This window comes from Mesoplodon densirostris, chromosome 14 (genome assembly GCF_025265405.1).
Source record: "Mesoplodon densirostris isolate mMesDen1 chromosome 14, mMesDen1 primary haplotype, whole genome shotgun sequence".
Lineage (NCBI taxonomy): Eukaryota > Metazoa > Chordata > Mammalia > Artiodactyla > Ziphiidae > Mesoplodon > Mesoplodon densirostris.
In genome coordinates this window covers 15831086-15901445 of record NC_082674.1, presented here as the reverse complement: position 1 = coordinate 15901445, position 70360 = coordinate 15831086, and the positions used below count along the sequence as shown (strand labels likewise).

Here is a 70360-nt window from a genome sequence, read left to right as displayed (position 1 = left end):
ACTTTTCACGTTATGCCTGATTCATCACAAACTGCTACCCAGGCTGTGCTTGCATACCTGCAGTGATGGGAACTCCCTCCCAATCCCAGGCAGCCTTCTGATAGCTCTGAAGGTGGGGAAGTCTGCACATGAGACCCGTGAGGGCCACCACACCTCTCAAAGGCACCTCTGCTGATGGGACTTCACACGCCACCTGGGAACATGAGCTGGTACACTGGCTTGATGCTACTTAGGAAGCTGGTCTTGGATTCTCCCAGCTTGAACCACTGGAAATTGGACCCCCCCCCCCCCCCCGCTGCAGCCTGCTCAGTCTAGAGCCAGTGTCTCCTGCCACACCAGGCACGAGGCCTCACGTCTGATGACAAGAGCATCAGAAGTTTCCTTAGAGATGCCCTGCTCTATACCTTGCATTGCCCACATAGGGCATCCAAGCCCCCAAGGAGGGAAAGGGATCAGTACCCTGTCATTTGGCATCACAGCCACCAGGGATGATGGGGCCCCTCTGAGATCCTGTGCCTCTGCTCTCTGTGCAGCTCAGAAGGTCTCTTCCCAGCTCTGCCCCGGGTACCCTGGAGGTGAGGAAGAGGAGGGATGAGGGCTCAGCCTCCACCCTGTCCATTGTTAGGGGTTCTGGGTCCCTGCAGCCCAGCACTATTGTGGAAGGTAAAACAGATGCCCCCTGGCTATGATGTTGATGGTTCCCGAGAGTCAAGAGGCCAGAATTCAAATCTGGCCTCTATCCTTGGACCGCAAGTCCCTTGGCCCTTCCTGGCTTTCGATCCCCAAAGGCACAGTGAGGTTGACAATCAAATGTCCACCGAGGGTCCACCTGTGAGAGGTGGAGAGCATGTGAAGATGGGACCCAGTGCCAGGGACCTAACCAGGAACCTGCCTGCAGTCTGGACCTACCATAGCTGTTGTGATTCAGAGGTGGAGAGGGTTCGAGCTGAGGAGGCAGGGTTAGCCTGCGGCTCTGCCCCAAGAAGGTGTCCCTGGGAGGGCGGGGGAGGGAATATGGTGACAACAGACTCCAGAGGGAGCCACCTACCAGTACATCTGGTGCTGTTTTTCTCCATTCAGCCAGACATGTGCCGCAGCCATCTCCCCCAGAAAGACCAGGGATGAGGCTGTGCATATGGGGAGATCCCATCAGGGTTCTGGCTCAGTCCCATCTGATGTCCGGGTCTGGGCTTCCTCAGGCTCAGAAGCATTTCCCATGCTCAGTGGAGGGCTGCCTCCCCCCGGGTTACCCAGGGCAACAGCTCTGGCATCCACACCAGGGTTGGCTACAGCCTGGCCCCCGGCCACTGGCTTGGCCTACCTTTGAGTGGGGAGGGGAAGGGACTGAGAAGAAGGGAGTGAGATAGCTTCTTTTCCAGCAGTTTCACGGGGGTCCTCTCAGAGCCCTTCCTTGGGTTCGGGACAAACGGCAGCAGGCTGGCGGATACTGCCATCTGCTGGTCACTGGGTATAACAGCACCACAGTGTGGCTGAACTCCCTCCTGCTCGGATTTACAGACCAGGCCAGTCTGGGAGAAGACTCAGGAACCCCTGCACCCGCACCCTGCAGTTGAACCAGCTTACCTGGAGCTCTAAGGTATCCTGGGAGTTGAGGGGAGAAGGATGACACAACTCTGCTGAGGTCAGGAAAGAAACTAGAATATGGGGTCATGATAAAGACCTGGCTTCCAATCTACCTTTGCAGTGCACCAGCTTTGTGACCTTGATTAAGTTAATTAACCAGTCAACCTCCATCTTTAAATGGAGACAGGGATTCCTACCTGTCAGGTGTGCCTAAGAATAAGGGAAACAAAGTAGGTAAAGTCCTTACCATAGTGCCTGGCTTAATAAATGGTGGCTTTTACAGTTTTCTAATTAAGTAAGCCCTGGTTTAACCAGTTGGAAGGCTAATCTAACCTGTCCATCCAGTCTCCTCTGTATGGCCACTGTCTTTGAGGCATTTCCCCTCTATGCATATCATTAGTCTGAAGTTGTGTCTCCATTAGATTTTTCTTGGAGACCTTTGTGGACACATAAGATTAAAACAAAACAAACTCCTTTTGGAATAAAAACTGGCAATTCTTAGAATGTGCAGTGATTCAGAATGCCCAGTCCTCCAATCTTGGTCAGATAGGAGCCCAGGGTTTCTGTTCTAGACACACAATGATTAGGGAACCAAACTGCCCTCTTTGCCTGGGAAGATAGGTGCTGACAGACGTCAGGAGCGGAGCTGGAGGACCCAGAAGTTGTGTACCCCAGTCCAGGATGTGAGACTTTGCGGACGCCCCAGAGGATGAGGACATTGGGACCAAAATGTCTTATGGTTCCCACAGCAGAGTGTCGAGCAGGAGCATGACGGGGCTGAACCAGAGACCTGATATCACCAAGTTGGGTGGCCTGTCTCAGGTCTTCTGGCCCACATGGCAAAGGCATCTGTGAGCTCCTCAGGGGGCTAGTCTCTGAGGCTGCCCTGCAAAGGGTGAGGCTACCTACAAAACTGGGGACTTGGCCTTAAGCCACAGCAACCCCCGTGTGCTTCCCACTTTCCTAGGTAGCTGATCCACCTCTAAATAATACCTTAGGGCCTCCCTGGTGGCGCAAGTGGTTGAGAGTCCGCCTGCCGATGCAGGGGATACGGGTTCGTGCCCCGGTCTGGGAGGATCCCATATGCCGCGGAGCGGCTGGGCCCGTGAGCCATGGCCGCTGAGCCTGCGCGTCCGGAGCCTGTGCTCCGCAACGGGGGAGGCCACAACAGTGAGAGGCCCGCATACCGCAAAAAAAAAAAAAAATAAATAATAATAATAATAATAATAATAATAATAATACCTTAATTTAGGGCAGAGACTCAGCTGGGTTCTGTCCTCCCAGACATTTTTTCCTGGCTTGGATAAAGAGTTGGAGAACTCTGATCAAAGTGCTTATCCTGATTGCTGGGGGCACAAATCTGAAAGAGTTAGAAAAACATAGGGTGACAGAATCAAAATCCCAAAAGTCACCAGCAAATCATTGCAAATTAAAAGAATAGTGGGGTGCCATTTTTCTTCACTTCTCAGGTCAGTAAAACTGAAGAATGTAAAATCCATCATTGGTGAGAGGAGAAACAAGTGGGCATTCTACGTACCCTTGGTGGGAATATAAGTTCAGAGAGATTTTTCCAAGAGCACTGTAACAGCAGCAATATGGCCTTCCCGTTGCGGAGCACAGGCTCCGGACGCGCAGGCCCAGCGGCCATGGCTCACAGGCCCAGCCGCTCCACGGCATATGGGACCCTCCCGGACCGGGGCACGAACTGGCGTCCCCTGCCTCGGCAGGCGGACTCTCAACCACTGCGCCACCAGGGAAGCCCACCAGCAGCAATATTTTAAAGAAGGAAATCCTTTGATTCAGCACTTTCAGTTGTAGAAATTTAATTTGTTACAGGTATACTCACACAAGTGAAGATAAACATACAAGGATTTTTAAAATTGAGGTAATAGTGAAAACTGGAAATGACCAAAATGGCATTTAATAGGGTAATGACAAAATAAAGTATGATACACCCTCACGTGGATTGGTTTTCCCCTATTATAAGAATGAGCTAGATTGCGGGCATCTTTCTGTGCAACAGAAAGATGCCCATGATACTGAACACTGTAATACAAGGAGGGCAGAGTACAGCGAGCAAGAAGCAGACTCTCAGCTACCCACACAAAGGGTCAAGCCACACTGGTGGATGTGTGTCTGTCCAGGTGTCACTGTGCCTGTCACTGTCCTTCCACCCATGCTCTGTATCCCAGCCCTCTTACCTCCTCAGGGATCTCTCTCACTTCTTTCTGCTCTAAAAACAGATTCACATTTTTACATCATGAAACAATTAACCCTCCTTGGAGAGCTTCATTATCAGATTTCAATATAAACGAATTCCCATGTAGCGCTTGAAGTGGAATTGACAGATCAGGACAACAGGATAGGGAGTCCGGAAGCAAATCACGATGTTTGTAAATATTTATAATACAATAATGGTGACAATTCCAATGGAGGAAAGGATGATGAATTCAATAAAACTTACTAATGAATGATACTGGGTAATGATACTAAGTATTTTGAGAAAAAGGAAAATGACCCTTGTCTCTTGACATAAACCAAAATTAATTCCTAGTGAATCAAGGAATTGATTGGAGAAAACATATTTGGAGGAAATATGTGAATATTTATACGGTCTGGGGTAAGGAACACTTTTCTAAGTATAATTTCATTGTAAAAACAACCACCAAGAGAAATGTCCACAGTTGGAACTACATAAAAATCTTAAAACCTGCATGTAAAAAAATTCTAAAAACAGAATGGACCTTGACCAACTGACCCAACTCAACATCACCAGTCATGGGGACGTTGACATCACGTGTCACCTGATGTGGTCACCAGCATAGTGCTCCTGCCAGATGGTAACCTGCATCGAACCATGGAATTAATTAGACATATCCTAACCCAGGAGCATCCTAACCATTGGTGTGGGCCCCTCAAAGATGGCAGCGTCATGGATGATGGAAAAGCCCAGGAACTGTTAGAATAAAAGAGACTAAAGGAGCATGACAATTAAATACAATGCACAGCCCTCCATCCCATTCTTGATGGGCAGTGGAGGGAGGGGAAAGCGGTTGTAAATAAAAGACACTATTGGGACAACTGAGCAAATTGGAATATGATTGTATGTTAGGTAATAGTATAGTGTCAATGTCAAATTTCCTTCCTATGGCCTTGTGGTTATGAAGGAGAATGTTCAGGCTCTAAGAAATTACTCGCTGAAGTATTTATCAATAGAATGAAGCGTCATGATGTCTACAGCCAACTCTTACATGTTTCAGGAAAAACACAGAGACAGAGAGAGAGAGAAAGGATGAAGCAAACATGGCAATGTTAACAATTCTGCAGTGCATCTGAGACATGCAGCCCACTCCCCTCTCCACGACTGAAGTGCTTGTCCCCCTCTCCCTGATGCTGAGAGTACTGGCAGTTCTCTGCTCAGTCCTTCCTGGGGCTCATCTTGGCTGAAGAGAGCTGCTTCATCCAAGGTGGGGCCCCTCCTGGGGCAGCCCACATCCAAGACTGGTCGATGTCCGATGTCTGGAGTATAAAGGTCCATCCCCTTATCTCAGCCCAGCTCCCCCTGCGATAGGCTGGGGCTTCTGCTGTGTTTGCATCACACTCAGCTCCCTCCACCCAGACCCCTACCTCCACTACTTCCAGGTGACCTTCCTGCTGGTTCCATTTCAGACAGAACCCAACTTAGGTGAAGGGTATACAGATGTAGTATGAACCCTTCCACTTTGCTGTGAATTTGAAACTTTTTCAAAATGAACACTTAGGGGGAAAATATTTAAAAAATAAATAAGGGATAATATCACAAAGTGTTAGTACCTTTAATATATAAAGCATCCTTACAAATCAACAAGAATAAGAGCTTTTTTAAATGTACAAAGGAAATAAACAGGAGAGTTAGAAACATTCTAAGACCAACAAACTGGTGAAAATGTATTTAACCTCACTAGTAATCAAATAAATGTACTTCTAAAACAAGAAATATCATTTTTCACTTAACAAAGTCGAGAGGATTTAAGAAAATGAATCCAGGGCTGGAAAGGGTTTGGGAGGCACACTTCATCCAGCCTTTCTGGGACAGTTTGGTGGTAGATGTCAAAGCCATGGAATAAATTTTGCAACCCTGTATGCCCAAGTTCTCAGCCTTCTGCAGTCCTCTTTCCCATAATATCCAAACAAAAAAGCTGGATTTGCTGTGACCAGGCAGTGGAAGTTCCTGAGGATTCTCTGGAGCCTGTGCTTCCACAGACACCTTTCAATCCATGCTCCTTCCTAATTGCTCCTGACTTGTCACTTTTTGGAACTGTGGTGCTGTGAACTCTGCATCCCACACCTGATGCCATTTCCTTCCCTTATTTCAAAGATCATTTCCCCAAAACTGGTGTGCATGGTGGCTTGGGAGGGTTTGGGTTACAGAGCAGAATGTGCCTTCTCCACGTGGCTGGGGGCCCCCCAACTCATCTCTCCCAGAGCTCAGGTAGATAACTCCCCCAAAATTTCTTTCATTTCATAACACAAAGATATTAAACTCTGGGTCTCATTTCTCTTCTCCCAATCTCCCGAGACCCTCCCTCCCTCAACAAAGTACACAGAGACTCACCAAAGTGTTTTCTGACACTCTAGCACTTTTCCTCCAAACTTCCCCCTCATGTATTTGGCTCAAACATCAGCCAGCATTTCAAAGCCCACCCAGCCATCTCCCACCACCCACACACCACCTTTCCATCATATACACGTAGCTTAAGGAATGGCCAAGTAAGTTATGGTACATTTGCACACAATATTCTAAGTAATCATTTAAAATGATGGTTTGGGAGGAAATTTAACATGGAAAGATGTTTACAGGGTAGTAAATGAAAAAGCAAGTTACAAAACGGTATAGCCAGTAAGATTATGTATCGTTTAAAAGAAAAGCTAGGGACTTCCCTGGTGGTGCAGTGGTTACGAATCCCCCTGCCAATGCAGGGGACACGGGTTCGATCCCTGGTCTGGGAAGATCCCACATGCCGCAGAGCAACAAAGCCCATGCACCATAACTACTGAGCCTACGCGCTAGAGGCCGTGAGCCATAACTACGGACCCCTCACGCCACAACTACTGAAGCCCATGCGCCTAGAGCCTGTGCTCTGCAACAAGAGAAGCCACCGTAATGAGAAGCCCGCGCACTGCAACGAAGACCCAACGCAGCCAAAAAAAAAAAAAAGCTAATTTCTTACACACAGGAATAGAAAAAATGTCAGGAAGGCACGAACAACAAAAACATTAATAATTGTTACGTCTGGTATCAAATGAGAGGCGCTTTTTATTTTATTTTATGTTTTACTATCCATATTTTCTAGTTTTTCAGCAACAAGCATGAATTATCTCTGTGTAATAGTTCTAGAAAATCCTCGGCTTGCCTCCTCTGCTTCAGAATCGAGCTTCTGAATGGTGAAGATTGTACCTTATCTGAGATGCGTTATCCGGTGCTATCGAAACATTGTGTTAAAACTATCTGGAGGGACTTCCCTGGTGGTCCAGTGGTTAAGACTCTGCACTCAGTGCAGGTGGGCTCCGGTTCGATCCCTAGTCAGGGAACTAGATCCCACACACATGCCGCAACTGAACATCCTGCATGCCACAACTAAAGACGTGGGGCAGCCACTAAATACATAAAGATTAAAAAAGAAAAATAAAACTATTTGGGCTAATGAAATAGATTCCAAAGACTACTGGGATAGTTTGTATTTCTTTTCTCGAGATTTAATGCCAAAACTTTGTCATGTGCCTTAACTATATTACTATATGTTGTCCCCTTTAATAAACATTTTTAGCTAAGTTGCTTTTTTTCTTTAATAAAATATTTTAAGTGATTGTGAAAATAAAACAATATATTAAAAAAAAAAAAAAAAGCTTCTGGAAGAGGGTGCCACACCACTGTCCTCACCTCCTCACCTCCAGTCCCCTCCTGGGCCCTCCCTGACTCTGCTGTCATCTTCCTAGGCAGACATGGCTCATCACACCCCAGTCCCCCTGAAATACTCTCTTGCCCTTTTGTTCATTCTGTGAGTCCACCCTCTGCTTCAGGATAAATGTAAACTCTTTTGAGTGGTACACAAAAGTGCTTTGTGTGGGCTCGTCTCCCACATACTTCCCTCCCCACACGGGAGGGAACCCCTCCCCACACGCTTCTCCCCAGCTCCCCAACCACACGGTGGTTCTCTGAAGACACCCTGGCTTTTCACTGCCACCTAGAACATACTTTACTTCTTCTTTTCCTCCTCCTCAATCATCGCTACCCCATATTGAACAGTTTTTAGGTCAGGCCTCATGTAAGTACTTCATGACTGTACCAATAAGGGATCCGTTGCAGAAAACCCTACTGAGAGTGGTTTAAGCACTCACACAAGAAGTCCCAAGAAAGTCGAGGGCTGGTATCGTAGTTCATGTGCCATCAGGTCCTCAGCCTTTTCCATCCTCCTCTTGTAGGCCCCAGTTTCACATTCGTGTCTCATTGTCACAAGATGGCTGCTGTCTCTCCAGCATTGTATCTCCTTTCTAGGCAGAAGATAGGAAAGGTACAAAGAGCTTTCTCCTAGCAAGATAAAACCTCTGTAGGAACTTCTGTATGTATGGCCAGAATTATGTCACATGGCACCTTCTAACCGCAAGGGAGGCTGGGAGCATGAATGCTTTAACTGTCTCGCCTCTATGGTAGTAAGGCAAAGAGCAAGGGGCTGTGAATGGCTTTGGGGTAGCTCATCTACAGTGTCTGAATTTCCTCTCATTTCGGTCACATTTTATCTCATTTAACTCACAGCAGTGCTGTGAATTAAAGATTTCCATCATGCCTGTTTCACCAATGAGAAAACCAAGGCTCAAAGAGACGGCATCCACTTTTTCATGCCCTGAGTCTGGCACCACCTCCTCCTGGAAGAACCCCTGTATGCCTCAACCCCTGGCTGAGTTGGTTATATTATGCCCTTCTCCATGCACCCTGGGCCTGTACTCGTTTGGACATCTCCAACTGTCCTGAGTGGCATGTGAGCCCCGCCAGGGAGGCCTTCTGCATCCCCAGGGCCTGGAGAGGTCACAGGCCCAGAGCTGTGCCCAGGAGCATTTTCTGAGTGACAGATGAGGTGGTGGTCTTGCTAGATTTGGGATGCTCAGCCCCCTGGAGCACTAGAGCATCACTACAGAGGACAGAGACAAATCAGCAGGTCCCCAGAAGACCCACCCCACCAGAAACCAGGACAATGTTGGTGCATGGCAGGGCCAGGGCTCAGATCAGTCTCCCTGTGAGCTGTGGTGTCTCTAACTGACCACACTGCCCTGAGGTCCAGCGACTTCCCTGGGGGACGGCTGAGGCCCGGAGCGTTCCTCCCAGGGCAGCGAGAGGGGGGACTGTAAGATCCTAGGCAATGTGGTTTGTGTTACTGTGGCTTCAGCCATGGAAGGGGCTCCTTGAGTCAGGCAGGAAGCAGAAAATATCAGATTTAGATTCCACATTCCATGCATTGTATACAATTATCCGCTGGAGCCACATAGGGGCACGTGGGACAGAAAATGGGATTGAGGCAGAAAATGGGATTGCCTCACTAGAGGAACGTGTGATGCTGGAGGTGGGAAGGTGAGCAGAACTGCAGAACAATCCAGACTGGGGACTATGGTGGCACGAATTGGGGTGAGGGCCACCCAGCTGGAGAAGAGGGCACAGGTGAGGGAGAGACTTAGGAGCTTGAACTGGATGAGACGGAATCGAGTGTGTATGGCCGGGGGTGAACGAGGCAGAAAATGGGATTGCTCTAGGGGACGGGGTCACTCTTTCATGGGAAACCAGTGGGATTCTCGGCAGGCACCATGTGCGCCAAGTCCCCCTGTGGCATGTACTCGGGAACCCTGGTGCCAGGGATGAGGCTTGTTTGTCTGCAAGTCACGGGTGACCGGCGTGCCACCAGCCCCAGCGGTGACACAGAGTCCCCTTTTTCGCAGCCGCGACCTGTGCTTGCCCTGGAACATGCGTGCTTCTCTGCACCTTCCTGGGCTACCTTCTCCTCAGGCTCAGCCTTACTCTCAGCTCCAGTAGCTTTGTGACCCCCGCATCAGGGTCTCCAGCCAGGCCTGCCTCCCGGGGGCCAGAGCCACAGTCACCACAATGTCCCCACACCCTCAAACACCACCTGTCCAACACAGAACTCATCATCCCACCCACAATGTGTCCCTCCTCCAGGTGCCCTGCCCCAGAGAATGGACCACCGTCCGGCTATTCCCAGGAGCCGAACTGAAGCAGCGTCTCGCCTCCTCCCGCCCACGTGCACTAGATTCCGTCTTGTCCAGTTCCACTTCCTAAGTCTCTGTCTCACCTGTGCCCTCTTCTCCACCCGGGGGGCCCTCACCCTAATTCGTACCACCATTGTCCCCAGTCTGGATTGTTCTGCAGGTCTGCTCACCTTCCCACCTCCAGCATTACATGGTCCAAACTGATGTCGGCGGCAGAGCTGGTCGGGCCACTCCGATGTTCACAGTCCCGCGGTGGCCTCGAGTTGGCCTCAGGGTCCGCGTGAAGCCCTCAGCCTGGAGCACATGATTCTCTATGCCTGTCCTCCCCCGAGCTCCCTCCCCACTTGTCCCCTGAATTCTCTTTCTTCTTGTTTCCAGGACTTCATACATGACATTCCTTCTCCCCCATCCTATTCCTCCTCATCTCTTCAGTTTCACCTTGGACTTTGGCTCCTTTAGAGTGTCCTCTCCGACCCCTACCCCACCCCAGGTCTAAGGGCAAAGAAGCTCGCTGAGGGCAGCGACGGCGCCTTGTTCACTGTACTCTCAGCGCCCAGCACATGGTGTGTGGTCCACAAGTGTCTGTGCGGTGGTGACCGCTTGACTGGCTGGCCCTGCCCAAGGGCTGCGCTGCGCCGGACTCCTGGGGTGCCGAGGCTCACACCCTTTCTGCCTTCTTTGAAGTGGGACATGTCTAGACACAGGGCCATCTGCTACCTCAAACTCCACCCTGCAGACAGACAGACGGGCAGGTGGGCAGGCAGAGCAGACAGCCGACTGGGTGTTCCTGCAGCCCTTTCACTCACTCATCCTTCTGTTCATTATTGCTCATCTTGTCTACAAACAAATTTGAAACGAGCCATTCAAGCATATGAACATATGTATTTATTCAAGAGATAAAGTGAGGAAAGTGATTCATTTTTCAAAACTTTTCACTGTAGGATTTCTTCACAAAAATCTGAGTCAAATGCAGATAATAACGATGCTGCTGGGGCGGTGGGTGGGAAGTCGGGGTCCACAGGGACACCGTGCTGCCCCTCCTGTAGGGAACACGGTGCACGTTACCCCGCCACGCACCTGATGCTGCTAAGCCCAGCTTCTGCTGTTCTCTGTCAGTGGGGCTCTCATGGACAGAGCACAGAATACCTGTGGCGATTTGCACTTTTCTCCTGGCCCTGTTTCCAGACTGAGCTTTTCTCTTTCTGGGCCACTGTGGCAGGTGACACAACCTCCGTTTCTCAACCCATGGACAGTTGAATCTCTGATGAGAGGTTCTATCATGTCTGGCGCGCCTCTACCCCAAGCCTCCTCCGAGGGAAACCGGCCCCTTGACCTCACCGCTCTGGCCCCAGCTGTGGACCCAAAGGCAGCCGTCAGAGGCAGGCCAGGGGCCCAGGCAGTGGCTCCCCGAAGACCCTGAAGAGAGGCTCGGAAAGGGGAAGCCGAGGGAGCAGGTCCGTGGGCGCACCGTGGGAGCACAGGGCTGCAGAGTCCTAGTCACTAAGTGGCCCCAGAGCCTCCACAGGGCCCAGAACACAGGCCCAGCTCTGTAGATAATGTTGAATGAATGAACGAACAATTGAATGAATAAATGAATGGAAAGCCCATGAGGGAGCCAGGAGAGTAGTTTTGTGATGGAGTCTGACTAGTAGCAGAAGCAGAGCAGAGAGACCTGTCCTTTTAGTTGCTAAACATTAGAGCAACACAAACATTCACACTGATTAAATGTCACTATGGGCCAGGCGGAGCTAAGTGTTTTTTTTTTTTTTTTTTTTTTTGCGGTACGAGGGCCTCTCACTCTTGTGGCCTCTCCCGTTGCGGAGCACAGGCTCCGGACATGCAGGCTCAGCGGCCATGGCTCACAGGCCCAGCCGCTCCGCGGCATGTGGGATCCTCCCGAACCGGGGCACGAACCCGTGTCCCCTGCACCGGCAGGTGGACTCCAACCACTGCGCCACCAGGGAAGCCCGGAGCTAAGTGTTTTACAGGTAGTTGCAAAGAGCTGGGACAGTGGTTGTCAGAGTTCCAGGGCGGTGCAGGTGGGGCAAGGGGCTGGTGTTTTGGGAAAATTCAGTCAAGCAGAAGCCCCACCTCCTCTTGCCAGAGGGCAGGAAGCAGCATGGGCAGCGGGTGTCATTATGGGGGGAGGACAGGAGGAGTGGGTACCTGGAGAGACGGGTCTGCACGCACAGGCACAGCGGGGGAGAGGGTTTTTGCAGCTCTCTGAGATGGAAATTTTGGGCAACAAAGACCCTCTCCTTGACCAAACTTCAGGCTCCTCTGAGCCCTCTTCTCAGCTAGGCCTTTGACCTTGGTCCCTGCCCAGTCTTTGGCCGGCCCAGCCCAGTTTTAGCAAGAATCCTGCTAAGTCAGTTTAGAGAGGATCCCCACCCTTGATATCTGATCACCCTTGGTCTCTGATCAAGTTCCTCATCCCCGCCCTTTGATGTCTAAGCCCTTGGCCTGCTTTCAGCAAGAATCCCCCTACCCTTGTCGGCCCCTCCCTGCCCCGTGGCTATCAACCCCAGTGTCTGCTGTATTCAGGGTTGAGCCTGAACTCTCTCCCCGTTGGGTCAGTCTTTTTTTTTTTTTTTTAATGAAGTAACATTATATTTGTATTTTAAGTGACCAACTTACTTTTTTTTTTTACATCTTTATTGGAGTATAATTGCTTTACAATGGTGTGTTAGTTTCTGCTTTATAACAAAGTGAATCAGTTATACATATACATATGTTCCCATATCTCTTCCCTCTTGCGTGTCCCTCCCTCCCACTCTCCCTATCCCACCCCTCTAGGTTGTCACAAAGCACCGAGCTGATCTCCCTGTGCTATGCGGCTGCTTCCCACTAGCTATCTATTTTACATTTGGTAGTGTATATATGTCCATGCTTCTCTCTCACTTCGTCCCAGCTTACCCTTCCCCCTCCCCATATCCTCAACTCCATTCTCTAGTAGGTCTGTGTCTTCAGAAAGAGAAAGACAAATACCGTATGCTAACACATATATATGGAATTTAAGGGAAAAAAACGTCATGAAGAACCTAGGGGTAAGACAGGAATAAAGACACAGACCCGTTGGGTCAGTCTTGACCCCTGTTGCCATAGTCTTGAATAAAGTCCTCCTTACTGTTTTAACAAGCGTCAGAACAACATTTCCTTAGTGCTCGAGATGAAAGACACAGAGTTCTCCGAAGCTTTTGTCGGGAAGGCCCTGTAGGCCGTTAAGCCACTGGAAGGCCTCAGGGGTCAGGCTGATGTTTCTTTGGATCACCACCCCTCGCTCCACAGAGGGGTCTGATTTATCTTGTTTTCTGGATTCTCCTAACCTCTCTCCGAGCATCCCTGTGGCCGTGAGCACCGCTGCGTTGTTTCCCCGGCATTCTCCCCAAGGAAGGAGAACTAAATAATTTCAGGAGTGTCTGAACCGGGACACTCTGGGCACTCCTAAGAGTGAAACGGGCGCTGTCACTAATAACGCTGGGACATGAGACCCTAACCTCTGGATGGTTCAGGACACTCGGGCGCGGGGTACGCGCTCAGCTCCGCCGGGGCCCCCAGCAGCGACGAGCCCGCGCAGGGCTCTCAGCCCTGAGCCTCCGCCCAGAGTTCCAGAAAGGCCTGGAAACGCAAGGCCGCCTGCGGCCGAGCGCGGTGGCCACTAGGCGGCGGGCCAGGGCCCCGGACGCGGCGACGCCGGCGCCCGCGTGTCTCGTGACCGCGCGCCCCACCCGGAGCTTCGCCGTCATGCAGTCCCCGGCGGTGCTCGTCACCTCCAGGTGAGCCAGACCCCGCGCCCGGCGCTGCGTCTCGGGCAACGTGGAGTCGGGTGCCCGGGAGCCGCGGCCCGATGCGCCCGGGGCGGAGGAGCCGGCGGAGGCGGCCGGTCCCGACGATTCCGCCCGCCACCCGGCGTCCCCAGCGCGGCGGCCGTTGACCTGGGCTCGGCCCCTCCACCGCCCAGCGGGAGAGGCGGGCGGCGGCGAGTCCCTTCCCCCCGCCCCCCCCGTTTTACAGATGGGGAAACTGAGGCCCCTAGAGGGTAACGAACTCACCCAAAACCCAGTGGAAGGCCTGGACTGGCTGGTCCCGGCCAGCAGGCAAAGAGAGGGCTCTCCTCCCCCCTTTCCTGTCCACCTGTCTTCCTTTCTTTTCGAAGATCTAGTTATGCATCCTGTCCGCGCTCACCGTGCGCCAGGCCCCGGGCACGGCACTGGGGATGGGGTGAATCAGGCAAGGCTCGGCCCTGCAGGGGAAACGGGGATGAACGCAGACTCTCGGGGGACAGATGCTGAATGGGGGGTAGTGGGTTCAGGTTGCCATGGGAACACAGGGCAGGAGGTAACCCCGGCTTCTGGGAGGGGGTGCATGAGGCCCCCCTCCTGCAGGAGGAGTGGAGATCAATCAGGTGAAGGGAGAGAAGAGGGGGCACTGCTCAACCAGGTAGCTCAGGAAAAGTGCAGTGACCGCCAAGGCCTGCGGAGGGTGCCTGGAGGCAGAGGATGCAGGGTGAGCCACCCCACACTGACCCAGGCCTGGGGGACGCAGTGCAAGACGGATCCTGGAAAGGCTGGGATGGTCATGGTTTGACTCTTTCCCCCTTTCTAACATCTGTCACGTGACTCACTGCAAGTATTGTCATACACTCCACCCTTGTTCCCCCTACCCAGAATCTTGGGCTAAGACATCAGTCTCTTACATAAATGAATGTTATTTTTCCAGCAGTAATCTGAACATCCCTGTGGCTTCAGGTCTAGAAAAGTATGTGTGATTCTTTAAGTGAACCCTGATATCAGAAGCTGCTCGGTCTCTGCATGGTTGCTGGTCGTGTCCTCGCTGGCAGGTTTCCCCAGGGCCGCATGAATCACCTCCTCTCCCTGAGCCTCAGTGTCCTTTTCTGCAAAAAGGAGCTTTGAGGTTGGCAGGTGTGAGCAGGGCCAGCAGCAGACCAGTGGGGGTGTGACCTTGGTGCTGGGAGCCTGGGAAGGGCGTGGGTGGCTTCCCTCACTGCCACACCTGGGCAGGGCTTCTTAACAGATGCGGGTGCTGGCGGTGAAGGCCAGGAGAGTGGTTCTAGGATACAGCAGTGAACAGCACAAAGTCCCTCTCGTGAGCTTTCGTGGGGCCGACGGACAATACGTAAATATATGGTGAGTCAGGGATGATAACTGGTATGAAGGAAAATAAAGTAGTAGGGAAATGGGATGCTAGGAGGAGTGAATGCTGTTTTATAGGGTGTGGCCCAGGAGTGTCTTTCTGACAGAGAGTGGCAGTTGGGCAGACTCCTGACAAACGCAAGAGAAATCTTGAGAAAGAGTGTACCAGGCAGAGGGGACAGCAGGAGCCAATGTCCTGGGGCAGAGAGGTGCTTGGGCACCAGCGAGGAGGCCAGGGTGGCTGGAGTGCCGTGAACCGTGGAGAGCGTTAGGTGATGTGGTGCAGAGCTGGGGGCTTGGAGGCAGGGGACAATCGGGACAGGCCTCCCAGGCTGAGGTGAGGCTCTGGGCGAGGTGGGACCTGGCTTGGATTTCACAAAGGTCATTTGGCCACTGTGTTGAGCAGAAGGTAGGTGAGCAAGGTGCAGCAAGGAGACTGTTCTGGCAGTGATCCACGTGAGAGCTGATGGTGGCAGAGGGGGTGTGAAATGTTTGGGTTCTGGCTGTATTTTGACGGTACAGCTTTCAGGGTTTGCTGATGATTAGACGTGGGCCGCGAGAACAGGAAAGAGTCGTCAAGACTGACCCGTAAGACCTGCCCTGAGTTCCTGAAAGAGGGAGGTTGCAATGGACCAAGTCGGGAGACTATGGAGGGAGCAGGTGTAGGAAGGTGAGAATCACCATATGTCTGGACACGTTCATGAAGAAGCTTGTTGGGCTTCCCTGGTGGCGCAGTGGTTGAGAGTCCGCCTGCCGATGCAGGGGACACGGGTTCGTGCCCTGGTCCGGGAAGATCCCACATGCCGCGGAGCGGCTGGGCCCGTGAGCCATGGCCGCTGAGCCTGCGCGTCCAGAGCCTGTGCTCCGCAACGGGAGAGGCCACAACAGTGAGAGGCCCGCGTACCGCAAAAAAAAAAAAAAAAAAAAAAAGCTTGTTGACAGCCAGGTGGAGAAGTCGGGCAGGCAGCTGGGAGAAGGAGTGTGACCTTGAGGGGAGAGTCCAGAGCAGAAAGAGGAACGGAGGACCATCCAGGGAAGCTGAGCAGGAGTGGCCAGGGAGGGCAGAGAACGGAGGGAGAATGGGGGTCCCAGGAGCAATGAAGACAGAGCTTCAAGGAGCAGAGAGGGACTGTCAGGTGCCCCTGGAGTAAGAGGAGAGGGAGAATTAACCTTAGGGTTTAACCACGTGGACCAGTATCAGCATCACATGACAGTTGTTAGAAATGCAGATTCTCAGGCCCTGCCCCCGACCTGCTGGATCAGAATCTGCACATTGACAAGATCTCCAGGCAACCTGGATGCACTTTACAGTTTGAGAAGTTTGGTCTGGGGCATAGGTGGGCAAACTACACCCATGCGCCAAATCCTGCCCACCACTTACTTTTGTAATAAAGTTTATGTACTGTCTTCAGCTGCTTTCGCTCTACAATGGCTGAGTTGAGTAGTTGTAATGGAGACCCTATGGCCTGCAATTACCCTCTGGCCCTTTACAGGAAAAGTTTCCTTGGGGGCCTAGGCGAGTGGGAGAGAGATTAGGCCCAGGTGACTTGTTAACCTGAAGGTTGATTCAGCACCCTGGATCTGCTGCTCTCACAAGTTCCCAGGTGATGCTGATGCTGCAGGGGACACACCTTGAGAACCCCAGGTCGAGACCAAGGTGGGGTTGCCAGGCCCCACGCTGGAGCTTGCAGGTTGTGGCCGTGAATTTCAGGTGGGACCAGTCAGCACGTCTATGCATTTATCCCAGTGACGTGCAGCTGCTGGACACAGGTGTGAGGGACGCGGAGAACTGGAGGGTTTAGGGGCGAGGGCAGGGGAGCTGAGGCCAAGGGCGTGATCCCAGCAGCGGGGCGGTGCGACAGGACGGTGGGGGAGGGGACAGTGGAAAGGGGGAGGGGTCCCGGAGGAGCAAGCTGGGCTGATAGGAGGCGCCAGTCAGCGGGGAGGGGGGCGGCAGCCTGGAGTGAACCCTGACTCCACCTCTGACCTGCTGGGCCCAAGCACAGGTGACTCCCCTATTGTGTCTGTTTCTCTGACTTTATTTTTTTTAATTTAATTTATTAATTTATTTTTTTGCGGTACGTGGGCCTCTCACTGTTGTGGCCTCTCCTGTTGCGGAGCACAGGCTCCGGACGCGCAGGCCCAGCAGCCATGGCTCACGGGCCCAGCCGCTCCGCGGCATGTGGGATCTTCCCGGACCGGGGCACGAACCCGTGTCCCCTGCATCGGCAGGCGGACTCTCAACCACTGCGCCACCAGGGAAGCCCTGTTTCTCTGACTTTAAGTGGGTCTGAGTGGTAGTGACCCTCGGTAGGGCTGAGGGAGGCGGGAGTGTCTTAGACAGGCAGGTGCTTAGAACAGACCCCGCGGTGGCGCGGCCGCTTCACGCCCGCCTCTCGACTTCAGTCCCCTCCGCTCTCCTGCGCTCCTAACGGTAACACCATGCGCAGCGCCAGCGGGGCTGTCTGTACCTGGTGCAGGGCCAGGGACGCTCATTTGGTTACTGGCCAAAGGAAAAGAGGGCTGATTGGTGTTTTTCCGTCCCGCCCATATGTTGGGTTCATTCAACACCTGCCTGAAGGCAGGTTCGCCCGGGCCTTTCTAAGTAATTCATGCTCATTTTCGCATGCCTTACACCCTGTGAAAATGTTTGTGTGTGTAGGGGTTTGAATGCTTAGTAGTATGTGGCTACGTGGTGGGCTGTCCTCCCAGTTGGTGACAAATGGCATCATGGTGACAGTGTCACATGCTTGGTGTGGAATAGGGAGGAGTCTGTGTGGAAGGAGTGCTGGGGGCAGGGTGTCATCTGATGGATTGGGAGGTAGTTGCAGAGAGGGAAAGGGCCTTGCCCCAGACACAGTCTTAGCGCCAGTAGCCCCACCCCTCGGGCCCTCCCCTTTCCTATCTTCTGAAAGTCCCGCCCAGCACGTAGTAGGTCTCGACCCTGATAACTGTATGCTGGGCATATCTTGTCATAGGTGCTTGTGTGATGTATGTTTGTGTGCGTGGGTCTCCATTATACCCTTACATAGAATGAGGAATACATTTAACCTTTTTTCTCACCTCGGAGGAAACATTTCATAACTTCTTTGCTCATCATGTGATTCATTACGTTTGTATAGCATTTAAAAATCCTCCAAGAGCTGTAATGTTTTGCTGAGTATCCTCTCAAAGCCTCATACAGCAGGCCTTATCAGTGCCTTGCAGAGGCCCCAGGGCAAATGATGGCCTGGTATCCAGTGCCCTTTCCATCTTCCCCCAGCTGGGCAGGTTCTGTAGCTGCTGTCTGGTTAGCGGAAGAGATGTGTTGCTCTCTCCGGATTCCTGGTGGGGTTTCATTCCTGCATTGTGTGCCCAAAGCCAGGCACTTCCCTTGGTTTGAATAGAACCCCTGGAATGCCATCCCCACAAACCCTGCAGGAGCTCTTGTGCTGGGTTTGTGTCAGACACCTAGCTGTTTGTGATTTTCCATGAGCTCCACCTTCTCTGCTGTCACCTGTTTTCCTGCTGGGGACAGCCCATTGTTCCTGAGTGACCCAAAGGCAGGGCCCAGGCTTGGGGCCTGGGAAGCCAGGCTTTATGAGGGCCTGGCCCGCGGCGGGGTGGGTAGCCGGGACCACAGAGAACGGCCAGTGGAGCAGCCTTGCACCCAGGCCTGCTGGGCCACCTGAGGTCTGGCCTGCATTTCGCTCAAGAAGCCTACTGACTTGAACCTGAGCTTCTTTTGCCTTCTTTCCCTTTGGCAGGCGAGTTCAGAATGTCCACACAGGCCTGGACCTGACCGTGCCCCAGCACCAGGAGGTGCGGGGCAAGATGATGTCAGGGCATGTGGAGTACCAGATCCTGGTGGTAACCCGGCTGGCTGCATTCAAGTCGGCCAAACACAGGCCTGAGGATGTCGTCCAGTTCTTGGTGAGCTGGGGGCTCTGCCAGGATGCTCCCGAGGGTGCCCAGGGTCCGGGGGTCCAGCTGGGCAGACACACCTGCTGCCAGGTTGCAAGTAGCATCAGGGTGTGAGCAGTGCTCTAGCCAATGCTCACTCGGCCTGACAGTGCCAGAGTGTTTTGGTGGTAAGGACACTGGTGAACCAGATGCTTACAGTCTGTGGGGAGACAGACCTGTAAAGAGATAGGAGCCTAAGGGGAGGGGAGGACTGTGGTAGTGTAGAGAAGGGGCACCTAACCCATCCTAGGGAAAGTGTTCTGGAAGAGGTCAGGGCTGAGCTGTGTTTTGAAGAGCAGGTGGAGACGTCAGCATCACTGCACATGAGACCCTCCCCTTGTCATTCCCCTTCAGTCTACAGCCAGTGACACATCCCAAATGGTCTCGCACATCTGTCCATCTAGAGGTGGGCGGACTGGAACATACAACAGAGGCGGAACTGAGGGAACAGTGGAGGTGGTGTGTGCAGTCCCAGACCCCCAGCCCCGGAGGCCGAGCCCGCGGCCCCAGAGAACCCAGCCGCATCAGGGAGGTGGCACGCACAACACCAGCCTCCGGGCCTCAGCCGCGCCTGCAGCCACAGGGGACTGGGCAGCGGGGCCTGCAGCACCGTCCCTCCAGTTGTAGAGCTGCCCACAAGTCTGGCCCCCTCTCCCCGACCCACAGTGGCGGCATCCCTAAACCTGACAACCCCAGACACGGCAGAGGTGCCCGAGACCCCAGCTCCACCGCATCCAGTGGAAGCAGAGCCTGTGACTCAAGATCCTGGACACAGCAGAAGTGCCCACCACCCCGCTGACCCAGGCAGCAACAACAGTGACAGCAGCAACCATGGAGGCACAAGCAGTGACAATGGGGGCACCAGGCAACACCTCTGACAAGGACAGTGGAGGCTGGAAACTGCTAATCCTCTAATATAACCAGAGGCAGCTCAGGTAAGAGAAACCAAAAACTTGTGCTGTAGCGCCACCTAAGGGAAAAGAAAAGAAAAGAAAACAAAAGCCTCTAACCTGTTGAATAGTTGGAATCAAGTTTAAAAAAACAAAAAGCTTTACCTAAAGAAGAAAGGTGTTTGCTGCTTCATATGTACCAGCAGAGGAACAACTCATCAAGCACCATAAAGAACCACAGTAACACTGTATCACAAAAATAAAATGGTGATTCTCCAGAAACCAGATTTAAAGTCATAGAACAGTGCAATCTGATAGAGAATTCGAAATAACTGTCAAGAAGAAGCTCAACAGGCTATAAGAAAAATCAGAAAGGCGGTTCAGTGAACGTCAGGGATGAAATTAATGAACAGAAGAAATACTTTACCAAACAGACTGGAACTCTAAAAAAGAACCAAACAGAAATTCTAGATCTGAAGAACTCAGTAAGCAAGATGAAGAGTGCATCAGAAAGGATTGGTAATAGAGCAGACCATATGGAAGAGAGAATTAGCCAGTTCAAAGATAGAAATCTAGAAATGATACAGTTAGAAGAGGAGAGAAAATTAAGATCCAAAAAAAAAAGAGGGAAAAAATTCTATGAGAATTATCAAAGTCTTTTAGGAAGGGCAACATTAGGATAATGGGTGTCCCAGAAGCAGGAGAGAGAGATAGAGATAGATTCAACACCCATTTATAAAAACTTTCAATAAAATGAGTATAGAAGGAATGTACCTCAGCATTAATAAAGGCCATATATGACAAGCCTTCAGCTATCCCTGTAGGGTCAAGAAGAAGACAAGAATTGTCACTCTCGCCACTCTTTTTTTTTTTTTCTCTGCCCCTTCTTTTCCCTTCCTCCCTCCAGCCCACCAGGCTCCACTCACTTTCCACTCTTATTCAACATAGTATTGGAAGTCCTAGCCACAGCAGTTAGGGAAGAAAAAGAAATAAAAGGCATGCAAATTGGAAAAGAAAAAAGTAAAGCTTTCACTGTGAATGACATGATTTTATATATAGAAAACCCTAAAGATGCCACCAAAAACTATTAGAACTAATAAATGAATACAGTAAAGTTGCAGGGCACAAAATCAACACACAAAAATCTGTTGTGGACTTCCCTGGTGGGGCAGTGGTTAAGAATCCGCCTGCCAATGCAGGGGACACAGGTTCAAGCCCTGGTCTGGGAAGATCCCACATGCCGCAGAGCAACTAAGCCCGTGAGCCACAACTACTGAGCCCATGAGCCACAACTACTGAGCCCATGAGCCACAACTACTGAGCCAGCGTGCCACAACTACTGAAGCCCATGCGCCTAGAGCCCATGCTCTGCAACAAGAGAAGCCACCGCAGTGAGAAGCCCATGCACCGCAACGGAGAGTAGCCCCTGCTCGCCGCAACTAGAGAAAGCCCACGTGCCGCAACGAAGACCCAACGCGGCCAAAAATAAATAGATAAATAAGTTTGTTTTAAAAAAAAGTCAGTTGTGCTTCTGTGTGCTGACAATGAATGAGCAGAAAGAGAGTTAAGAAAACAATCCCATTTATAGCCACCACAGCAACAACAAATGCCCAGAAATAAATTTAACCAAGTACACTGAAAACTATAAGACATTGTTGAAAGAAATTGAAGAAGACACAAACAAATGGAAAGATATTCCATGCTCATGGATTGGAAAAATTAACATTGTTAAAATGTCCATATTACCTAAAGCAATCAACAGGTTCAGTGCAATCTCTATCAAAATCCCAAGGACATTTTTCACAGAAATAGAACCAAAAAATCTAAAGTTTATATGGAACCACAAAAGACCCTGAATAGTCAAAGAAATCTTTTTTCTTGGGAAAAAAGAACAAAGCTGGAGGTATCACACTTCCTGATTTTAAACTGTATTACAAAGCTGTAGTAATCAAAACACCATGGTGTTGACAGAAAAACAAATACATAGATCAGTGGAACAGAATTGAGAGCCCAGAAATAAATCCATACAAATGGACAATTAATTTATGACAAAAGGAGCAGAGAACATACAATGAAGAAAGGAGAGTCTCTTCAATAAATGGTTTTGGGTAAACTGAACAGCCACATGCAAAAAATGAAACTAGACCACTATCTCACACCATACATAAAAATCAACTCAAAATTAATTAAAGACTTGAATGTAAGACCCAAACCATAAACTCTCAGAAGAAAACATAGGCAGGATTAGCTTTGACATCAGTCTTAGCAATATCTTTCTGTATATGTCTCCTCAATCACGGAAAACAAAAAGCAAAAATAATCAAATGGGACTACAGCAAACTAAAAATCTTCTTCACAGCAAAGGGAGCCATCAACAAAGCAAAAACACAAGCTTCCTAATGGGAGAAGATAAAACTCATATATCTGATATTACGCATTTTAATAGTATCCAAAATATGTAAAGGACTCATAGAATTCAACAACAAAAAACCAAACAATCCAAGTTAAAAATGGGCAGAGGAGCTGAATAGACATTTTTTTTTTTTTTTTTTTTCTTTTTGCGGTATGCGGGCCTCTCACTGCTGTGGCCTCTCCCGTTGCGGAGCACAGGCTCCGGATGCGCAGACCCAGCGGCCATGGCTCACGGGCCCAGCCGCTCCGCGGCATGTGGGATCCTCCCAGACCGGGGCACGAACCCGTATCCCCTGCATCGGCAGGCGGACTCTCAACCACTGCGCCACCAGGGAGGCCCTGAATAGACATTTTTACAAAGAAGACATACAGATGGCCAATAGGCACATGAAAAGATGCTCAACATCACTAATTATTAGGGAAATGCCAGAGTTAGCTATCGCTTCACTCCTGTTAGAATGGCTATTATCAAAAAGGTAAGAAATGACAAATGTTGATGAGGGTGTGGAGAAAAGGGAACCCTCCAACACTGTTAGTGGGAATGTAAGTTGGTGCAGCCACTATGGAAAACAGTATGGAGAGTCCTTAAAAATAGGGAGTTCCCTGGCGGTCAAGTGGTTAGGACTCCACGCTTTCACTGCCAAGGGCCCAGGTTCAATCCCTGGTTGGGGAACTAAGATCCCACAAGCCGCGTGGCATGGCTAAAAATAAATAAATAAAAACGGAACTGCCAGATCATCCAGCAATTTCACTTCTGGGTATTTATTCAAAGAATACAAAAACACTAATTTGAAAAGATATATGCAGTCCTATGTTCATGGCAGCACTGTTTACAATAGCCAAGACATGGAAACAACCATCAGTGGATGAAAGGCTAAAGAAGTTGTGGTCCTTATATGCAATGGAATACTACTCAGCCATAAAAAGATGAAATCTTGCTATTTGCAGCAACACAGATGGACCTTGAGGGTATCCTATTAAGTCAGACAGAGAAAGACAACTACCGTATGATTTCACTCATGTGTGGAATATAAAAAATAAAAATAAAATGTGAACAAACCAAACAAAACCACGTAGATACAGAGAACAGAGTGGCGGTTACCAGAGGGGAAGGGAGAGGGGAGGGTGAAATGGGTAGAGGGGATCAACTGTATGGTGATGGATAGAAACTAAACCTTTGGAGGTAAGCACACCATAGCCTATGCAGAAGTAGAAATGTAACGTTGTACACATGCAACTTGTATAATGTTATAAATCAGTGTCACTGCAATAGAAAAAAAAAAACTTTAACGAGCAGACGGAGCTAAGAAGAGCGGAAGGCGAGAAGGGTGCCCCAGGCAGAAGGCACAGCCTGAGCAAAGGCACAGAGGTTAGAAACGGTATCGTGTGGGGAGCTGGGAGCAGCTGAGTATCGTCCGGGATGAAGTGGGAGAAGAGGAGGGTGATGACGGGCAGCACCAGGTCGTAGAGGGCGTGCAGGGAGCCCGACCTGTCTGGCAGTCAGGCAGGAGTTTAAGCAGTGGAATGACAGGGTCCTGTTGTCTCTCACTGCCTGTCTGGTGGAGAGTGGAGTTGGATTGGAAGGAACAAGGCAGAGGACAGGGAGCCCGGTGAGGCGGCTGGCAGAGTAACGGGCTGGGGGCAGGCCAGCGGTGGGTGGTACAGGAGGGAGGGAGAGAGTTGGAAGTATTTCCAAGGTGACATGCACATAATTAACTGGCTGATTGTTCCTACCCACTGAGATAAAGGACTCCGGCGGAGGGGCAGGTGGAAGGAGGACGTTTCCAGTGTGAAGTGTTTGCCTGATGGATACATGAGGCTGGGGGCGGGGTCAGGCCCAAGGGGCTGCTTTGGGCGGCATCAGCTTGCAGGTGATGCTGAAAGGCTGGGAGCAGATGAAGTTGCCCAGAGAGTGGATGTGGGCGTGGAGGTTCTGGCTGAGGAGGAAAGCCTGGGGACGCTAGCACCTCGGGACAGTCAGGGAGGGGAAGCCGAGGCCGAGGGAAGAGAGGGGGCTCAGGGGCTTGAGAATTTCAGGAAGGGGCAAGATCACAAACTCACTCATTTAGTATTTACCTTTGGCTTCTTGTAAAAAGCTCTGGAGACGACGTGCCCAGGAGAGATGGGCCACAGGATTGTGAGAGAAAGTTAAAATGAGCAAGGGTCCTGCGGGTCAGAGCAGAGCAGCTGGCTGGTTTGTTCTGAGTCTCCTGGCAGCCAAGACAGAAAGGCAAAGAGTGAGTTACCCAGGCCTGGGGACCTATCAGAAGAGACACAAGATTCTTTTTTTTCTTTTTTTAAAAATTTCTGTTATAATTTCTGATATGGGAAATAGCAATAACTACAGCTCACATAAACAAAAGTTCTCTGGGGTCCTCAATAAATTTTTAGTGGGATCTTGATACTAAAATGTTTAAGGTCAGCTGGATGAGGTAATAAATCCCCATTAAAAAAGAGAAAGTCAAATCCCATTATCAGAAGAGAATAGGAAGGATGGATTTAAAATTGAAATGAACAAGTCAATGTTGTAGGTAAAGGAAGAGAGAATTCAGAAAGAAAAAAAAGATATTTTTAGTAAGATTAAGAAAAAACATAATGTTTTAGGCAAAAGATCCATATGGCTATGCACACTTTTAACTTCATCAAACAAGGCCAACTGTTTTCCAGAGATCACTACCAGCTAGCAGATAGTGTAATGCCCCTGTTTCATATGCTCATTTATACTTGGTATTGTCTGACGTTTTGATTTTGTGAATCTTGTATTGATAGGTGTTAGCCTGCATTTCCTTGATTACTAATGTGGTTGAATATCTTTTCAAATGTTTGTGAAACATTGTTTCTTCTGTGGAATTCCTTTTGAACCATTGTCTTTTTCTTACTATGTATAGGAATTCTTTATATATTCTTTATATTTATTGCATGACAAATATCCTTTTCCAGTTTGGAGACACCAGCTTCTAAGGGATAAAAGTTTATTGCACAGTTCTTTCATTAAGAGACATTCAGCACGTCCTGGAAAGTGTCTAAAAGAGTGTGATGTTTTTCGTTTGCTTCTTGGACAGACTCTTGTTGAGAACCAAGGTGTACTGTAACAGCAGGTGATGGTTCTGGGTCTGCTTTGTTCTACTGGGTGATTTGCAGCTCCTGGTAATCTGACTTGACCCAGATGGAGCTCAACGCACCCATGTTTTTCAGGGACAGGAGCAAAGAGGAAAATATCTGAGACCCAAGTCTGTGGGCGAGACAGAGGCAGCACTCGGGGGCCCTTGATAAGGTGCTGGCCGGCCTTATGAGCGAGGGTGTGTGGGGACTTCTTTGACACCTCCGTGTGCCACACCAGTGCCGCTTTCTCCTGACCAGTGACCCCCTTGCCTTGCCCTGCGGGTAGCTGTGTGCACAGGTGCCTGTGCGTGGAGGTTCTTCCCAAACATGTTGAACCACCTGCGAGGGCAACGAACGCGCTGACTCCCTGTGAGGTCTAGGGGTGTAACCCCACACCTGAACTTTCTTTGAAGTTTCACGATTTAGCTTTAAAAAACGAATGAGCATTTTGCGTTCTACTCCTCAAAAGGAGTAGAAGCCCGTGCTTTGGAACACTGGTGAATGTGGGCCCTGCGTGGGGTGGCACCCAAGACTTAAAGCTCCTATGCTGCCGGTGCCCTGGAGACCCACAGCTCCCAGAAGCCGGGTCCTGGTGGGTCTGGTGGCCAGGCCTGCATGGAGCAGTCAGGCCAGCAGAGGGCGCTCCGCCCCCACCTGGTGGAGTCTGGGGTTCTCGGGACGCTCTTACCTTTCCTTGAGAGCTGTTCTCAGGAAAGCTCCCGAGCCAGGCTCTGTGTTGACAACTGCAGGCCACAGTCCCCTGTCCCAGATAACTCCCCAGGGGGCGTTCCTGAAGTCCCCCAGTGCCCCAGCCACCTGCCAGCATCTGGAACCCTCACGGGCTGGGGGCTCTGAGGATGATGCAGGTTAGCCAGGGCTGCACGCTCCCGCAGAGCTGTGCGATGGGACTGCCAGGTGTCCCTTGTCTGAACGCATCCGGACGCCTCACAGCCCATCAGCTACACCCGTGCTTCAGTGGTGTGCTGTGGGCATGGCCCTGGCTTGGGAGAAGTGGGAATATCTGTCTTCATCATCGATGCCCCCACGGAGGAGTTAGGGAGACTGGCCAAACGTGCGGGGAGAGCACAGAGGAGTCTAAGACGAGGGAGGACGCTGGGCTGTAGGTGGGGCGTGGCGTGGCGTGGCGTGAGTGACTCTTCTCTGAGCGCCTGTGTTGGCTTATACAGACCACAGTGATGGCATCGGCCCGCTGTGCTACCGCTGCTCCCTTAACTGGAGCCCTGGAGCCTCGGGGGCAGAGACCACACTGAGTGCCCATACAGAGTAAGCACACAGCAGGAGCTTGATAGTGAGTGGACGAGCCCTAAGCTGCGGCGGGAGTTCTGGGGAAAGATCGAGAGGCCGTAGCAGTCAGCCCTCAGCTCTGCAGGAAGCCAGGTACCCCAGGATGACTCTGACAGCTGAGGACCACCTTCCAGCGGACCCCCTGGCCAGCTTCCCCAAGGTCCTGGTGTGCAGTGGGCTCCTGGCTGGCACCAGGGCCAGAAACCAGCTTTGCAGTGTCTGGTTCTCCACCACCTGAGCACTGTAAGGTGTGGCCTTGTCAGAGGCAGCTGCTAGTTCACGGGATAATGACCCTGCAAGACGTTGACCCGTTGTCTCAGGAAGATGACCTAACAGGGGCCAGACCATGAGGTCACCCTGCTGATGCACTGAAGGCCCAGAATGGAGGTATAAGTCACGGTCACCTGCAGGCCAGGTCTCTGTATCAACTGTCTCTACCCAGACCTGTGATGGTGCCTGGAACCCGCCATGATTGCATCTTTCCTTTGGGCCGCTAGGACTTTCAGGATTAGCACCCAGCGTTGACCAGGAGGCTTAGGAAGTGGAGCCTGAGGCAGGGAGCTGGGCGGAGGGTCCGGAGGGAGGCACAGCTTCCTGGGGCCAGTCCTAGGGGAGGACTCTCCCAAGAGCCCGGCGCCCTTGGGACCTCTGTTGGGGCCGGAGGAGCAGCCTTCTCTCCTTCCCCTCTTCACTCAGGAAACCATGTGCTCCTCTCATTCCAGGTCTCCAGAAAGTACAGTGATATCGAGGAGTTCTACCAGAAACTCAGCAGTCGCTATCCAGCGGCCAGCCTTCCCCCGTTCCCCAGGAAGGTGCTGTTTGTTGGGGAGTGTGACATCCGGGAGAGGAGAGCCATGTTCGATGAGATCCTGCGCTGCGTCTCGAAGGATGCTGAGTTGGCAGGCAGCCCTGAGCTGCTAGAATTCTTAGGTACGGGAGGCTCTGTCCCAAATTCCTGAGGTCTCCGCTGGCCCAGAACTAGGCCTCCCTGCCCTGGCTTGGCGGGAGGGGGGTCCACAGTACCCCCTGCAGCCCAGAAGCTTCAGCCAGGCTGTTGAGGCCCATGGGCCTTACTGCCGTGCTTGGGCCAGGATGGTGGGTGGGAGAGGCCTGGGACCCAGCCCTGGAGGACTGACCATCTGGGTGCTGGATGGGGCTCACCCAGGGCCCTTCTCCGTAGTCTGACCCCACCCACTCCCCTCCTGGCCAGCCCCCTCCAGAGCTCCCTGCACCTGTACACACGCCTCCGCCTCCCACCAGCCAGGCCTGGGGGCCTGCAAAGTCCGGAGAAGGCTGTGCTCCCACAGCCAGGCTGGTGCCCTGGCCCCTGGAGACACCTCATTCAGCTGGCACCCCTCACCGAGAGGTTCTGGGCATGGCTCCAGGCAGCCCTCCCACCCAGCGATGGGAACCTCGAGCCCTCTCAGTCCAGGTCCCACGGCCTCCCGTCTTCCCGCTAGTCCTGTCTGTCGGATGGGAGTAGCCTGGCTAACAGGCGCTTATGAGAGTCACGTGTGGTAACACACGCAGAGTGCCCAGAGCAGAGCTCGCCACACAGGAGGCGCTGTAGAAGTGATGGCTAACGTCTCACCCCCACTCACACCTACTGGACTCAGAAGGCTCTGGGCGCGTCCCCGTCCTGCACCAACACCCCGGGGCAGGGGGAGCGTGGGGAGGGCTCCCAAGCGGGGGTGCGGGGCACTCACCCCATTTAACTCTTTTCCCGAGTACCGTGAATCTCCTAGTTTCCCAAGACGGGAATTTTTCAAAAGAAAATTAACAGGAAATAAACCAATTTTGAAAAAAAACAAGGTGGGGAAATAAAAGCGGAATGGATGAATGCACGGAAAGCCGAGCCTGGGTAAGACTGCAGCACCGGTTTTCTTCTCTCCTTTCCCACGCCCACCACAAGGGTCTTCGGGCTGGGGTCTCTCCAGCCCTCCTGTTTACTGAGGTCACAGCCCTCCGCCCTTTGCCTCTCTCTGGGTCTGCGTTGATTGTAGGAAGGGGGCCCCAGCCTATCCGTAGCTGGAAGAAACTCCCCATGTCCTGGCCCTCTCTGTTACGGGGAAGCAGGGTAGGATGGTCTGACTTTCCTAGCCTCTCCGTGCCTCAGTTTCCTTATCTGTAAAATGGAGGTACAGATGGGATCTCTCATGTGGGATTTTTGCAATATTTAAATGAATCTGTACCTGTAAAAATTTTTATTACATGATGCTTATTCCATGAAATTGAAGGTTTATGAGATTTTGAATGGGATTTTTACATTTGTCCTAATAAAATAACAAAGCATAATATAATGCAACGTAATCATCACTTAGTTCTACATACTGTGTCAGTATACATATCACATCCTATGTGCCAGGCACTCTGTGGCATATAGGTGGCTTCTTTACCCACAGGGTCATATACTTTGTAAGTAACTGCTTTCAAAAATATACTATTCAGTAAACTATTTAGATAGAGATAAACAAGTAGTCTAAACCCACGCTTCTCAAACCACTGTGGGGAAGGACTAACTTTTTTATTCCCAATCTGTCACAAACAGCATTCCAAGGTACTGTGGAAGTTTCTGGATGTTTGCTCCGCCTTTCTGTAGTTACCTTGTTGTGGACACCCGCCTATGGACCACACTTTGAGAAGTGCTTATGTAAGCCAGTTTGTAGTGAAGCCGTCACAGTTCGTTCTCAAATCTTCCATGTGCTCGCCGTGCAGTCACTGAGTTCCTAGTCTGATCACCCAGACCCTCGGAGCAGGTCTCCATCCGTGGTTGGCAGAGCTCCCGATGGGCTCCGCAACTGCAAAACTTTTCTGGAACTGTTCTGTGGGAACCCACGTACACTGGCTGGCTTCTGCCATCAGCCCATGGACTGTAGCCTGTCGTCCCAACAGGCCCTGGGCTGCAGAGGTTCAGGAACTGCTCCCTCTGTCTTCTGAAGCTCCCGCTTGTAACTGCTCCACCCCAGGCTTTGCCACCCCAGTCCAGACCCACCATCCTGGTCCCAGGATGCTGCAGGAAGCCCCCAGCCTCGGGTGCTGGCACAGGAGCTTGCGCGCCAGGAAGTGCCTCCTCGTGTCCCCCTGCGGTGGGTGTCAGGCACCCTCTCTGTCTCCCTCCACAGGTACCAGATCCCCCGGGGCTGCGGATCTCAGCAGCAGAGATTTCTCTGTCCTGGACACAGACAGCCAAGGGGGGGACGACGGGGATGCTTTCGACTTCTTCCAGCAGCAGGACCAAGTGGAGGGTGAGGGTCTCCCCACGCTGGACCAGAAGGGCCAGGATGCAGGGAAGTCCTCAGAGGAGGAGGTGGAGGAGGCCCTGGACCCTCTGGGCATCATGCGGTACGTCTCCTCTTCTGGGTGGGCCCCCGTCTGGCTTTCTCCAGGCTCCTCCCTCTCTCCCAGGAGTCTGAGAAAACCGGTATCCCTGGGTTATTGCCCCTGGGGGCCTGGTACTCAGGGAACTGTCTCTCTGCTCGTGCCAACATCACCTGGGTCTTTGGGGCTCGGCCCAGGTATCTCCTGCCCCTCCCTGCTCACAGGGTGGCCCCCCGCCCCCCAGTTCTGCTCTGAGACCAGGCAGGGCTGCCCCCACCCCTGACAGTTCAGCAGCCCAGGAGGCCTGGGTTCTCAGTCCAGCTCGTCGCTGACAGCCTGTGACTTGTGATGCGTGACTGGAGCTCCCTGGGCCATGTCCCGCTGCCCTGGGGACAGGGCTGTGTACCTTGGCCCTGCCTCCCCAAGGTGGTTGTAAGGCTGGGGCGGACTGGTGACCCCTAAGCTGCTGACTGTGATGGAAGGAGGTAGAGTGAGCCCCAGGGCAAGCTGTGTCTCCTTTACACGCGCACACTTGCACACACACGTGCACATACACGTACACTGGAGAAGAAGAGGCAACTAGCTGTGGTCTTGATGGCCCCTCGGTGGCCTGATTCTGTCACCTTCCTGTTCCTTCTCCTTCCCTGTCCCTCTGCCTGCCTTTAGCCAGTCAGTGAGCTGCTCCTGAGCCCCCGTTGGGGGAGCACCCTGAGCTGGGGGGAGGGGCTGCAGGCTAGATGAGACCGGAGAGCCAGACATCTGCTCCCCAGGCCCCTCTGATGGGCACAGGCTGAGGCGTTGGGCAGGACCTCCCGACCAGAAGGAGTTGAGGGGGAGCCCGACAGACTCAGCCCGCCTCCCAGGACCCTCACTTCGTGGCCCAAATGAGCAAGAAACAAGGTGGGAACTGTTGATTTTGAGCCCTAATACGCGCCTGGCATTGTACTTTGCACTTTGTCTACTGTGTCTCATTGACAGCCTGCCCCGCGCTAGCTGTTACTATGCTATTTGACAGATTAAAGAAACTGACGTCTGCAGAGGCCAGGTGCCTTGCCCGAGGTCAGACGGCTTGGTGGATAATGGTACTGGGATTCAAACCGAGCTCAGGGTCCTGTCCTGGACTGCGGAGCCAGACTCCCTGGACCAGAATCCCGGCAATTTACCCCTTTCCTTCAGTTTTCTGCAAGGAAAGCAGGATAATGACAGCACCCATCTTTTGTGGCTCTCGTGAAAATTAAGTGAGTTAGACGTCACGGCCCCATCTTTCTGCCCCACCACCTCTGCAGGGGTGGACAGACCACAGACCCAGAGTGACATTCTCTCTGCCTGTCTCGCAGGTCCTGTTCCAGAGAGAAATTAGAGCCAAAGAGAAATGAGGCAGGGACAAGTTCACCTTAAACAGCATGAAAAATACAGTCCAGGAAGCACTGCCCACCACCCGCAGGCCTTCCTCTCCTAGTGGGGTGTGTGAGGGTGGGCACGTGAGGACATGTGGCTGAGGGTCGCCGTGAGACCAGCCTGGAGGGGACGAGGAGTCAGACTCAGGAAAGATCCCAGGGGCTCGGGGAGACGGGGGCCGGAGCCGGAGGTCCTGCAGCTCCTTGGTGCCAGGTGTCAGGCCCTTCCAGCACCTCCCACCCCCACTGGCCTTGTCCTAGGAGGGGGTCAGTGGCCTGTGGGAGTGACAGCGAGGTTATGTCGGGAGAAGTTCGTAATGGCCGCTCCTTATCAGCCTTGTGCGACCCGAGGGCCTTGTTGGGCTGCATTTGTTTGAACTCAGCCTCTCTGTTGGTCTGAGTAACCACATGTTACTTGCTGCCAGACTGCTATGGGCTTGCGTGGTTTGTGCCAGCCTTTGGCTAAAGGACATGCTTAGCAAAGCAGCTCCTTTTTTGGGTAGGAAAACGCTCTTTGGGGTTGGCAAGGGCCGCCTTTAATCCCCTGCTTACTCCAGTAGCAGATGGTTGGGTGAGGTGCTGGCTGTCTGGGGACCCCCTGCGCCCCAGCGCCATCCCCAGCTCTGCACTCGGGGGCCTCCTTTCTGAATCCGAGGAGAGCTGAGCACCTAAAAGGGATCCTGGAGGCTTTTGAACTTCGGCCAGTCTTTCTTTTAATACCAATGTGACAATAGTCAGTGCTGTTGTCTACACTGGGAATAATAACAACTAACATTTTTTGAGAGTTTTTTAAATGCCAGGAACTGATTAGCATTTACATGAATAGATATTTTCCATTCTATTTCTTTTTTTTTTAAAGGTCATGACTCAACCAAATTGCTTTCCAGATCCACTGTGGGTCTGGTTTGGGAAATGGTGCCCTAGGAAGCGGGTTCTGGCATCGGGCTCATTCTGTGTGTGAGGAAGCTGACATTTGGAGTCAAGTAGCTCATCCAAATTCATCCAGCCCCAAATGGCAGAGTCAGGACTTCGTGTCACCTCCCTGCCCTGTCCCTGGATTCCAGTCTCCCAGCAGATTGGGAGGCAGGCAGGGCCCTAGGATTATCCCCCCTTCAGAGATGGGAAAATTGAGGACGGAGTTGTGCGGGGACTTGGCCAGTGCCTTGTGTGTGGCAGGGCCCTGCCTTGAAGTGAGGGTGTCCCCTTGGCCTCTCCTGGGACACCCAGGTGCGCCTGTTGACTTCTTTGTACAAAGCTGCCTACCCGACCCTCTGGTGAGGAACATTCTGTTCTTTGCAGGAGACTTATGCTTGGCGTGCATATTTCTCCATCCTGTGCCCTCAGTTCCTCTGCGGCTGTGGCTGCGGCTGCGGCATCCTTGCTCTCCCAGCCCCCCACCTCCCGAGCGCCCATCTGAGCCGGATGCCGGCCTTCCCCAAGCGGCCACGTTTCCAGGCGGCAGGCGCTGGCCTTTCCTGCCGTGGCCGCGCCGGGGCGCTGTTTCTCCACTGTGGGATTGCTGGGCGGGTGGGGGCCACGGCACAAAGCCTGGCTTTCCTTTGTCTGTAAAACCTGGTTTTGATTAGGGAAGGACGCACTGCTGCACCCTTAGAAAGTGCCTCAGGATAGACAAAGCCCTCACCACCTCCAAATCCCATGCGCTCCTCTTTTCGGGATTTCTGTGTGTCCCTGTCCCGGCCCAGTCCATGTGACCACAGACATAGTACACATGCCTTTTTGCACTCTGCTCTTGCACTGAATGTCCTCACGATCGGTTTCCACGTGGAACACAGTTTTCACGTTTAACTTTCTATTTTAGAGACGTCACAGTCCTGAGAAAGGTGAAGTTCTCCCATAATAGTTTTGCCTTCTGCTGGAAATACTCTGCGAGGAACATTTTAAATTGTAACTCAAATAATGTATGATTAGTATAGAAATATTGAAAACACCATTAAAAGCCCTTTCATCATGAAAGGTGTACACTTTTGGATATTCATGTTTTACTACCAAAATGGAACTGTGTTATGTGCGCCATTCCATAATTTCCTTTTCTTCAGCTTACATACTGGGTCTTTCCGGATCAATAAATAGACTTGTACATTCTTAACTTGGTGCTAGTCCATCAGGCTGATGTGCTGTAAATGGCATTCCCAGGCCCCTGCTGGGGGACACTGTGGTGTTTTCCATAGGTTTGTGCTATTACAGGCAACGAAAGAACTTGTTCATGTATGGAGTGTTTATTCTATTGAGTTTCCTCCCCCCCCCCCCACCAGTTACCTGACCCAGAGCAAGGTCCTGAAAGCTTCTGCTGGGGGGTCTTGGTTGTGCCTCTCCAGTGAAGGGGTCTTTAAGAACTTAATTCCCCTGTGTTGGGAAGTCCTCCCTGCTTTTCCAAACCCTGCCCATCCACAAGGCCCGCTGCCCCCTCCTCTTCCCCCAGTGTCCAGGGAGCTCCCCAACCTCCAGGCCCCAGGTCCCTGAGGACCCTCAGCTTCCCAAGGGACAGGCTGGTTCCTGCAGGAACACGCTCTCCTGTAAGACTGGGCTTCCTGCTGTCTGCTCAGAGGAGGGGGAACCAGCACCCAGGGCCCTGTGCCGTGGCCTCAAGTGGTGAAGCTGGACGTTTCTTTGGAACGTGAATCATGTGTTTTGTCATAAATATTTATACAAATTTTGCTTGACCTTTCATAAAATAACCGTATGTGTTTTAGTATAAAAATATCTTGCTTCCTCTATTTGGACGGAACTGCTACTCTGGGATGATTCTGTGGTTCTGAACACTTCTGGCACGCTGCCAGGTGCCCCCAGATCTACTAACCCAAGATTTACTTATTTTCCCCCCAGCTTTATTGAGATAAAATTGACGTGTGACATTGTGTAAGGTTAAGGTGCACAATGTGATGATGCGAAACACCTGCGTCGCGTGACATGATTACCACAGTAAGGTCAGCCATCGCCTCACCACCATTTCCAAGATAGAGAAGCGAGGCAACCCCCAAGGACAGGAGCTCTGCGGGGACAGCTTGGCCTCACCCCACCTCATGAGGGGCCCCAGGAGCTGCTTCTCCTCGGACGCCTCTTGCTGAGTATCCCGGCTGTCCCTCTTGGGCTTAGGGCCCCTTTAGGGTTCCAGCCCCCACCTAGGATAGCAGAACCCAGCCGGGAATTCTGCACCACCTGGCTGGTTAGAAATGCAGATTCTACTTCAGGCCCCCTCGAGCCTGGCTGGGGCCCAAGAACCTGTGTTTTAACGAGCTCTTGGCGCGCTCCACAGGCAAATTCATGTTTGAGGAGCCCCCCAAACCGAGCTCAACAGAAGTCTTGGAGAAGCAGGAGGACAGTGATACAGAGAGCAGGTCCACCAGCCGCCAGGCTCTGCCACTAGCAGGGGTTCCAGTAGGCGGGCTCAGGGGGGCCTTTCCTGTTACTCTCAGCCCCCGGCCCACCACTGTCTCTCGGGTCTCCCTCTCGTCTCCTGCTGGAGGGCCGTTCTTCCTGATCGCTCTTGGGGCTGTGAGCCAGGGCTGGCGGCCTCGCGCTGTACCTCCACGCGCAGCACTTAGCCTCGGCCCATCCTGGGTCCAAACAAGGAACATGCAGGGGGCACAGTGGGCCCCCTCGTCTCACCCTAGAGCTGTCACGGTGATTGTAGCATCAGCTACCGTTGGGGGTGACCACAGCACCCCCTACAGGCATGGGTTTCCCCATCCACGGCAGTGCACAGAGTCTATCCTAAGTGAATAGAACTGTCAGGGACGAACACATGGAACAGTGCCTTCCACTTTTCTAATTGAGTAGCAAGACGCTTTGGTTCTAGAGAAATCTCATACAGGACCCTGATATATAAAACAGACAGAAGGAAAATTGGCCCGGTTGGGACAGGAGTGGGGACTGGATCTCTGCCCCTCAGCCTCAGCCCACCTCTGTGGCGGCCCTGGGCAGCTTTGCAGAAGGTCAGGGCCCCTGAGCGTGGTTTGAAAGCCACTGGATGGCAAAGCAGGAAAACCTAAGATGTGTCGTCACCCCAGAGCAGGGTTAGCGGCTGACTGTCCCAGGTTCAAGTCCCAGCTCTGCCACTTAGCAGCTGGTGGGCCCTGGGGGGGTTGCTGAGCTTCTCAAAAGCCACAGTTTCTCTCTTTGTAAATTAAAGTCCAGACCCAGTGATTGTAAGGGTAAAACGGGGTGAAGTACAGGAAATTTCCTTTGTATGATGTTATCACTACTTCAGGTTTACTTTGCTCTGAAAAAGCCCTTGGGTGTTTAAAGTACACAATTGAAATGGAAAAGGCAGCTTTTCCATTTCCTGTTGTCATGCAAATATCAGCATCGTGTGTTGTGCACACAAGGGCCTTTAGCTCACCTCCAGCGTCTTTGTGGCTATAATTGAGGAACCTTTCCAAGATCACACAGTCTGGGGCGTGGTCCAAGCAGGAGCTGCTCCATCTTGACTACTGGCCCAGGACTTACCCCATCACCCCCAGACCGAGACCCCACCTGTGCCAGGTGCCCACTTCACAGCCCCGGTCCATTTGCTCTCCATGGCGGGTGATGTGGGGGATGGGTGTTCTTCACCGCAGGGACCACCAGCGTCCACTGGTCACGTCAGCATTTGGAGTCTCCTTGGGGGTGTTGGAATAAACGAAGACCACCCAGATGAGAACACACAAAGGCCACTTATTCAGAGCAGGCCATAGCAGGGGGGCTCAGCCACCATCACCTGCGTTTGGGCAGAAACTCACAGGCAGGCACTGAGCGGGAAAGATTTCTGGTGGCAAAGGGGGAAGGCTCGGGTCCGCCTGACTGGAGACTATAGGCATGCGAAAGCCAGAGGCCTAACGAGAAGTGGGGTGGCCTGCAGCCTGTGTGTTTGGTTGGGGGAGCATATTTGCCTCTGTCGCTGGGCCTGATAAGTGGGAAGCAGGGTAAAGACTAGGGAAGCCGGCAGTTACCAATCAAGGCCCGGCCACTGGGGCCACAGCTGCAGAGACTGCGGTGCGGCTTCCTGGGCCGGTGGCTGCAGGTTGTGGGTTCTGTTTGCATCTGGCCTGGTGGTTGCCTGTTTGTTCATACAGTCTGTCGGGGCCGCTGTGGGTGTGATCGGGGTTGGGGGCTTTGCTTTCAAGCTGGGGGTGGCAGAGCCCCTTCAGCCGGGCCGCCCTGGTTTCTTGGTGCTGCTGCCGTGGTAGGTGAGGGGCCGCCCCTGTGCGGAGAAGGAGAAATGGCCTCCCCCACAAGCTGAGAAGAGAGAGAGGTCCCTGAGGTCCTGGTCCCTCGGGGTGGGGCTCAGCGGCCTGGAGAGTCAGGCTGGGGCTGTTGAGAGTGTGACTTCTGGGAAAACAGCAAATGATGGGCATCCAAGGCAGCTACCTGGACTGGCCAGTTTACTTTTTAGAGCCCAGAACGAAGTCAGTTGGGTCGAAACACAATGTGAGCTAGACATCCTCAAGCAGCACCTGTGATCACAGGCCTCGGCTTTGCCCACCTCAGCAGCATACGGGCTCCACTTTGCAGCTTCCAGATCATTCCTTATTCCCACTGAACAGATAAGGAGACACTCAGAGAGTGAAATGACTGGCCTGGGGTCGTACACAGGTTCTCCTGCATCCCCCTCCAGGGGGTCCTCCCTCGGACCGGTCAGAATGCCCCCATCCCCGGCCCTGTGGGATGTGGCCCGACTTCCCCTCAGACCCTCCCCCTCCTCCCTCCATGCACCTGTCGTCCAGCTGTTGGGCACTTGAACATACCAAGCCCTTCCCACCTCAGCGTTTTCACAGGGGTCTTCTCTCTGCCTGGAGCACAGCTTTCCCAACCCTGCTCACCCTTCCTCCGCTGCTCCCCTAAATCCCCTGGCCCAGCGAGGCTGGTGTGGGCCCACAGGGTGAATGCCTCTCCTCCGTGATTTGCGCGACTCTTGCGATCGGGTCGTGGTGAAAGCCCGTTGCCTAGTGCTGCTGCAAATCACATTGTCCTGGAATGAATGTCACCAGTTCATTTATTGGCACTCCGAGAATTTTTGCTAATGGGAAGAAAAAGTGAATTTAAGATTAAAAAATGAAAAGTGCTGTATTTTGAAGCAAGAACGTTACATGCTTGGAAAAGAGTTGATTTCCGTGTCTGGTTTAGTATCGCCCTGGCTCTGAAGGTAACAGTCATGTTGTCTGTGAGTCTTGGCTTCAGAAGGATCCACCGTCTTCTGGTTAGTCTAGGAGATGCCTCTGCAACTCAAGTGCACTCAGGAACTGGGCCCTTGGTCCCCATCGGGGATGTGTCACAGGGGCAGGTGCACCCGGGAACACTGACACAAGCCCCTTGGGTGGCCGGAGGGGCGGACGTTCTCGTGTCAGTCCCTGTCACCAGAGCTGCGTGAGCCCCGTGGAGCAGGGCTGCTCCTTGGCCTTTCAGAGCTGTGAGCTGTGGCACCTGCCGCCTCTCACTCATGTGCGCTCCCCGCCCGCCTGCAGAATGTGGCCTGTCCCGGACATCTGTCTTCTGTCAGGCACACACAGCAGGAAAGCTGACGTCTGTGCGTGCACATGCGTGTGTACTGCAGGAGCACGGTTCCATGTGCCTGCACCCATCCAGGGACCTCCCCCACCACCCCCCAACCCCGACCTCCTGCAACCCGTGCTATGCGGGAACCTGCACAAGGTCCGGAGCTGCGGTTCCGTCCATTGCAGACCCCACTGTTTGATGCTCAGTTACCCCATCCCTGGTGACAGGAGTCTGATCGTACCAGCCTTCCTTTGGAGGAGGGAGAAGGGGGGCATCCTTTATGGCTCCGTGCGGAGGGTGTGCTGGTGGCGGGCACAGCAGAGCTGGGTGGTGTGTGCTGCGGGCAACCGGGTGGATGCGGGTGGAAAGGAGCTGGGGGGGTACAGAGGGGGCGCCAGGACTGTAGCCGTGTGTGCGGTCTGAGTCCACGTTCACACGACGTGTGAGGGAGGGGAGGGAACGGGCTTGGAGGCTGAGTGACTCACCTGACATTGAAAGGCCTGTCCTGTCCCTGAGTCAGAATCTGGCACAGTCCTACACTTGTCCCTTGTGCCCACGGCTCACTGCAGCAGTCCACATTTATCAGCACTTTGCCTTCTGACGGCCTCCCTGCTCTCATTTTCCCCAGTCCGGGCCCTGGTCGTTTCTCCATGGACCAGGAGCAAAGCTTCCACGGGGCACTGGGTTCCCGGTGGTGCCCAGTCCCGCAGCCCCTCACAGATTGAGGGTCTCTGCCTGTGTCAGTCTTCTGCCCTCAGCCCCCCAGGTCACTGCCCACCTCTACGCCACCTCCCCTAGGAAGCCCTCAGGCTGCGTTGGCTCCTTCCTCTGGGCTCCGGCTATCACGGAATGAGTGCCCTGTGGTGATGACGGGCGTATGCCTGTGACCCTGCTCGGCTGTGAGCCTCTGGGGACAGTGCCAGGTCTTCCTCACGTCTGTGCCCTCATCACCCAGCACAGGTTCTTGCCCGTGGGAGGTACTTCCCAAGCACTGGCTCATAGAAGTCACTCCGAGTGAAAAGGATGAGCTTTTCTTACGGGAGGGCCGAGGGGCTGCTGGAGAGACCAGTTGGGGTGCCTGCGAGATCCCTGGAGGAGGAGCCACGGGGTGGAAGGCCCCTGTCTGAGACGATGCTGGCTGCCCCTGTCTCTCCACTCCCTTTCCCCCCTCCCTGGGGGGAGGAGGTAGAAATAAGTCTGGATTAGAGAGGTACTGTCACCCTGTTCGTCCATCTATCCGTTCGTCTGTCTGTCCATCCTTCCGCCACCCCTCCATCTATCTGTTCTTTCGTCTAATATTTATTGAGCATCTGCTCTGGACCAGGCACACTATTGAGTCCCCGGAGACAGAATCTGGGGCTAACCAGGACAGGACCCTGGGGCTTTCAGCCACCAAAGCTCCACGTTCCTTCTTGTTCTTTGTCTCCAGACGGGCGGGGGGTAGTCGGGGAGACGGGATGGCCCGGGAGGAACGGGGTGGGGTTCAGATGATGCCTGACTGAGCAGCCCCATGGGCTGTAGAGTCGCTTTATCTCAGTTCAAGACACAGAAGATAAAAAATGTCTCCAGGGAGAAAAACAGGAACATTCATCCGATTTGAGAGGAGAACTCACATAGCAGGAAGGCCAGGCCTCATTTGTGCTCTCCGAACCAGAAGTAGGTGCGAGAGGGGAAATCATTGAAATCTCTGCCCGGCTTCTCCGGAGATAATTAATCACGTCTGTCCATTCACTTCCTTTGTTCTTCAGACCCTCCCGTCTCTCTGTGCTCCCTCTGATTTCTGGTCGGTGGGAAGCCCCCAGCCCCTGCCCCAGGGGGCCAGTCTGCTGGGGAAGGTGTGTGTGTGCCTTCCCCACGGGCGGTTCCGGTTCCGAGCAGGGTGGACCTGCGGACGTTGGCTGCGAGCTCCCTGCTGGGGGCTCCCCACCCCTCACTGCTGCAGCCCCTGCCGGGTGCAGGAACAGAGCCACGCAAAGGGCGGCTGCAACGGGTAAGGGAGGGACAGCCGTGGGACAGCCTGCAGGCCCCTGGCTGGTCCAGTGGCTCCCGAACACGGCTGGTCATCACAGTCCACAGGGACACAAGCAGCTCCCGGGGCCTGCCGCTGGGCTTCTCATTCAGCGGGTCTCGGCTGGCTATGGCCATCTCCAGCTGGCCTGCCCTGAAGGCCAGGGCCTCGTCGGTACCCACTTACTAGGGGTCATTAGAGTGGCGCTGTCTCTGCCTGGTCTGTGAAGCAGAAAGGGAAGACATCCCAGGAAGAGCAGAACCCCCTGACTCCTTAAGACGTATGAGGAAGCGCACACGAAGTTTCTGGAGAAGCCCAGGCTCCCTTCACCTTGCCCAGCACCATAGGCAGGGCCTGGGGATGGCACCACAGCGGAGGTGTGGCCCTGGTGGCCTGTGGCCTGAACCCATGTGGCTTGTGCCCAAAATGGAGAAAAGTGCAGGGACTGGGGTGTGGCCATTGAGTCCCTGGCCCTGCCTGCCGTGTGGCCTTGAGCAGACACCCAGCTTCTTGAACCACCATTTCCTCGTCTGCTGAGAGAGAGCTTCCCGCTGGGGCCTCGGGCCTGAGCGCCGAGGAGTGTTGGTTCCGCGCCCTTCCAGCAGGTGCAGCTTCACCTTTCCTAGCTTCTCCCCACCTCCACCGGGAGCCTGAAATTCTAGCAGACATCTAAATCCAGACCGTGGGAATGGCCACCTCTGAGCACCCTGGCCTCCTACACCCAGAGCCACCCTGCTGCTATTTTTATCTGCTGCTGGTTAATCTGTGCGTTGTTTATGGTGGTATCAGCGCAGTTTAACTGCTCAGCTGGTGACCTCGGTCCAGTGGAATGGCCCTCCAGGCAGACAGGCGCACGGAAACCCCACTTCCGGTTAAAAGCTTATTTCTGTTGTTTGCAGAAACCTTAAAATGGCTAATTTAGGCACCACCAGCGGGGGTTGGATCACCTTGTTAAAATAAAACCAAGTTTGTTTATTTACTGGCGCTATAACTTCCAGTGACACATGTAGATCTGCAGTCTTCACGTCCCTGAAGGCTGACATGTCCGCTACATAACCACCACCCGGATCAGGAAATAAAGCCCTCCCGGGGCCCAGAAGCTTCCTCGAGTCCCCTCCTGGTTTCCCGCAGCAGTGTCTGGCCCAAATCAGGACCTTGGCCAGTCGATGAATGAGACGCAAAGGGACCCGAGGGGTGCACAGGCGACTGGGGCTCTGAGTAGCCAGAGGGGTTTCCTGAAGGAGGTGAGGTTGGCTCAGTGGGACTGAAGTGTTTTCTAGAACGACGGAGGTTAGACCGCTCAAGGGAAGGGGGGACGTGTGGGTGGAAACGGGAGCATTGACCAAGGCTGCCTTCTGTTCTCCCCTGGGTCCAGGCCCTGCGGTGTGCAGCCTCATGTGCATCCATCCCTGTGTCCGAGCGGCTGTCGGTGGCTCTGTAATGAGCCTGGCCCCCCGGGTGCTGAGGTGGTCTGGCCTTGCAGCTCCGGAAGGAGGGCACGTCCTGTGGCCTGTGGCCCGTGCTGCTGGCCCTTCAGGGCTGGAGTCGTCTGCAGTCAGTTATGTAGTCCAGACAGCCTCCTGCCTGCCACACACCCCACAGCGGCCGTTCCCTGGGCACAGGGCTGGGCTGCTTCCGTAGCAGCGTGTCCCCAGCTCACTGTCGCTCCTTGGAAAGCTCCTTTGCGACACAAGCTCAAGCCTGCCCAGTGCCTGTGTGGCTGGCCAGCAGAGCTCTTGTGAGAGGTGCTAACCTCGAATTTTGTCTGTGATTCCCCAGCTCCAAGAAGCCCAAGAAACGCCCGGAGGAAGTGGCCGTGAAGCCCAAACCCTCGCCCTGTCTCTCCATCTTTGATGAGGAGGTGGACCCCGACGAGGGGCTCTTTGGCCCGGGCAGGAAGCCCTCTCCCCGGAGCCCTGCAGAGGACGCACCCCCCAGGGACTGTAAGTAGAGCCCTGGGGGTGTTCCTTTCACTCTCGGTATCTCCCGGGTGACCCAGCCAACCTCTGCAAGCGGCTTTGGACCCCCCACACGTGAGCAGGACGGCTCATGTGTTAACACGATGCAGATGCAGTCAGTGGAGAGATTTTCTGCTGGAGAAATCTAGTCTCACACCTTGTGTCCCCATAGCCTCGAATGTTCCAGGGCTGTATGTTTATTCTAATCATCCCTCAGAAGCAAAGAGTAGTTTTCTTTGCTTCTTTGAGAAGTGTGGGTTGTGACTGGTGTAGAAGTACCTTTGTTAACTCTGCAGCCAGATGTGGGCACCAGGTGGAGAGTGGACGCTGGCCAGCCCCTGGCCTGCTGGGACTCTGCATGACTTGGAGTCTAACAAGAGGCTCTGTGTCCCCTGCAGAGACCCCGAGGGAGGGTCCAGTGCAGAGCTGGAACAGGGAAGCTGAGCAGCCTTGGGACTTCCACACTCGTGCCTGATCTGACCCTTCCTACCCCTGCCCGGGTTTGCATCCAGGGTAGGGAACTGATGTCACCCATTAATTCAGCTGGCACCAGGCGCCCACTGACGGCCAGGCACTGTGCTGGGGCCAAGAACACCTGCATGAGTGAATCACAGTTCTGGCCTCAGGGCCTCCCTGAGGGAGACAGGACATCTCCTGACCATTAGAGGCTAGCCTGGGCCTGTAACAGGTCTGAGCAGGACGTCCGTGCCTGTGGGGACCCCAGGGAAGGCTTCCTGGGTGAGGGTCAGGTGGAGGAACTGTACCTGAGCTGGATCCTGAAAGGTCAGCGGAGTTTGCCAGGGCTGCTGACAAAGCATATTCCAGGCGAAGAAGCTGCAGTTACCTTTCACAAAGGGCAGCGTTGAGCAGTGGAAATGGGGAGAGGGTGGGGAGTAGACCCCGGCTCCTCGAAGGCAGAGGCTGTGGTCAGAGCCGTGTCTGCTCCACTGCATCCCAGAGCTGGCAGCCCCGGGCCGGCGGTTGGCACTCAGTGAGCGCTTGTAGGAAGACTGGGGTGCAGCCCTGGGGGCTGAGCTAAGAGATCCAACTGGCCGGGGCCATGGGGAGCCCGGGGTGTGAGCTGAAGAGGCTGTTTCCTCCTAAAAGCAGTGGGGAGGCCGCAAGGACTTGAAACCGGGAGGGGTGCCATCAGGTGGCTCTGGCCCAGCGTGGAGGGAGGCGGGGGCCAGGGCTGCAGGCCCCCGTGAGCACCTGTCTCTTGCCCCACGTGGCCCCATTCCTCTGGTACTTCCGTAATCTGCCTTGCAGACCGAAGTGACCATATTGCTCCCTCTCTCCTGGCTGTGCCAGGAGGTTGGGCCAGACTCTCTCCACCCTGCACCCCGCAGGCAGCCGAGGACAGGCTAGGACTTCTTCTGACCCCTCTGCAGCCCTGAAGCTGTTTGACGATCCTGACCTCGGCGGAGCCGTCCCCCTGGGTGACCCCTTACTGCTGCCAGCTGCCCACGGGAGTGGAGGACCCCCGTCCCGCCCAGGCTGCAGGGAGGCCTCCGAGGAGCTGTTCAGGTACCACCTGTCCCCAGTGCTGCTTCACCAGGTCTGAGAGTGGCCTGGAAAGAGCCAGGGATCCATCCAGTCTGGGGGCGCTGCACCATCCTTGGGCTCCGAGGGAGGGAATCCCGACCCATCAGAGGCAGGAGCCTGTGGGTGGGAGCTGGCCAGGAGGCAGCAGATGGGGTGCGATGAAAGGGTGGGGTGGGGGGCCGTCAGCAGCTCAGCAGGTTCTAGAAAGACAGGACTTCATGTATACAAACAGTGTATATAAAGAATAAATGATGTAATTGCGCGAGCAAGTATAACTGGCATAAACAGGTTTGGGAACAGATATATACAACTGACTTGGTAGCACGCAGCTCCCGTCGGGGGAGCAAAGTGCAGATGTTCTGGGCAGTGGCAGGTACCCATCGGCAGGCCTCATGGAGGGGAGAGAGGCTTAGCCGGTTATGTGGAGGTCGATCGACAGAACGTGTGCACACCTGACCGCCGCGAGGTGTGTGCCGTGTGTCAAGCCGGGTGCTGGGCTCTTTACATGTTCTCTTATTTAACCCTCACAGCAGCACCGCCTCCCACCCTCACCCTCCACGTAGGCGCTATTATCTCCTTTTTACGGAAAATGGAGGGTGGGAGAGGTAACTGGCCCAAGACCCCAGCTCCCAGGTGACAGGCGGGGATTGGGACCCAGGTCAGCCTGCCTGTGTCCCGTCCTCCCACCCTTCCAGGACTCTGAGCGCTTGGAGGAGGAGAGGCTGGCAGCTCCGCCTCCCATCCCGGGGCGGCAGGCTGTCCCTGGGCTTCTGCTCCTGCGGCTGCTTCCTCAGCACGCTGGGCACTGTGCGTCCCTGCATCGCATCATCTGTGTCCCCAGGAGGCAGGCCGAGCCTGGCCGTCTACGGGACTCTGAGCTCTCTCTTTCCAGGAAGAGTTACGTGGTGCTGGACATGCGATCCCGGGAGGCTGTCACCAGCCCCCCTCGTTAGCAACCGCGGGCTGTTAGCCTTCCGAGTGCCCGCCGAGCCTGAGTCACGGCGACGGCTCCTTGTCGTTACATCTCCCCACGGCCCCTGGCAGCTGTTCACGCTCATCCTGTGTCCTCACCGCTGACATCCAGGCAGCAGTACTCCCTGGGAGAAGCTGGGACTGTTGTTATGTGCTTTCGGGGTGACACTGAGGCCCAGGGAAGCAGGTCAGCCCCGGGGAGCCTCTGCCGTTTCCAGGACTCAGCATGTCCTAGCGGGGCAGAACCAGTGGGACCTTTGGACATTGTTTATATTAAATCCATTACACTGGCACTTTCCAGCCCGTGTTCTATGGAACGCCGGTCTGGGGGGTTTGAAAGGTGTTACCTTCAAAGGCTTTCTGTGGCCAGATGGCCGGGTTAAGCAGGACTTCCCAAGCCTTTAGTGTGTGGGCACGCGTGGCTCAAGGGCGATGCTACGCAGCATTTCACGTTCCGGTTGGCCCCTGGGACCCTTTCCTTTGTAAGGCCTCCTACATCCCACGGGGCTCTCTGGGAGCCACTGCCTTGGAGAACGTGAGTCCTGCGACCCTGCCTTTGCTCTACCAGACATCTGGTAGAATTACCCTCTTGAGAGCAGGAGCCATATTTTATTTTTCTTTGTATGTGTCCTGGGACTATCCAGGCGGTAATCGGGCTTCCTTATGATAAACTTCCTAATATTCATCCATCCATCAGTGCTTTCATCATCCCTTTATTCCATCACTGGCATCTGCCATCCGCCATCCTGAGGCAGCATGGAGGGGCCCTTGAGCCGGGTATGGAGTCTGAGAAGCCCCCATTCCCTCTTGCTCTGGGGCCCCAGTTTTGGTCTTTAGTCAAGTTCTGCAGGGACCTGGGGGAGAGGAGTGGACCTGGGATCTTCAGACCTCGCTCCAGCCCCTCGGCGGTTGACCTTACACCTGCAGGGCCTGCAAGAGAGGGGAGCTGGACCTTGTGTCAGTGGGACCTGTTTTTACCCATGACTCAGGGAGCCCAGTTGGAAATAGGGTGCTTGGCAAGAGATGCTGTGTGGCCACCTGTATCCCGGGTGTGACTGCCCCACACTCCTCCTCAGAGCAAATCCAGCTCCTGATTCGCTCCAAAGAGTCATCGCTTTGCCAAGCAGTATAAATCCTGAACTCCGACACAAGCTTTTAGCTGCTGCTTTATTTCCCTAAGGGCCCCTGTTGGAGGATAATTCAGTCCCTCAGAGCTTTTCCTGGGTACCCAGCCTCCAGTGGAGGATGCAGGACAAGTCAGCACTTGCCCCAGGGGGGGCTCGAGGAAGGAGAGCCACTTGGAAGGAACAGGGACACAGCTGAGCTGGATTTCCCAGGAGCAGCCTGTCCCGGGCTGGTGCCTCCTGGGATTGCCTGGAACTCACTCTTTCAAGGCCTGGCTTGGGCCCATCCCTCCGGGTGTGGAGGGACACCTTCTGCTCACTTCTCTGCCGTCCGTGGGAGGCTCTGAAGTCTCCCCTTGGGGTCTGTGCCCCGTCACAGGAGGCTGACCCAGGAAGCAGGCAGGGTGACCCACTTCCCTTTCGGTAGCTGCTACCTGGCAGGCAGCCCTTTCCGGGAAGGGCACCTCCACCCTCAGGTAGACCTCTGCCAGGCCCTGTGGTGCCAGGAGTTGTTCTGGCCAGAGGTGCCTCCCCTCTGCTCCTGCCTTTACGCAGCCGTGCTGCTGTCTGAGCTGGAGCCCGTTCACAGATAGGGAGACGGAGGACCAGGCAGGTGGGGTGGGCTGAGGCCACTGCAGGAGTAGCAGGATGAGGGAGGGAACCGCACTCCGCCTGCCGCACTGCGTGTCTCTGTACACGGGGTTGTAACCCTGTGCGGTGATGCTGCTGTTCCCATTTGGCAGATGGGAAACCAAAGCTTGGAGAGGCCAAGTGGCCTGCGCGAGGCCCCCCGGTCTTCTGCCTGCAGCGCCGTTGCCCTCCTTCCCCTGTCCCCAGCTAGCTGTGGGCCCCAGGGCAGGCCTTCGTCTTTCTGTGCCCCAGTTTTCACATCTGTAAAATGGAGCTAACATCTGCTACCAGACAGTGTCTTGTGATTACTAAATGAATTAACGGATGCGGAAAAGGCCGGCCGTGGTAGGTACCCAGCCCAACGTTGATTGGGTGGGCGGGTCGGGGGATGGGTTGAATGGGTCTTTTCGCTGTGAGTCTGGTCTGCAGTTGAGTCCTTGCACAAGGAACTGGCAGCAAGAGCTCCCTCGGGCAGAAGGCAGAGCAGGGCTGCCTTTCTTTCCTGCTGTTCAGGACTTGGGCTGGTCCTGTGTGACCGTCACACTGCTGCGCCCTTCAGTTCCACCAACAGGCTGTGAGGTCCGGGGCGTGGCAGAGTCTTGGTGGGTGATGGCCGAGGCCGGCTTCAGCCCTCGGTGGGCCGTGTCTAACGAGCACCCGGGTGGCCCACCAGGGGACACTGTGGGCCGGCAGACCCCACCCCACGATGGCTTAGAGCCCCTCATTCATTCTTTCTCTGGCTGAACTTGGCCTGGATGAGATCCCAGCGTCTCAAGTCAGACTTACTGGTTCCAACTCAGGCCGGCCACATGCTTTCACCTCAGGCAGGTGGCTCGGCCTCCTAGGACTTGAGCGTCCGCGTCTGCAGGGTGAAGATTGCGCTATACCTCCCCAAGGGTTGTTGAGGAGAGAAAAAGATAATGGGTCTAAAGTGCGTGGCCCAGAGCAGGAGCTCTGTATGTGGCAGCTGTTACTGTTATTTCTTGAAGGGTTGAAGGAAAGTCACCTAAAGGAGCCAGCTTGTCTGGAGTGGGGTCACCCGAAAAGCAGTCCTTGGCAGCAGAGGCTGCCAAGGGGCCGGCTCTGCTCGCGCTGGGCTGCGGGGTTGCAGGGAAGGAGAGCCCTGCCCCACAGTTCCTCCCCGGGGGCGGATGGGTGGAAGGGCGAGGCTGGGAGGCGGGGGGACCGAGCCCAGTGCCCTGCAGGGGTGCCTGCCTTGGCAGGGGGCACCTCGTCCCTTCTGCAGGAGATTGTGCTCAGGGCTTCTCCCCCTGGTTCTCTAGAATCGAAGAGGACTTGGACCAGATTCTGAACCTGGGGGCTGAGTCCAAACCCCAGCTTCAGCCCCAGCCCAAGCCCAAGCCTCCGGTGGCAGCTAAGCCAGCGCTACTCAGAAAACCAGCTGTTCCCCCCAGCGCGGGTTCATCTGAGGCTGCGGCCAGGCAGCAGAAGCAGCAGCAGCAGATCCAAGCCATGGACGAGACGGACATCTTACAGTACATCCGGGACCACGACGCGCCTGGCCAGGCTGCCCCCAGCCTCTTCTGACCGCCCCCAAGCCCTGTGCTGTCCCTGAGCCAGCAGACTCTCTCCTGTGGAGGGGCACGTAGTGAGGTGCAGGCTTGGACCTGTAGGGCCAGAACCTCTATTCCCAAGGGAGGGAGGGTGGAACCCGGGTCATAGGACCCCTGTACTGCCTTTTTCCTTTTTCTCAGGCCTGTGGGTTCATGGAATCCTGCAAGATGCAGAGAGCAAGGTCACCATAGGAATTGGAGCCTAAATTGTCCCAGCCATGTGGATGTGGCGGGGAGAGCCCAGCCCCCAGGATGTCATGAGATGGGGAGCGCTCGGGGAAACTTTGTGCCCACTTGTGCCCACCGGCTCTGCCAGCCCCAGCACGGGAGGGAGGGCCTGGCCAACCTGGGGTTTGGGTGGGAGTTTCTAGTCACCATGACTCCTGGAGGCTTGCAGGCCCTGGTAGGGTCCCCAGTAGAGGGATGCTGAGTGGGTGCCCAGGAGAGCCTGGCTAGGTGGGCTGGCCCAGCCACCTCCGGTTACCAGGTGCTAAGCACGGTGCCTTCCCAAGTGTCGGAGCTCAAGGGAGACGTCAGGCCCAGCCCTGCCTCTGGTGTGTAGATGGCCTGACAGTCCCCATGTCTTCCTCTCTCTTCCTCTCCTAGGGAAGGCCTGGCCAGACCACGGCCTCCTTGGGCCTCGGGCCATAGGGCCGATGTCCACCGTTACAGCTTTGAGCACAGGTGTCCCTGCATCCTTCAGGGACATCTGTGGCTGAGGTGCCCCTCCTTCTCACGGCAGGCCTGGGCTGGATGCTCTTCGGCCGCTACTTGAAGGGCCCCGTCTGTCCAGAGGTGGATGCTGCCAGGCCTTCCCTGTCCTCAGGATCTGGATTTGCTCACTGGCCTTCCCCCAGTGGGAGCCTCCTTCCCGGGAGCAGGAGCCCTATGCCGGGCAGGGCCAGTGCCTTAGACTTCTCCCCGCCCCCCTTGCCCCGGCATACGGGTCTGAGCCCGGTGCAGTGCTCAGGAAACTCTCAGTGGATGAGGGCTGTTTAATGGAGCAGAGAATGCCTCTTTTGTTGTTGTTGTTTTTTTGATACAGTCTTCATGTTCAGAATTAGTTTTTAAGGAAACACAGGTTTTTAGGACAATGCAACCGCTGTTGTCCCTTGGGTTGTGCTGCTCGACAGAGAGGATTGGAAGGAGGATGTGGGGTAAGGACCCCAGGCCGTTCCCCGTCGGGGCCAGGAGCCAACCCTGATCCCTCAGGGATTCTGCCGCAGCCAGGCTGGTGTTTGCTGCCCTCAGAGTCTCTAGCACCCGCTGCCCAGTGCCGGGACCTGCAGGGCGGGTGGGAGCGCTCAGCCTGGTCTGTCCCGCGTCTCACGCACCTCGTCAGCTGTCCAGTTCCGAAAAGGCCGTCCGCCTTCCCCTCCACTGGTGCCAGCGTGAGAGGAAATAGGCGGCTCCGGGGACGAGAACCTAGTTCCTCCTCCCCCTCTGCCTTATCCGGGCCCCAAGGGCAGCCTCAGCCCCCAGCACAAGCCGCCCCTCTTCTCTTTCGCCGCCAGGCCTTCACACCCGCGGGCCACGCGGGGCTCCACGCCCTTGCTGACTGCACGAAGGCCTCCGAAGGAAGGAGCAGGTGGCGAGGCGATGGGCTGCCGTGGCCTCTCTCTCCTCCCTGTTCTCTCCTCTGGGCCGCTCCCTCCCGCCCCCAGCCTGCGACATAGGAGAGAGGGTACAGCTGGCAGGTGCCCGTGGGGGGCTGATCCTCTGGTGGGGGGTCACAGGTGGAAGCTGCCACTCCGGAGTGGCTTCGCCCACTGCTAGCCCGGCCTCCTCCCTGGCGGCCTGGCACTTGGACACCTCAGCAGAGATACTGATGCTCCGCGGCGCCGCAGGTCTGTGACCCACCAGCCACTCTGTGACCTCCAGTCATCCAAGAAAGTCCGTGTCAGTGGCTCATTCCCGCATTTGTTAGTGGCGACCTTTTCTGACCCCGGGCTGATGGGGGACAGTGTGGGGCACTGTCTTTACAGCCCCGGGCTGGTGGGGCTCAACAAGGGGCGCTTCCCTCGAAGGACCTGGGGTGTGCCAGGCCTCCCAGGCTGCTGCCGGATAGGGCAGGGCGAGGGCAAAGGGAGGATTCCGCTGTGTGAACTGAGGCTGAGGGGCCGGAGGCCCCGGCCTGGTGGGGTAATCCGTCAGTAACTACTCAGCCAGGACCTGTTTGGAAAGAGGACTTTTCCCTTCTCCAGACCTCACCTCTGTCTCCTCAGGGTAGGGACTGGTCTAGGCTTGAACTGGCCTTGAAGTCCTTTCAGCTGTGACACAAGACAGCCCCGCCGAATAAACCCGTCCACCCGCTTCCAAACCTGTCCTAGCCCCCACTCTCCTGCCAGGGTCAGATTCTGAGATGCTGCTTCCTGCCCGGGACCCAGAGGCTCTTAGCAGACGGCTCTGCAAGCCAACATCCCCCAGGGCACTAGAAATGGGTCCCCGGGAGCCCCGTGCAGGGCAGTCTGCGAGCCCACGCCGGCCTCCCTCACCACTCGGCTTTGGAGATCGCAGCTAAGCTCAGATGGGGGTCTTGGCTCCCAAGGACAAGCAGTTGGGTCGTTCTGAGAAGGACCACGCAGCCCACCAGGCTGCAGCAGAGAGTTCACCGTGGAAGGAAAGTGAGGCTCACTGCGGGCGGCGTTTTTTTGTTATGCAGCTGTGTGAGCCCCGTGGACAGGATGTGCCGGCTGCTCTGGGGGGGGCCCATCCCCTATTTTTCCTCTCAGGAAGCCGGGAACTCCAGCCACTTCTCCTGGAAAGTCCCCATCCTACTGTCTGTCCCGGCCGGGCCGGGAGGTGAGCTCCGCTGGGGGAACCCACCCTTCCACACTCTGGTGTCCCGTGACCGTATCAGTGCCACAAGTCTGGAACCCAGCCTGCCTCTGTGTGCTCTGGGGCTGCCCCGAGGCTCAAGCCCTCACACCAGATGCAGATGAGTCAGCAGAGGTCCAGGTGATTTGGGGGCCCTATGGCCCTCATGCCCAGCTGCCAGCTTGGTGTTGTCGATACAGTCCGTGTGGTGTTAGGCTTTCCTTTGTCTCTGGGGAGACCTGGCCTGGAAAGTCACATTCGGCTCTCCAGCTCACCAGCTGCCCAGGTGAGCATATCCTGTGGACGGGAGAAGGGAGGAGAGCTACCAACACGTCCCTTGGATGGTGGCCCCGGCTGGACAGCAGGCACCCCCCAGTGCTGCCGGGTCTTTGTGTGGGCTGAAGGCCACCCAGAGCAGGCGTGGTCGACACTCAGAGCCCCTTTGAGTGGATGACCTTTCAGTGTCAAGTTGTGGATGGTGCCATTCAGTGCAAACCCTCATCACTTAAACGATTCCCTTGAGGCCTCATGGTTGGGGGTAGCTGACCAAAGGACCAGGCTCCATGGGCCTGGAGGGATCTAGGTTCCGGTCCAGCTTGGCTATCCGATGTCCCCTCACCCTGCAGTGCCGAGTGAAGAGACTTCCCTGGGTTCGTGTGAAGGGCCAGGTAGGCTGTAATGTCCTATTCGTGCCTGAAGGACTTTCCTTGGGCTGGTCACTACAGTTCATCCCAGAGGGACCCCTGCCCAGGACAAGCTGCCTGCTAGTGAGATGGGGCAGGCTGAGGATGGGTGGTCAGAAGGCACTGCCAGCTTCAGCCCAGCCTTGCCTGCAGCCCCGGGCACTGACACTGACTTCCAGGTATTGTGCTACGTGCGACATGGTGAAGGAGACCCAGGTGTGTAGCATGGTGCGTACAACCCAGAGCACAGATGCTCATCCCTCTCATGGCTTGAACCTCTGGTTCTGGCTTAACACGGCCCTGGCCGCCGGTGAGAGCCGAGGGATTTCATTTCTCAGGTCACACTCAGGATAAAGCCGCACTCTGGAGCGGGGATTATGGGCTCAGCGCATGGCCTCAGTAAGCAGGAATCCCTATTGACAACTTTCAGAGGTGCCGATGCTTCTCTGCTAACTCGGCAAATAGCAGCAGCCTCTAAATTCCTTTTTTAGTAAAGCTGGGGTAGCTTTCTCCAGCCCAGCCAGCCAATCCCATCTGTTTCCTCACATGCCGAACTCATCCAAAAACACTAAGCATTTAATGGCACCTACTGTGTGCAGGCACCATGACATGTGGAACACGGGGAATCAGGTGGGTGAGGCGTAGTGAAAAATGCAGGTCAGCCCTTCTGGTCTAGAAGCTCCCCCAAGGAGCAAGAAAAGTGCATGAACAATACAGGGCAAAGCAGCGGGTGGCAAGGACTGTGTAGGCGGCACAGCTCTGGTGCTCAAGAGACACAGAGCAAGAGAGACCAGGCCAGCCTGGCCAATGGATGTTTCCTGAGCACCTCTGGGTGCAGTACCTGTTCTAGGCACGATGGAGGACACAAAGTGATAACACATGAGTCATCAAAGCCGAGTCTGCCATGAGCCACGCTGAACTGTAGGTTCTGTTCTGTTCTTTGGGCCTCCTGCCCAAGCAGCAGACACAACTAGGAAAAGCACCTCCTCCCACGCAGCCCTCTCTGCCCCCACCCCCAGCACATACAGTGTTCCATGCAATGTGACCCCAGCTCTTAGTCACTGTGTTAATTTCCTAAGGCAGCTGTAGCAAGTACCACAAACTGGGTGGCTTTAAACAGCAGGAATTTATTCCCATTTCCAGAGGCCAGAAGTCTAAAATCAAGATGTTGGCGGGGCCATGTTCTCTCTGAAGGCTCAGGGCAGAATCCTTACTTGCTTCTTCCAGCTTCTGGGGGTTGCTGGCAATCCTGAGAGTTCCTTGGCTTGTAGCTGCATCCCTCCAGCCTCTGGATCTGTCTTCACACAGTCATCTCCTCTGTGTCTTTTCTGTGCCTCTGTCCAAATTTCCCTGTTCTTGTAAGTACACCAGTCATTAGATTAGGACCACCCGAATCCAGTATTACCTCGTTTTCCCTTCATTACATCTGCAAAGACCCTATTTCCAAATAAGGTCCCCTTCACAGGATCCATGTGGACAAGAATTTTGGGGGACACTGTTCCCCCCAGTTCAGTGCCTCAGGCTCTGGTACCTTTGAGGAGGCTGAGTTACTTGAGTGCAGAAGTGATGACTTTCATATCTCCTGTATCAGCTTCCGCGCTTATTGGGTGCCATCTGGTACCACGTGGTCTTGTTATCATACAAAATTTGGGAAAATCACCCCACTACTAACAGTCCCCGGACTTTGTACATTGCTTGTGTCCAGTGGTGGGGGCAGGACACACTGAGCATGTGCCTGGTGAAGCCCCAGGGCCTGACACCTCTGGGCCATTATACAGCCTTCCCCAGGGCAATGGCAGGCTCCAAATAGGTCTGATGACCCGTGGTCTGAGTGGATGCGATTCAGCAGTAAGCTGAGGCAGGCAGCGTCCCATTCTGTCCTGTCCACGCCATGGCCTCTGTGGTGGCCCCTTGGGCTTGTATTTCAGCAATACCCCGTCATCCCCACACCCTGTCTGAGGAGGCGACAGGTCGGGGAGGGAGCTGGGAGAGAGGTACCTTTGTTGGACACTTACCCGGTGCCAGGGTTAGATTCCTCTCATTTACAGCTGCCTCCAGAAACGCCGAAACCGCTTCACTTCAAATCTTAGTAAGAATGACTGTTTAGAGCAACATGTAGCACAAGATGGAGATTCAGCAGGGCTCGGAGCCGTCCTGGCTGACAGGGGGCTGTGACTCCCTCCCTGGAGGGTCGCAGGGCTCTAGAGGTCTTTCTGGGGACCCACATTGCCTCCTCCTCGGAGCCCTGGCTCAGGAGTGGCCTGATGGCTTTCCCAGGTGTCTGCCCTCCCCCCGACACCCACCATCCTCTCTCTGGGCCCCTGAGGAAGATGGAAAAGGCTTCCAGAGAGTGAGACCTGCGGGCCAACTCCCAGGCGCCCGAGGGGGCCTCCCAAGGCCTCGGCCTTCTCAGGTTGGTTTTCTTCCCTTGGCAAGATTGCTCTTGGCTTCTCCATTCATGTGTTTCTATTTTTTCTTTTGGCTTAATAGTCACTCGGCTCATTTCCTGCTAAGAAGTGCTCTCGGTCCCAGAGGGCAATTTTTAGAGTAGAAAGTAGAACAACTAACTTCTTGTTTACCTGTCTCTCAGACCATCACGAGCAGCAGAGGCTCAGCTCAATCCAGTGCTGGTCTGAGGGCTTCCTTCTACTGACCAGACAGTTGAGGGCTCTAGTTAGGCTCAGTCTGGTTGTATGGGTGGCCCTAGGATTGGAACACTGGCCTCATTCTCTATATAATATAAGCCACAGGCATGGGAATGGAAAATGCTGCAGCACCTCGTGTAAAAGGTTTGGCAGTTTTTTAAAAAGCTGAACATAGATTTACAATACAACCCAACATCTCCCCCCCCAGGAATGTACCCAGAGAGAAAGGGAAACATGTCCACACAAAGACTTGTACACAAATACAGCAGCTTTATTCGCCATGGCCAAAAAGTGGAAACACCCACAAAGTCCATCAGCTAGTGACTGGATAAATAAAATGCGGAATAGGCACACAATGGAATATTATACAGCAACAAAAAGAACGACGTGCTGACACATGCTACAGCACGGATCAACCTCAAAAATATTACACTGAAAGAAGCCAGACTCAAAAGACCACATATTGCATAATTCTATTTATATGAAATTTCAGAAGACAAATCTACAGAGACAGAAAGTAGATTAGAAGTTGCCTTCAGTTGGAAGTTGAAACAGTGACCAATGGACACAAAGGATCTTTTTTTGGGCTGGGGAGGGGATGGGGAAATGTTTCTAAAATTGGTTTGTTGTAATAGTTGCACAATTCTGTAAATTTACTGAAATCACTTAATTGTACACTTTACGTGGGTGAATTTTAAATTATACCATTAAATTCTACCCCCATAAAACTGTTAAGAAAATTAATGACTGGAAAATGAAACAAACAAAAAATCCTTGGGCAGCAGAGGGCAGCGGCTGGAAGGGTGGGCCAACCCCTGGCTCTCCAGCCTCCTCGCTGTGTGGCTCCAGGCCAGTTACTTACTCTCTCTGTGCCTCAGTTTCCTCACCTATAAAATGAGGGTAATAATTGTACCTGCTTCATTAGGGTAGTTACAGGGAGAAAATTAATATTTGTAAAGTTCTTTGATCAGTACCTGGTACACATTATATATGAATAATCAAACTTCCATTGAGTTGTTAGTTGTTTATTATGCTGTAAGGAATTCTAGGATTCCTCTCTTGATCTAAGACTGAGAGCCAGACCTTTGGGTAGAAAGGGAAGCCGCCGGGGGGCTCATGTGTGAGGGTGGGTCACTCTATGTCAACCTCTCAGTCTCTCTGAGCCGAGGTGTGCAGAGGGAGCGAACACAGCCTGCTCCTGTTGCCTCACGGGGTGGGGATCATGAGAGATGACACATGCAAAACCATCGGAGACCCACTAAAGGGCCCTGGCGCTGAGGGGCCTGGTGTCTGGGGCCCCAGGGAGGTGACCAGGTCCCTAGATCTGGATGGGCCGTGGAAGGTGAAGGAAGATGGAAATGGCCGGAAATGAGCTGCTGAAAAAGATGTCATTCTGATGAATATTCCTAATAACACCAGTGGGGCTGTGGCCCCAGGGAGCTCATGCCAGCAGCCCCCCACACTCCAGACCTGGTGCAGCTCTCCCAGCACCATGGAGACAAGGAAATAAACACCACTGGCTTCCCTCTCCCGGCCCCTGACCTTTTGTTCAGAGCAACTGGCGGGGCGGAGCTGGGAAGGGAAGGTCAAGGGGAGTTTTCTGGCAGCCTTGTGGCCTGACTGGACTGACTGAGGTGCCTCAACACTCATGCCCCTTCCTCTTTTCCCCTTGGGGCTACTCCAACTTCTCATCATCCCCTGTTCACTCCGGGCCGCAGTGGGGCAGAGGGTGTCCAGCACCCGCTTTGAAAAGAAGCCACGCCCACAAAGGCTTATACACAAATGTTCATAGCAGCGTTATTCAAAACAGCCGTCACCCCCAGCCAAAGGAAACAACCCAAATATCCATCAACTGGGCAACGGATAGACCAGCAGTTACATCCACACGGTGCAACAGTACTCAGCAAATGGGGAGGAGACTACTAGTAGATATAATGACACAGATGGATCTCAAAGCACGGTTACTACATACTGTATGAGTCCACTTATATGAAGTTCTAGCAAAGGCAAAACTATAGCAGATCAACGGTTGCCAGGGGCTGGGGCTGGGTAGGGGAGAGGGAAGAATGGCACCAAGGAGACATGAGGAGACTTTCTGAGGTGACAGAAATATTCTAAAATTTGAGCATGACCATAAAAGAAACTTATTGAACTGTACCCTTAAAATGGGGAGATTTTATTGTAAAGTCTACCTAAGCAAAGCTGCTGAAAAAGGAACCACAGTACAAAAGTAAATATACTTCTACCATTCAATTCAGTAATCATGCTCCTTAGTATTTACCAAAATGAGTTGAAAACTTACATCCACACTAAAACCTGCACAGAGGCATTTATAGCAGCTTTATTCATAATTTCCGAAACTGGGAAGCCACCAACATGTCCCTCAGTATATGAATGGATGAATAAACAATGGTACATCCAGACAATGGAATATTATTCAGCGCTAAAAATATATGAGCTATCAAGCCACGAAAAAACCCATAACATGCCCTTAAATGCATATTGCTAAGTAAAGGAAGCCAGCCTGAAAAGATGGCTTACTCAATGATACTAACTTTAAGAAATTCTGGAACAGGTAAAACTACAGAGACAGTAAAAGGATCACTGGTTGCCAGGGTCTGGGAGGTAGGGGATGAGTAAGTGGAGCAGAGAAGATTTTTAGGGCAGTAAAAATACTGTGTATGATTCTATAATGTGGATACATGTCCTCATACATTTGTCCAAACCCATGGAATGTGCAACACCAAGAGTGAACCCTGATGTAAACTATGGACTTTGGATCATAATGATGTATCAGTGTAGGTTCATCAGTTATAACAAATGCGCTTTCTGGTGGAGGATGTTGATCGTGGGGGAAGCTGGGAGTGTTCGCGGACGGCAGGTACATGGGACTCTGCATTTTCTGTTCAATTTTACTGTTTGCTGCTTTTATAACATATAAACATAAAACCTATTTTTTAAAAAGGAGCCACAGTGAGGAAGTTCCTGAGCCCAGAAGATTCTCAGCACACCAGGAGGCCAGCTCTGCCTCAGCAGACCATGCCCCATTTTCAGTGAGCTCCCCCCATAGCCTTCAGGTGCCCTGGGCTCCAGCTGGGGCTCAGCAAACATTTGGTGGTGGAAGGGGTTTCTGGTCCAGCAGATGGGCAAAACGGAGGGAAGGAGCAGGGGACACCTGATGAAAAGGAGGACCTGCCCCCGAGTCCTCTGGGGAAATGAGGGGTCCAAATCCTCAAGCCCTGGAAACCCCAGGCATTGACTGGCCTTGGTTCATCGAAAACCTCTCTCCACTGCATGATTTCCAACTTTCCTTTTTCTTTCCTGTAGTTGCCCTGTGTTGTCCTGGGCAGGCAGATGCAGAGGACTTATTGCAAGGTGGTACCTTTGGGGGGTAGGTGAGATGGCCTCAACAGATCCATGGATTCCATCTTCCCTTCCCTCGTGGAACAAGGCTGAGGGCCTCAGGATCAGGAAAACACACCCAGGGTGCTCCCAAAGGCCTCATCAAGCTCCAGGGGCTTGGGATACAAGGGCTCTGAAGGGAACGAGCCTTCCTGGGAGGAGACCCAATGGTCCACCTGGACCCCTGGAGAAGCTTTGAAGTCTCAGTGCTGCCAAAGCTGTCCACCAGCTCTCCCTTTGGGTTGGAAAGTGCACAGATCCTTGCTTACTGGGAATAAGGAAGTGCTGTTGCAGGGTTCTCAAGGGCTAGAGACCAGAAGGCTGCTCACGAAGCCCTGTTAGAGCAGCAGATCGGGGTCCTGGTGTGGGGCAGGGGCTCATCGGGCTGCAGGCTTTGATCAGAGATGGGTGAGTTGTTCTGTGTTGTCCCATGGTGACATGAGAATAGACGCACTGCATGGTTACCTGCTAGGAGCTTTACACACAGCACCTCATTTCTCCTTAATCTAAGTCTAAAGCGTTATTAACGCTAATCAATAGGAAGCAGTCCTGCTGAGTCACCTGCCTTTTCTTGAAGCAACTTTTTTCTTGACATTGGTGCCTTTGGGCTGGGCTTGAGGAGGACCCCCTGAGGTTCAAGGGTTACAAGTTTAGGGAGGGAAGAGGAGGGATCCCAGAGCCTGAATCCAAGAACTGGGGCTCCAGGCTCATGTGGAGAACAGGACAGCAGACCAACCATAATAAAGACAGAGCTGGGAGACAAGCTCTCCAGCCAGCTCCCCCAGCCTGCCCCTCCCCCTCCTCCCCCTCAGGGGCTTCATCTTCACCTGCCACTCAAAGGTAATCCTTCCTGGGCCTGGTCTTTGGAGGGACTTAGCTCATTGATAATTATTTCTGTTTTTTCTATGAACATTCATCTGCGCAGGTTTTTCTAAGTTTTTTCAAGTTAATTATGTTTTAATAGATCTTTATTGGAGTATAATTGCTTCACAATACTGTGTTAGTTTCTGTTGTAGAACAAAGTGAATCAGCCATATGCATACATATATCCCCAAATCCCCTCCCTCTTGAGCCTCCCTCCCACCCTCCCTATCCCACCCCTCTAGGTCATCGCAAAGCCCCGAGCTGATCTCCCTGTGCTATGCGGCTGCTTCCCACTAGCTATCTATTTTACATTTGGTAGTGTATGTATATGTCTATGCCACTCTCTCACTTCATCCCAGCTTACCCTTCCCCCTCCCCGTGTCCTCAAGTCCATTCTCTACGTCTGCATCTTTATTCCTGTCCTGCCACTAGGTTCATCAGAACCTTTTTTTGTTTGTTTATAGATTCCATATATATGTGTTAGCATACGGTATTTGTTTTTCTCTTTCTGACTTACTTCACTCTGTATGACAGACTCTAGGTCCATCCACCTCACTACAAATAACTCAACTTCGTTTCTTTTTATGGCTGAGTAATACTCCATTGTGTATATGTGCCACATCTTCTTTATCCATTCATCTGTCGATGGACGCTTAGGTTGCTTCCGTGTCCTGGCTATTGTAAATAGTGGTGCGATGAACTTTGTGGTACATGACTGTTTTTGAATTATGATTTTCTCAGGGTATATGCCCAGTAGTGGAATTGCTGGGTCATATGGTAGTTCTATTTTTAGTTTTTTAAGGAACCTCCATACTGTTCTCCATAGTGGCTGTATCAATTTACATTCCCACCAACAGTGCAGGAGGGTTCCCTTTTCACCACACCCTTTCCAGCATTTAATGTTTCTAGATTTTTTTGACAATGGCCATTCTGACGGGTGGGAGGTAAGAATGGCCTCATTATAATTTTGATTTGCATTTCTCTAATAATTAGTGATGTTGAGCATCTTTTCATGTGCCTCTTGGCCATCTGTATATCTTCTTTGGTGAATTGTCTATTTAGGTCTTCTGCCCATTTTTTAATTGAATTGTTTGTTTTTTTGATATTGAGCTCCATGAGCTGTTTGTGTATTCTGGAGATTAATCCTTAGTCCACTGTTTCATTTGCAAATATTTTCACCCATTCACCCAGTCTTTTCGTCTTGTTTATGGTTTCCTTTGCTGTGCAAAAGCTTTTAAGTTTAATTAAGTCCCATTTGTTTATTTTTCTTTTTATTTCCATTACTCTAGGAGGTGGGTCAAAAAAGATCTTGCTGTGGTTTATGTCAAAGAGTGTTTTTTCTATGTTTTCCTCTAAGAGTTTTATAGTGTCTAGTCTTACATTTAGGTCTCTAATCCATTTTGAGTTTATTTTTGTGTATGGTGTTAGGGAGTGCTCTAATTTCATTCTTTTACATGTAGCTGTCCAGTTTTCCCAGCACCACTTATTGAAGAGGCTGTCTTTTCTCCACTGTATGTTCTTGCCTCCTTTGTTGTAAATTAGATGATCATATGTGTGTGGGTTTATCTCTGGGCTTTCTATCCTGTTCCATTGATCCATATTTCTGTTTTTGTGCCAGTACCATACTGTCTTGATTACTATAGCTTTGTAGTATAGTTTGAAGTCAGGGAGCCTGATTGCTCCAGCTCCGTTTTTCTTTCTCAAGATTGCTTTCGCTATTCAGGGTCTTTTGTGTTTCCATGTGAATTGCAAAATTTTTTGTTCCAATTCTGTGAAGAATGTCACTGGTAGTTTGATAGGGATTGCACTGAATCTGTAGATTGCTTTGGGTAGTATACTCATTTTCACAATATTGATTCTCCCAATCCAAGAACGTGGTATATTTCTCCATCTGTTTATGTCATCTTTGATTTCTTTCATCAGTGTTTTATAGTTTTCTGAGTACAAGTCTTTTGCCTCCTTAGGTAGGTTTATTCCTAGGTATTTTATTCTTTATGTTGTGATGGTAAATGGGATTGTTTCCTTAATTTCTCTTTCTGATTTTTCGTTGCTAGTGTATAGGAATACCAGAGATCTCTGTGCATTAATTTTGTATCCTGCAACCTTACCAAATTCACTGATTAGTTCTAGTAGTTTTCTGGTGGCTTCCTTAGGATTTTCTATGTATAGTATCATGTCATCTGCAAACATTGACAGTTTCACTTCCTTTCTTGAATTCCTTTTATTTCTTTCTTCTCTGATTGCTGTGGACTTCCAAAACTATGTTGAATAAGAGTGGCAAGAGTGGGTATCCTTGTCTTATTCCTGATCTTAGTGGAAATGCTTTCAGTTTTTCACCATTGAGTATGATGTTTGCTGTGTGTTTGTCATATAAGACCTTTATTATGTTGAGGTAGGTTCCCTCTATGCCCATTTTCTGGAGAGTTTTCATCATAAATGGGTGTTGAATTTTGTCAAAAGCTTTTTCTGCATCTATTGAGATGATCATATGGTTTTTATCCCTTAATTTTTTAATATGGTGTATCACATTGATTGATTTGCACATTCAAGAATCCTAGCATCCCTGGGATAAATCCCACTTGATCATGGTGCATAATCCTTTTAATATGTTGTTGGATTCTGTTTGCTAGTATTTTGTTCAGGATTTTTGCATCTATGTTTATCAGTGATACTGGTCTATAATTTTCTTTTTTTGTGATATCTTTTTCTGGTTTTGGTATCAGGGTGATAGTGGCTTTGTAGAATGAATTTGGGAGTGTTCCTCCTTCTGCAATTTTTTGGAAGAGTTTGCGAAGGATCGGGGTTAGCTCTTCTCTAAATGTTTCATAGAATTCTCCATCTGGTCCTGGACTTTTGTTTATTGGTAAATTTTTAATTACAGTTTCAATTTCATTACTTGTGATAGGTCTGTTTATATTTTCTAATTCTTCCTGATTCAGTCTTGGAAAATTGTATCTTTCCAAGAATTTGTCCATTTCTTTGTGGTTGTCCATTTTATCGGCATATAGTTGTTTGTAGTAGTCTCTGATGATCCTTTGTATTTCTGCTGCGTCAGTTGTGATTTCTCTTTTTTCATTTCTAATTTTATTGATTTGCCTTCTCTCCCTTTTTTTCTTGATGAGTCTGGCTAAGGGTTTATCAATTTTGTTTATCTTCTCAAAGAACCAGCTTTTAGCCTTATTGGTCTTTGCTATTGTTTTCTTTGTTTCTATTTCATTTATTTCTGCTCTGATCTTTATGATTTCTTTCCTTCTACTGACTTTGGGTTTTCTTTGTTCTTCTTTCTCTAGTTGCTTTAGGTGTCAGGTTAGATTTTTTTATTTGAGATTTTTGTTTCTTGAGGTGAGATATAAACTTCCCTCTTAGAACTGATTTTGCTGAGTCCCATAGGTTTTGGGTTGTAGTGTTTTCATTGTCATTTGTTTATATGTATTTTTTTATTTCTTCTTTGATTTCTTTAGTGGTCTCTTGGTTATATGGTAGCACACTGTTTAGCCTCAATGTATTTGTGGGTTTTACAGTTATTTTCCTGTAATTGATTTCTAATCTCATAGTGTTGTGGTCAGAAAAGATGCTTGATATGATTTCAATTTTCTTAAATTTTCTGAGGTTTGATTTGTGACCCAGGATGTGATCTATCCTGGAGAATGTTCTGCGTGCACTTGAGAAGAAAGTATATTCTGCTGCTTTTGGAATGTTCTATAAATATCAATTTAATCTGTCTGGCCTATTGTGTCATTTAAAGCTTGTATTTCGCTATTTATTTTCTGTCCATTGTTGTAAGTGGGGTGTTAAAGTTCCCCACTATTATTGTGTTACTGCCAATTTCCTCTTTTATAACTGTTAGCAGTTGCCTTATGTATTGAGGTGCTCCTATGTTGGGTGTATAAACATTTATAATTGTTATATCTTCTTGGATTGATCCCTTGATCATTATGTAGTGCCCTTCCTTATCTCTTGTAGCAGTATTTATTTTAAAGTCTATTTTATCTGATATGAGTATTGCTCCAGCTTTCTTTTGATTTCCATTTACATGGAATATCTTTTTCCATCCCTTCACTTTCAGTCTGTATGTGTCTCTAGGTCTTAAGTGGGTCTCTTGTAGACAGCGTATATATGGGTCTTGATTTTGTATCCATTCAGCCAGTCTGTATCTTTTGGTTGGTGCTGAGATGAATACCTCCAGGAGACCTCACTCCAATGAATATTCCCTGGGGTCTGAGGATCTCTATTAGTCCAGTGGTTCGGACTTGGAGCTCCCACCGCAGGAGCTTTGGCCCCACCACCGGCTCATGAACCAAGATCCTTCAAGCCATGTTGGGGGGCCAATAAAAAAAAAAGGAGAAAAAATAACAAAGTAAAAAGTAAAATTAGACTAGGAAACTAACAGATATGTTAAAAATATATAAAAAATAAAAATATTGATGAAATAACAACCAGAAGGTAAAACAGAACCACAATAGTAAAAAAAGAGGAGGAGGAAAAAAAGAAGTGGAAAAGGCATTGGCTGTGGAGGGCGGGGCCTAAGCAGGGGCGAGGTTTGGGTGGTGAGCTGAGCAGGGCCTGTGCTTAGAGCCCACAGGGCTGGAAACAGCCCGGGGCGGGGTGGTTGCGGGGTGGGGCTTAGGCTCAACAGAACAGCAGGGGCCCAGGCGTTCCTCCAGCCTCTGGTCTCAGAGGGTGGGGGACCCCACCTGGGTGCCCAGCAGGCTCCCTAGGCCTTAGTGGGTGTGGCAAACCCCCTCCACTCCTCTCCTGCTCCTCCCATCCTGGAGGACCCCTCCCGCCGGCCTCTCTTTGCCTCCCTCCTATGCCCCCAGGGCCAACCCAGCCCACAGGGGACCTCTGAGGGCCTAGGCTGGAGAGCCAGGCAGACTTCCTCGGTTGAATGGGCAGGGGAATCGGTGGGCAAGCTCACCGCTGATCCAAGACCACGAGGGTCCCTCCAGGTGTGGGAACCCCTCCCCCTCTCAGCCACCCCTCAGGGGCACTGGTCTTGTCCAACCCCCACTTCTCCTCACCACTCAGTCCCCCCACGTCTTACCAGTTCGCTTGGGGGTTCTTCCTATCTACTTGGGCATCGGGGTCCCCCATCAGTGTCTAGCAGGTTCCCTAGTTGTGGGGAGACACTAACTCCATGTCTTCCCACATTGCCATCTTGACTCCGCCCCCTCAAGTTAGTTTGGATCCTTTATATTTTTCTAGAAAATTGTCTACTCCATCCAGATTTCAACATAACATACTCTCTTATAACTTTAAAAATTATCATCATGGGGCCTCCCTGGTGGCGCAGTGGTTGAGAATCCGCCTGCCGATGCAGGGGATACGGGTTCGTGCCCTGGTCTGGGAGGATCCCATATGCCACGGAGCGGCTGGGCCCGTGAGCCATGGCCGCTGAGCCTGCGCGTCCGGAGCCTGCGTGTCCGGAGCCTGTGCTCCGCAACGGGAGAGGCCACAACAGTGAGAGGCCCGCATACCGAAAAAAAAAAAAAAAAAAAATTATCATCATGTTTGTGGTTATAGTCCAATTTTCATTTCTAGGGTTTTTCTCTCTCTTTTTTTAATTGGTTATACTCATCAGAAATTTATCCTCTTCATCTTCTCAAAGAACCAGTTATGGGTTTTAAAGATCTATTTTACTATTTTTTCCATCTAATTCATTCATTTCTATTTTAACTTTATCCATTTCTCCTTTTAGTTTTTTTTAATCACATTTTTAATTTATTTTCCTTTTAGTTGTTAATTTTAAAAACACTTAAGCTACAGAATTTCCTCTAGAAGAGTTTTGGCCCCCTCCCATAGATTTTATCACATAAAGTTCTCATTTTAGTTAATTTTCAAGAAGTTAAATTTGTAGTTTTATTTCCTATTTAAAACTGAAAAACGATTTTACATACTAGTAGTGTTGGTATGTTTGTGCTTTTGTTTCCAAGTTTTAGAAACTTGCTTCCAAGTTTCCAATCTCTTTGTAATTCATTTCTAGTCTTATTGCATTATGATCTGAGAATGGGAATCTATTTGACTGCTATTTCTGTAATTTAAAAATCTTTCTTGGCATCTAGGATATAACCAAATTTTAAATGTTCAACAGATATTTTAAAATATTTATTCTATTTGTGGAAAAAATATATATGTATATATATATATATATATATATATATATATATATAATTTTGAAAGTATTAATTATATTTTTCAGAATTCTGTATCCCTATTTACTCTGGATGCACTTGACCCTGAGGGGGGATTGTAAAACTCCCACTGTCACGATGGTTTTGTGCAGTTCTCCTGGGAATTGTTCAATGTCAGTTGTGGTTGAGGGTCCCCAGCAGCCTCTAGCCTGGTCTCAGAGAGGCTGAGAGCTCTCATGGGGATATGACCTCACCTTAGCCAAAGGAGCTCATGATCCTGGGCTTGCCTGGCTTCTGTCTCTGGATTTATGTTCCAAGCATGTTTTTTTGTGGCTCAAGCTATTGTCTTCACAGAGGTGCTTGGCCTCATGAGCATGGGCATCAGGGTGGTCACTGACAGGATTCCCCTTCAGCTAAGAGAGCAAAGGGTCCAGCCCACAAACAAGGGTTTCCGTGCCAAGTTGGCAGGCTCTACCTGCTATGGAGCAGGTGCCCTGGAACACCTGTGCCTCTTGGATGGTAATCGGTTCTCTCTGGGCTCCTGCCAATCGGGCCAGCAGGAATCCGTGATCTGTTTTTCCTGTGGCAAGGCAGGCCCAGACATAGCTCTTTTCAGCAAGCCTGACCTCTCAGGCTCTTGGAAAACAGGTGCTTTTCAAGACTCCAGCATTTATGAGGTTTTTTCCTGTCTCCTTCATGGTCAGGACTGAGGGAGAAGGCCAAGGAGGAGAGACATTGACTATTTGGGTCCACATGGGTGAGGTTCAGAGAACTCCTCAAAAAACTCTTGATTTGAAGGATGGGGAAATTCACTGGATTGCAGAGGGCAGAGGTGGGAACTGGAGGATGTGACAAAGGCTGAAGAGTGGTTTCCCTTGGGGCAGCAGATTGGGTGAGGGCAAGGAGTCAGACACCCTGAACAGAGTGGGCAGATGAGCCAATGAGAGTCAAGAAAGCACTTGGTGAAAGACTGAAAGCTTCCCACTAAGTCAGGAACAAGACAGGATGCTCACTTGTACTACTTCTTCCAGCCTTGTCCTGGAAGTTCTAGCCAGAACAATTAGGCAAGAAAAAGAAATAAAGCAAATCCAAATTGGAAAAGAAGCAGTAAAACTATATTTGCAGATGACATGATCTTATATATAAAATAGCCTAAATAATCCACCAAAAAAAAACTATCATAGCTAAAAAATGAATTCAGCAAAGTTGAAGGATAAAAGATTAACATACAAAAATCAGTTGTATTTCTATATACAATCTGAAAAGGAAATTAAGAAAATAATTCCATAGATGATAGCATCGAAAACAATAAAATACTTAGAAATAAATTTAACCAAGGAAGTGAAAGACTTGTACACAAAAATTATAAGACATTGCTGAAAAAAATAAAAGAAGATGGAAATAATAAATGGAAAAATGTCCCATGTCCATGGATTAGAAGACAATATTGTTAAGATGGTAATACTCGCCAAATTGGTTTACAGATTCAATGACTGTTTTTATAAAAATGGAAACACTAACCCTAAAATTCATATGGAATTGCAAGGGACCCTGAATAGCTAATGCAATTTTGAAAAACAAGAACAATGCTGGAGGACTCACACTCCCTGATTTCAAAACTTACTGCAAAGCTACAATAATCAAAATAGTATGGTACTGGGACAAAAATAGACATATAGATCAATGGAATGGACTGAGAGGCCAGAAATAAACCCATATATCTATGGTCAATTGGTTTTTGATAAGGGTGCCAAGACCATTCAATTTAGAAAGAACAGTCTTTTCAACAAATGGTGCCAGAGAGGCTATCCACATGCAAATGCATGATGCTGGACCCTACCTCACACCATGTACAAAAATTAACTCAAAATGGATCAAAACCCTAAATATAAGAGCTAAATCTGTAAAACTCTTGGAAAAAAAACGTAGGGATTGATCTTCATGACCTTGGATTTGGTCATGGATTCTTAGATATGCCACCAAAAGCACAAGCAGCAAAAGAAAAAATAAATTGAACTTCATCAAAATTTAAAACATTTGTGCTTCAAAGGATACCATCAAGAGAGTAAAAAGTCAACTCAGAGAATGGTAGAAAGTATTTGCCAACTATCTATCTGATAATGGTCTAGTATCCAGGTTATATATAGAACTGTTACAACTCAAAAATAAAATAACTCAATTTTAAAATTCACAAAGGACTTCAATAGGCATTTCTCCAAAAAAGATGTACAAATGGCCAAGTGCATGAAAATATGCTCCATGTCATTAGCCAACTGGAAAATGCAAAGCAGAACCACAATTACATACTGTTTCATACTCACTAGTATGGCTATAATTTTTTTAAAAATTGGGATATAACAAGTGTTGATGAAGATATGGAGAAATTTGAACCATCATAAACTGTTGGTAGGAATGTAAAATGGTGCCCCTGCTGTCCAAAAAAAGTTTGGTTGTTCTAAGAAGTTAAAACATAGAATTAGCCTAAGATCCAGCAATTCTACTCCTAGGTATATGCCCCCCATATTGAAAACAGATTTTCAAACAAAACTTGTACAAGCATGTTCATAGTGGCACCATTCACAATAGCTAAAAGATAGAAAACAACCCAAATGTCCATCAACTGTTGAATGAAAACCAAAATATACACTGTGTGTATATCCACACAATGGAATATTATTCAGCCATAAAGTCTCAGCACATGAAATACTGATACATGCTCCAGGATGGAAGACCCTTGAAAACATTAAGCTGAGCAGAAGAAACCGGACACTAAAGACCACATGTTATATGGTACCATTTATGTTCTATACCCAGAACAGGCAAATTCAAAGAGACAGAAAGCAGATTTGAGGCTGCCAGGGGCTGGGGACAGGGGGAATAGAGAATCACTACTTAATGAGTATGGGCTTTCCTTTCGGGGTGATGAAACCTTCTGAAAGTAGATGGTGGTAATGATTACACAACATTGTGAATGTATGAAATGCCACAGAATTGTACACTTTAAAATGGTAAATTTTACATCGTGTGTATTTTACAACACACACACACACACACGCACGCACACACACACAAGTGTATCTAGGACATGATGGGGAGCAAGCCCAGCGAGGAAGGTGGCCTTGCCCTGCCAGGCCAAGAGGCCCAGGAGTCACCGGATGATGGGGAGCAGGGGCTGATGTGAAACCTGGGGGGCAGTGGAGGATGGAAGGCAGCATGCTCCCACAGCTGATGCTGAATCTGGTTGAGAGAGGCTGCTGGGAGTGCAGGCCTCCCAGGTTGAAGAAGCCCGTGTGTGTTTGCCTGTTGCCTGGGAATGATAAGGGCTGCGACTTCTCTTTCGTGGCTGCTTCTAAACTGAAGACAAGCTCTCCCCTGGTTTGGCAGGATACGTTTGAAACTATTGCCAAGACATCTGTTTCATTTTCTTTGGCAACAAAATGCATCCTGAGAGATAGACTCAAGGCTTACAACTGGGAGCATCCAGAATTCTTTCTCCTTTTCTCCCACAAGAGTTTAAGTAGACGCTCCCAAGCTCGTGTTTAGAGAGGGTCAAACCGGAGGCGGTTGAGCTGCCGAGAATCCAGCATTTGGGGAGGGAAATGAGCAAAAGTGAGGGGGGCAGGAGAGCAGGCAGTACAACCAGGAGGCGCGCAAGAATGTCCTGACTATCCGGAGTCTGGGAGCAGGGTCCCTCTTAGGGGAAGTGGGTGGAGGAGGCTCCTGTTCTCTGTGACCTGCTCCACTTCTGAAATGGAGAAACTGGGGGACTCGTTCCAGGAGAACGAGCATGGGCTTTGGCATCAGACAAACTGGGTTTGAATCCAGCTTGCATACTCTCTGCGTGACCTTGACCTTCCTCCCTGTGTTCTCATCTGTAAAGGGGAGAAATAATATCTACCTCATAAGTGTGTGGCTGGGATTAAGTGAGGGGCTGCACGTGAACCACGGCACAGAGTGTGGCACACTCGAGAGGCTAGTAAATGCTTCTGAATCCTCCAGAGAACCGAGATGGAGAGGCCCTGCAGCCTGGCCTGCACGTCTCTGTGCCTCAGTCTCTGTGTCTTGAACGTGAGGGGGCCTGGAACTGACTTTCTGTGATTTTATGACTAAGAACTGCAGATCCAGGGCTGTCTCTGGGGATTGTTTAAAAGAAGGGTGGCTTGTACACAAGCTGAGAGAAGCAGGGTGCAGGGTATAGACTGAAAAGCTATTGATTCCTCAGCTGAGAGTCAAGCCGTTACAGGACCACTGGGGGTACCGGTGACAGCTCCTCTCAGGCCATCCCCGAGAGAGCAAGACCCAGTCCCACTCTGGGCCAGCCCCAGCTACACTCCTGCCTTCCAGCATGCTCCCTGAGTTTCTCAGACCTGTAAAGTCTGGTGAATTATTTAAACAACTAAACATCAGCAAAGCCAATGGCAGTCAATTCTCATGAAGAGAGTCTGCAAGTCCCACTCATTTAGGAAGTTTAGCACCTTCTGAGGCCGGGGGCCTTGAAGGGCCCTCTGGGGAGCAATATATTCAGTTACTACTGAGTTGCCAGCCCCCTTCCACCCAGCACAAGCCCACCGTGCATCACATACCACTGTCTCCATTTTAGGGAGGCGAGGCTATTTGTCTGAGGAGGTTGCATGGCTGGGAAGTGGCTGATCTGGAGTTTGAACCCATCTCTGTGCTGCCACGTAGGTAGGCCTGGGTTTCCGTTAACAGTCAGTCTACTGAGTGGACCAAGCACAGCGACTCCGCAGTTCTTTTTAAACAGCTTTATTGCGAAATAATTCACACACTGCCTAATTCACCCATTTAAAGTATACAATTCAGTGGTTTTCATTACATTCACAGAGTGGTTCAACCACCTCCACAATCTATTTCATAACATTTTCAGCACCTAAGAAACCCCATAGCCCTTAGCTATCACAGTCCAATCCCCCCAGCCCCTCCAGCCCTAAGCAATCATTAAGCTATTTTCTGTCTATATTTGCCCATTCTGGGCATTTAATATCAGTGGAGTAAAAATATATGGCTTTTTGTTGCTTGCTTCTTCCCACTAGCGTAATGTTTTCAGAACTCATCTGTGTTGTATCATGTATCATGCTACTTCATTCCTTTTTATGGCCAAATAATATTCCATTGTATGGTTATATCACAGTTCATCTCTTCATCAGTTAATGGACTTTTGGGTTGTTTCTACCTTTTGGCTATTCTGAATAATGTTTCTATGAATATTCATGTACAAGTTTTTGTACAGACATGCTTTTATTTTTCTTGGGTGTATACCTAGGAGTAGAATTGCTGGATCATATGGTAATTCTATTGAGGAACTGCCAGTCTGTTTTCCAAAGTAGATGCACCATTTCACAATCTTGCCAGCAGTGTATGAAGGTTCTGCTTTCTCCACAGCCTCCCCAAAACTTGTTAATATCTGTCTTTTTGACTATAGCCATCCTCATGAATATGAAGTGATATCTCATTATAGTTTTGTCTTGTATTTCCCTGATGACTAATGATACCAAGCATCTTTTCATGTGCTTATTGGCCATTTTATATCTTCTTTCAATAAAGGTCTAGTCAGACCTTTTGCCCATTTTTATTGGGTTTTATATTTTTTATTATTGAGTCCTAAGTGTTCTTTATATATTCTAGATACAAGTCCCTTGCTAATGAGTTGCAAATATTTTCTTTCATTTTGTGGGCTATCTTTTCTCTTCTTTGATTGTGTCCTTTGAAGCATAAAAGTTTTAAGTTTTTATGAAATCCAGCTTACCTAGTTTTTCTTTGGCAGTTTATGCTTTTGGTGTCATAGACTTCCCAGCTTTTTAAAAGCAACATTTAACATAGAGAAATATGGCCATACCAAAATAGCAAGAGATATTGATTCTTTTTATGTTTTTTCAAGCTCAGACTTTTAAATAATTCTCTTATTATTCTCCACTTCATTCCAAAAATAATTTGATGCCACCTATGAAAATTCAAATAATACAAAAGGATACCATAAATAAAAAATTCTAGGCAAAAGGAAAATATGTATCAGAAATGAAGCCAAGGGTAAGGTCAGTGTGTAGAATTACATATGTAGAGCTTCCTAGTGACCAAAGCAAAGAGGAAAATGCAATTATTTATAAGATTCACAGGCCCATGAGATAAAAATATATCTAGGGC

The 70360-nt window shown here is 51.5% G+C and overlaps 1 protein-coding gene across 4 annotated transcripts; it reads left to right on the top strand.

The window, feature by feature from the left end:
• The first annotated feature begins 13512 nt into the window (after positions 1-13512).
• HS1BP3 (HCLS1 binding protein 3) lies at positions 13513-48317 on the top strand. 4 transcript variants are annotated; one of them, XM_060116815.1, is made up of 7 exons: positions 13513-13613; positions 18737-18902; positions 27364-27571; positions 29764-29983; positions 41636-41799; positions 43206-43341; positions 47369-48317. In XM_060116815.1, the coding sequence occupies exons 1-7, from the start codon at positions 13582-13584 to the stop codon at positions 47631-47633; spliced, it is 1191 nt and encodes a 396-aa protein (XP_059972798.1). In that variant the 5' UTR covers positions 13513-13581; the 3' UTR covers positions 47634-48317. The 4 variants fall into 4 exon arrangements, with proteins under 4 accessions (XP_059972798.1, XP_059972797.1, XP_059972800.1 ...); XM_060116814.1 differs by having other exon boundaries at positions 43164-43341; XM_060116817.1 differs by lacking the exon at positions 47369-48317 and adding an exon at positions 44252-45532 and having other exon boundaries at positions 43164-43341.
• The last annotated feature ends 22043 nt before the right edge of the window (positions 48318-70360 follow it).

What these genes read in the sequence shown, in the direction of transcription:
- HS1BP3 (XM_060116814.1), top strand. Translation starts at nt 13,582, where the DNA reads ATGCAGTCCCCGGCGGTGCTCGTCACCTCCAG. An exon ending in AGGATGTCGTCCAGTTCTTG is followed by an intron (nt 18,903 to 27,363) that starts GTGAGCTGGGGG and finishes CTCTCATTCCAG; the next exon opens with GTCTCCAGAAAGTACAGTGA. An exon ending in GCCTCCGAGGAGCTGTTCAG is followed by an intron (nt 43,342 to 47,368) that starts GTACCACCTGTC and finishes CTGGTTCTCTAG; the next exon opens with AATCGAAGAGGACTTGGACC.